We start from the raw sequence: 72089 nt of genomic DNA on the forward strand, positions 1-72089 counted from the left end.
ATATATATATATAGTATATATATATATATACTGTATATATGTGTGTGTGTGGCATTTGTTTAATATTAACTTCACAATAGTGATAGGATTTTCAGCAGTAGCAGTATGATTCACATGGATCATTGTTACTGACAGCTAAAGTTTCAGATAGTTTCTCCTTCATTATCTAAAAATAGAATTGGTGAATATGCAGTTTTTAACTTTCAGTAGTTATTGATGATCATTTTTTTTCCTTTAAAGTATTGATTATTGGCAAATTTTAAGTGTCAACAATTATTCTTTAAATTTTCCTTAATTCCAACTGAAAACAATATCTTAAAGGAAGTGGGTCCATTTGTGGTGGAATGTTAATTTGTAAGTCACCTTATATTGTATTTGCTAAAAAAGAACTATCTTAAGAGCTAATTAATGAATAATTCTGAACCTGTTCTCCTAAATGTAGTATTGTAGTAATATTTTGTCACCTTCATTCAACCATATAATTTATATTTATATTTTTCTAGATGTATATTCAGGTATGTCAGTATTAAGTGTATAAGGAATATTGTTTTGTATTTATTTTAAGAAATGGCAACTTAAATTGATATGTACACCTTTCCTTTTGGGGTTCCAGAAGCAGTAATCAAGGACATGAAAAATGACAAGTTATGGAGTGACTTTATGGCATTGTTTCTTGTAATAAAATATCTAAAACCATTTCAATGGTCTGCGGTGGGTTGGCACCCTGCCCAGGATTGGTTCCTGCCTTGTGCCCTGTGTTGGCTGGGATTGGCTCCAGCAGACCCCCGTGACCCTGTATTCGGATTCAGCGGGTTAGAAAATGGATGGATGGATTTCAATGGTGTAACGGTAACAGTTTGGGTTAATTGCTAAATTCTACCTATTATCTATTATTTAAATCCAGTATGTAAACACAATTAAAGCAAATTAAAATCATATATTCTTTATGGTTTTATTTTACATATATAGATAGAGGCTTCAACTGTTCTGCTGATGGAGGAAGACAGCTTGAAAAAATATCTACCAGGGCTTGGTGACAGAGCTGCCTTGAAACATTACTGCAGAAATGTTACAGAGAACCAGGCAATGAAAAAAAGGAAACACGCTCTTCTTGAGAAACTCAGAAGTAAAATGAAATTGAAAAATTCTTTGCATGTCACTGAAGATTCTAGTAATGATAAAGTTTCTGGTTGTAGCAAGAGAAGTAAAGGAAACAAACATGCTGCAATGCCTAATAGAAGAATAGAGATTGGATGGGTACACAAGGGTAATCAAGTCCATGCACAAGGTGGTGGGGGGAATAGAATACTTTCTGTTTCTAAAGATCTTGACTATGCAGACGTTTTAAAGCTTGGTAAAGAACTCTTTTTTTCAAATGGTGAATTAAAAAATGAAAGGAGAACGAATTTAAATTAAATTATGGGATTAAAAAAAAAATGTATTACCAGAGGATATGACTATAGAAAGTGTATATGAAAAAGTGAAAATGGGTATTTTGCGTTTTTATGTAGCTTCTGTAGAATCTAAGTTGGCTGAAAATGGTAGTGAGGTGGAGGATAATGTAGGGCATCAGTGCAATTGCTGTATTTTGATTGACAATGAGCCAGAGGCTTTAACTGCTGAGCAAACATCTGAAAACCTCGTTAATGAGTCAGTAAAAACATTTGGATCTGCTTCTGACAAGAATGAAACATTTGATGAGACCTTACTATGGGCCCCACAGTTTGTTTTAGAATCAGACCAGGAAGTAACATCCTCGTCAACTCAACAAAATTGTCCAATAATGCAAGAATAATAATAATAATGCAGACAGAGGAGCTCCACTGACAGACTGAGGAGATCGTTCCTTCACCACACTATGTGACTCTTGGGGGGTAAATGTTAACATTATGCAAAGTTATTGTTTGTTATACCTGCATTTTTATCACTCTTTAATTATTTTTTTTTATCAGTATGCTGCTGCTGGAGTATGTGAATGTCCCCTTAGGATTAATAAAGTATCTATCTATCTAGAAGCTTCTCTAGAGGAAAATCCTTATCTACCACTTTCTCTAGGGCATAGTCATGATGCGAACTGTACGTCGAGTTAACATATTGCAAGATATGCTGTTAGAATTTAAGGATACACATATTTTAAATGCCACACTGAATGTAACATTCCTAAATGAAGTTGGACTAGATGTTTTAGGTGTGTCCAGAGAGGCATTCTGGACATCTTTTTTTAAAAGCTTTGTGGAAGAGGAGTATGAACATGTTCCTGCGCAAAAAATGTAAGCCAATCTTCGTGACGGAAGAAGGCCACTTGCTCTGCGAAGCCGGGTCCGTAAAAGGTGAAAGGGGCGGACGCATAGCAGATTAGCCACGCGGTCGCAGGAAGGTAAACAGAGAGCCCTTAAAGCGTCGGCGGCGGGACAGAGGCAAGGCAGACAGAACGATTAAATCAATAAGGTTTATAAAACGAAATATCAAACAATACAAGAAAAAACATTAAACAACTATATACAATAAATAGAACATGAAATAACTAATAGAAATCAAACAATCACTTATGAAAAAAAGAACATGAAATAACTATATACATGAAAAAACAATACGAATTAACTATATACATAACATAAAAAAATGTAATGAAAAAACTATATACATAGAATAAAAAATATTGCCATAACCTGTAGATGAAGCCCAAAATTAAAAAAGACAATTGAGAGGGAGGCCTGCCAACATATAAAGTGCCAGTTATTTGCAAAGATTGCAAAAAAAAAAAAAAGTAAAAACAGTTTGAAAAAGGTAGGAGGCCTCCTTGACAACATACAAAGTGTCATTTGCAAAGATTGGGGAAAAAAAAAGTAAAAACAGCTTCAAAAATGAAATGACGCAGGCCTCCCTTTCTGCCAACACATAAAAAAAAAAAAAGAAAAAAAAAAAGCAATGTATGGGCTCCATCTACAGATTAATAAAACAAAAATGAGTTAGTGGCCATCGCCCCCGGCACGTTTTTGCTTTTCCCTTCTCTATTTTCCTCCAGCCACTCCTCGATGGTTTTGCCGGCTGACGTGGAGCAAAAGAATTACCCCCCAAATTGGCTGTGGCCGAACTCTTTGGTTTTTGGACGGCCACAGCTTTTACATATGTATGCCTCTATCTTTTTCCTTTGTTTGGGGGGGATTCCTTGCTGTCGTGCCAGCTCGTCCGCCTCCTGCTTTTTCTTCCGCCGCCAGGCAGTGGTGCGGGGTACTGAGGGTCCTGCCTGCGGCGGTGGAAGCGGAGGACTGGCAGTGTCAGCCGGCGGGGAGAGTGGCTGGGTGGCAGGGGCTTCATGTGGCACGGGGGGGTGCCCAATGATGGCTGGTGCCACATCCACGGGGCCCGTCAGGGAAGTGCAGTGGTTGTGCAGCGGACTGCTCGGGGCCCGTGGGTCGTGAGCGTGTGGCAGGGGTGGGCTCTGAAGCAAGGGCCGAGCTGGTTGGCAGTGGCACGGCCATCTCTAGACCCCGCCGTAGAAGCTCCCTTGTGCGAGCGTAGTGCCTACAGGGACAGAAAGCAAAGTAAGTCAGGATGGGAGGGAGGAGAGCAGCATGGTGGATGGTACTTGTCCAGTGTGTACTTACCATTGTGCCGTTATGCGCTGATTGAGGGGGAATAACTGGATTCGAGTTTGGGCCAGGAGTACCGAGTTTGTGAGTATGTTTTCCCAGATGCAGGTGTAATCCCACATCACAGCTGCCCTGCGATTCACCCTCACGCCGCAGATGGTGGTTCCTTCGGGGTGAATCCTGGACAGCTCTACACAAACGGCCTCCACAAGGCGGCTGATGTTTGGCATCTGTGCGGTTTGGCCGCCTTGGCCGACCATACACCTACAAAATTCGGGGGGCCGAGAGAGAGAGAGAGAGTCAGTCAGTCAGTCAGTCATGCCATCGATATCCAATCAAAAGGATAGAGGCCACACCAAAGAGGTCGATCACCTACCGTCGCAAGCTCTCCACTCCCGGTGTGACACTGGTCTGCGAGTGCTTGCGTCGGAACCTCCCCTACACCAGTCTTTCCTGGTAGTGTGGCGGAAAGCGAACTGAGGCCTTGTCGCCCTCCGGCAATCATTCCCAGAGGGTGACGATCTCCGCCACTTGCTGCTGCGTCACGTAGGCATGGTGGCGCTTGCAGCGAACTCAAGGCCAGGTTGACCAAGTGCTGGTAACCTGGGCCAGTGTCAGTTTCAAGGCTATGCTGTTGGGGGGAAGAGATCGAAAGTGAGAAAGGGGAGCACTCATCAGATATTCCACAGGTATAGCACAACTCGTCGGGAGACACTTACCAGCTTGTGGGACCCGTTTTGAGTGGCCTCGTCTCCAGGGGAGGTCTCCTGGTCGGCTGGCCCAGACTGTGAGGCGGCGATGGCTGGGTGCGACCGGGACTTGACAGACGACAACGGTTGTCGGGCGAAGTCCTCCTCAAGGCCGAAGAGGGTGTTGTCCACAGGTTCCTCTTCCGGGCCCTCGACCTCTTGGAAGCCCTCGTCGACACTGTCATCGTCGTCGTCCGTGTCAGTCCCATCCGGAGCGTCGGGATCCCTGCCCATCACTTCCTCCAGCACTCGACCGGTCTGCGAAAACAGGTACTGGATACCAATGAGCTCACCTGTGAAAAGGAGGCAACTGTTTTAAAATGAAAAGGTGGGAGGGAGGGAGAGACAGATAGACAGACAGAGGGCTCGACGCCCGCCTCACCAGTGTACTTCGCAGGCCGGGTGTAATCGTCAACGAGCTTCCTGTGATAAACAATGTCACTCAGCTCCTTGGCGGAGTGCTGGAGTTGGCCACTGTAGCAGACCACATCACGGTCTGCTCCCTCCACTGCTTGTGCCGCATGGTCCTCATTCCACCGCGCCAGGCCTTCCAGCAGGTAGGCCTGAAAATGGGCCGCACTGGCTGAAGTGCCTGAAAGACACAGTGAGGGTGAGAGAGAGATAAAAATGCAATGCCACCCACTCCCTCGCACAACACAGGTCAAAAGTACAGGAGTCTGGGCACCCTTACCAGGTATGAAGCGGTCCAGATGCAGGTGGAACAACTCCAACGAAGTTGAACCTCGCGCACACCTGAACACCGACAGCATGATTCCCCCCTTTGACCAGCTGCCCGGTCTGCATGTACAGGTGCACGCCAGGTGGGTCCTAGATGCAGTGGAGGTGGCGCCTCTGAGTCTTCCAGATTTCCTGGATATTGTCGCGTTCCAAAAGTGGGACATCCATGTTGTCAGTGGCGTCCCCGAACGCCTCCAGCATCTCGTCAATGAGCCGGCCAGTCTCCTGCACCCCACGCGTGCGACGGCGGCGGCAGTGGCGGGCCAGCTTCTTCAACGGGATCTTTCCGTAGCCGGAGCCTCGGGGATCGTTCCCCGCCTCACCAGCCCTGGCCTGTCGCAGCCAGGCGACGTCTCCCTGGTCCCACTCAAAGACGCAGACCAAGAAACGCGCCATGAAGAGGCTGTATAGTGGGTAGCTCTCCGTGGTAACACCCTCCGCAAAGCGTCGCATCAGGTGCCACACGTCGAGCCGAACCACCAGCAGTCTCGGTCCACGTAGAGGACCAGAGGCGGGGACACACTGGCATCACGGTATCGCCGCATCAGCCCGGTGGCCATGGGGTGCAGGCCAACGCCCTCGGCTGCTGTGAGGACGCTGATCAGGATCTGGCCGTGCTCGTTCCCCACGTTGTTCACCCAGGCTGCCGTTCCTGCCGTGGCACCGGCGAGTTTCTTGGTCACCTGAACGATGAAAGGAAGAGCGACAGTAAGCTGGAAGGAAAGAAGGAAGGAGAGAGGGAGGGGATGGCGATATCGCTCACCTTCTTGGTTGAGTTCATCTTCAGGATTGAGCCAAAGATGGAGGTGATCCGGGCCTTGGTCTCTTCTATCCTCGAAGCCACCTCCCTGGCATAGACGGACAGCAACCACTTTGTACCGGGCACCGGGGTCATCCGCGGTAGTAGAGGCGAAGCCGCAGGTGGCTCAGCACCCGGTGTGATAAATTTGGTGACCGCGTACATGAACTTTTTGGACCGCGTCAGCCAGGACCTGGTGTGCTGCTCGAGCAGATATCTGCGCAGCTGGGTGGCCCCATTGCCCAGTGTGCACTCATGCATCTGCCCGATCAGCTTTATGTCGCAGGATTACCTATGTTAGACAGAACAGAGACGTTAGGACTGCCCATGTACCTGTGGAGAGCTGACCCAGCCATCAGACACTCCTTGTCTGACCTGTAAGTCAGGATAGCTGGAAAGTCATCCCGGTGCGTGTGGTGCAGCTGATCCAGGATATCCTGCGACCAGCCCGCCACCTTCTTCCTACAGTGCCGGCACTCTAGATACTCCGTGGCCATAAAGTACCATCCGTCTGTGTCCAGGACCCTCCGGACGGTCCTGTAGAGTCCGGCTCCCACCAACCTGTGGCTGCACGCCGTGCAGGCCAGCTTGTAGCCCCACATGCGGTACGGCATCCATAGGAAGAACGGGCGTTGAAAAAAGGTGTCGGGTGATGTCGGGGGCTGGAGGTGCACGTTGTGGGGGCTGGGAGGAAACCACCAAAGGCGAAGGTTGGAGGTCAGCACAGGCTTTCCGTCCTTGCCCCTGGTAAAAAGGGCCCGGCTTACCCACTTGTGCTGTTCCTTGGGTAATGAACTCCTACAGCCCTCAGGCAAAAGTAGCTGTGTGTGTGAGAGAGAGACAGACAGACAGACAGAGACAGAGAGCATGACCAACAGAAAAACAAACAAAAGGAATCAGACAAGGCCTGTTGTTTACAAATTCAAACAAATAACAGGTTAAACAGAAAAAGTGAAGGAGGCACCACCAGTTCCATGGGTGGTTGTCACTTACCGGCCTCCAGCTCCATGCTGGCCGACAGCAGCACGTCATCCGGAATCTCGACGACGGAGGCTGCTGCAGAGAGAGAGGTGCTGGGGGCAACGGTGGTGGTTTTGGGAAGGGAGGAGGTTGCTGCTGCCTTCGCCTTGTCTCTCCGCCGCACATACAGCTGGAGCGCATGCATCTTGGTCCCGACTTTGGTGGTCTGGCGCCGGAGCCATTTGAAGTAACTGCATTGGGGTACAACAGTGCAAATTGTAACACTTGAACAAATAGAAGCAGGGTCCCACTACCTTGCTAGGCCCTTCCCCTCAGACCCCACCCTTTTTCTCACCTCTTGGCATCCGGATTTGCTGTATTGTAAAGGGCCTCAAACGTCAGGTGTCCGTGTTGGCCGAAGCCGACATGCCTCTTGCCCACGTCCGGAGCCCCGGCCGACCCGTCTCTCCCCTGTCGACGGCCGATGGCCGTCTTCACTTCAGGAAAGAGCCAGGCGTAGGACTCCAGGGCGTTCTTATTGCCCGCCAGCGGGCTATCCGACACCTGGCCATCTTCATGCTCCCTCAGGTGGGTTGCCAACACCATGATGGCATAGCCAAGGTCATGGGTCAGCAACCATTTAAAGGTCTGGCCCCAGTACTGTCCAAACTGGAGCTCGCTGGCGCTGTGCACCAGCTTGGAGTCCCTGGGGTCACCACCTGCGGCCCGCAAGAGTCTCCTGGCCTGCTCCCTGACCGTCTTGGCCGACTTCACCTTGAACGGCACAGAGCCGCTCAGCCGGTTTGCCTTGGCGACCTAGACTGCCTCGGCGGAGGCCTTGAAGGTCAGTTCGCCGGAGGTCTCGCGGCGGAACTGTGACACAGGGTTCAAGCTGGAAAAATCGGATAAATCAAGAGTTCCATTCCAAAGTTTTACAACACGCGTTTTTCTTCAAATTTAACCAGCTGGAATGCAACAAACGACCTGAAACGGATCCGCAGGAAACTGGCAGACATTTGACATTTAAAGTTTAGGTTACCAAAAACTGAAAATAAAAGAAATTTCAGAATATTACAAATTGGCCTTCAGGGAACAACTAATAGGTTAAAACCTCCATTTAGTGTGCACCAAGCGACGTTGCCTCCCATAGAGACAAAATAAAGAGTAACTGAGCATGCAAAAAATGAACAAGGGAACAACAGGATGATAAACCACCACCTTTGAACAAATTCTATAGGCACCAAGCCCAATATCCCAAAAAGTGTTTTTTTTTTCGAATTAACCTTTGTCTTATTTAACCTATAAATACTTACATGTCAACACCGCAGGTGATGTTGGGTCTATTAAAACAACGCAATCAACCAGTACGTCAGTTAAAGAAAGAAACCTTTGCTTTGACAGGAACATTGCTACTACAAACAAAGACTCACGTAGGAACACTAGTGGCAGCCATGGTAACAGATACCAAAAAAGAGTTAATTCTCAATTCTGAAAGAGTAAAAGGGAAAAAACTAAAAATTAAATATAATGGTTAGTAATACTAATACACACTTTTTTTAAGGCCTTTGATAATATTACAACTACCTTGGTTACACTGCATTTTCCTATTGTTAGCATTATTATTATTATTATTATTATTTATTAACAAACATCATTATAACGCAATTCTGTCCAGACTATTTACAGATATTTATATTACTGAAACCAGTTTACTAAAATACAAAAAAAAAAGAATACTTTTATTAATATGTACAAAACAAATAAATTCTCATTACATTCAACTACATCTGTTTCAATAGTATCAGCGGGCCCCACTTTAAGATGAGACGTGAAACTTGAAACATGACATCGCCGCTTTTACACGGGTAGGCGGATCTTTCCCAACAAAACTTGAAACGCATCTCTTTCTCAGCCAATAAAAGTTTACAAAATACTTGGCACAAGAGCGCCTCGACCAATCGCTGCACGCTGTTGCACGCTGTTGCACGCTTCTGCTTGTCAATCATCCCACAACTGGGCAGAAACTCGGCACAGTAGCCGAGAAGATCAGAATTCTTTAGGCGCAATGTCCTGAATTTGTGAAAGAAGAATGGCAAGCAACTGAAAGAATACATGTTAAAGGTTATATGGAGCAGTCTTACTTTCGACTACAGCTGTCATTTGCCTTTGCAGTTGTTTTAATCTATGGTGAGTGCAGTAACTCCAGATATACTGCTGTGCTTGTTATTAAATTATGTTGTATCATTTGAAATTTGACATTCTCAAAGCAGCTTTGGATGGAAAGCTTGCAGCAGAACAATAGGATGACATTCGTTTTAGAATGAACTACCATGTAGTTCCTTCACCCAATAACCTGAAGGAAGTAATAGTGCAGTTGGCAATTGAACAGCTCATACAAAAGCCAAAGTATGCCTTAAAGATAATGTCAGACATAACATAAAATGCACTTCAAATGATGCTTCCGCAGTGTCTGATTTAGAAGGACTCTATAAAACTAAGAAACCAACTACACAAAGTGTGTTAGGCATGATTACTGTCGATATTACAAATATTGCACAAAATACAACTATAGATTATTTAAGGCAGTTTATTCGATCACTGAACGATGAAAGACTGCAGAAATTTATGCACTTTGTTACAGCTGCAGAATTGAAATTGAGTTCACATATCTGAGAGGTCTTCAAAGAAGACCTGTGGCACATACTTCTGGGCCAGTATTGAAAATTCCTTGCACATATAATTCTTATACTGAACTCAAAAGTGACTTTTATGCTGTTCTAGATGGCAATGATTATAGAATGACTATACTTTGATATGTATGATTTTTTTAAAAATCAAGATTTGAAACCCTTTCAAAGAAATTCCTGTTTTTTATTCATTTTATTGACATACACATTGCACATTGTTTTGATCATTTTTGAATAACTATGGGGACCAGTTATATAGGGTGTTATTAAAAGCTTGGTAATATTTAGCCAACAAAAGGTAAGTGCATTTAGTTTTATTATATTTCAGCATTATGTTATATATTCATTACATTTACTATTGAGATATTTACATTAAACTTTAATGTTGTAATTTTAGTCAAAATGTTTTATGTACTGATGTATTGAAAAGGTTGGAATGTTTTATGGTTGCATCATGAAGGCTTTTCTTGCTGGAATTTAACAGAGACTCAGCTGTTTAAAGTTTATATATTCCCACATTTAAGGAAAAAAAATCAATGTGTTTTCTACTACTTTGCAAATGGATTAAGCTGTTATTGTTATACTCCATTTAAGGTGCAATGTTTACTAATATTTCATGAGTCGAGGTCAGGTATATAGTGACTAACAGGCAAACCCTAGACTCCCCCCACCCAGTAATCACTCTAGGTGGTGAACGTGAACTGAGGACTACAGATCTTGGTGGCAGGAACTGGAAGGGTTCAAGGTATGGATAGGGCCTGTCAGGTGGCCATGATGGATAGCATAAAGTGCTATGCTCATTAGGCTGGGAAATATTGGTGGAACTATTTGCAGGCAGGACCAAGGAAACGGAAAGTTTGAGTCAGACAATGAGTGAGGTAAACTTTGATAAGGGCTGTAATAAAGGGAAGAGAACTGAGTTGCTAATTGTTGATTTCATGATACTGTGGGTACATCACACAATAAAGCTTGATTCTGGTTGCACATCCTAAGGTTTTCGAGTGCCTTCTTTGAGCAGCATGTTTCTGTCACAACACCAGTACCAATAAAAAGAACAAAAATATTTTCTTTTAGTTTTTTTCACCAAAACTGGTTATAATTAAAGGAAATGATAAGCATGAAGTGCATAGGTTGTTTAAAAAATAATTGAATTTACAATGTTTATTTTAAACAATATCTTGATATTTTCACATTGGTATATACATGTGCACTATACACATACCAAGGTTTTAATATTTGTAATAACCCTACTAAAACCAGTGCTTCCTGCTGAATGCAGGCAGACTTGGTTAAGATATAAGAAGCCAACAGACCTTATAAAAGCATTGCTTGCTATCTGAAAAAAGCAAAGAAAACTGTTTATGCAAAAGCAAAAGTCCAATAAATATTTTAATTATTTGTACTAAAATGGTTTTACACATATATCTACTAATCATGCAGAGATCACTGTTACCTTTTCCTAGATCTAAGACCTTGGATTTACAATTCAGACCAGGTATTAGTTCTCTTAATGTAAGTCTCTCTTAATGTCTGTGGCTTCTTCTGCTTTATCAGGAGGATCTAATTGAAGTTCATTTATCAGTAGGCAGCACAGTTCAAATACTGTCTGACCACATGATTATTGTCTTGGCTGGCATTCCTCTTCACAAACCTCAATATCCTGTATACTACAAGGACAGAAATTGTATAATACAAGGACATAAAAGTGTGGAACAGTTAACATGATAATAGGTTTACTACTTCGCCCTTTGGGGGGGGGTTTAGTTGTGTGTTACTGTTTCGCTGAGGTCTTATGCAATGCTTGTTCCCTAAGTGAGACAAATGATTTATTTCCTCCTAAAATAAATAAAAAATTGTCTACCTAAACTTTTATACCTGATCAGTAGTCACTACTTAAACATGCCATCTTAAATTATTTTCATGTTAATATTTTTGTGGTAAGTGCTTCATTCACGTCTATGAGCAGTTTAGTTTTGTCATTCAACCCAGGAAATAATGGAAATAATGTTCATTACAATAAGAACACAGTTTAAATGAGGAGAACAGGCTGAATATACAGGCTCAGTAAACAATGACAAACATTTGCAAGTACCTCAGTGTTTCTCAATATAAAAGAGTACATTTTTATGAGTTGCACACTGACTCCCTTCAAGTTATATAAAATTACTATGATAAAAAGTACAATTTTTAATATTCACGTAAGTGGTTTAAATAAAAATGAATCTGTAGCAGTTTCATGAAGCAAAGCTGAACAAGTGTGTATTGTATTGGTGTGTATTGGTCTTCTTCTTTCAGTTTCTGGAAAAGATTAGTCCAGAATTGGATACTCTCCTTTTGTTACAAAAGCCCAAAAGCTTCCTATTCTTTGATTATGGTTACTTGAACCATACAGGAAACTTTGATTGTCTGCAAATTGACCAGTACCATTTCTTCTAAGAAACTCTTACATTTGCTTCACATAAATATTTTCTGTACCTCGATCTGCTTGTACTCTTTTTGGACATCCAAGTCGTGTTTTTACAGCTTCAACAAAATATCCAGCAATGACACTTGGATTACTGTTGGTAGAGTTTACCTAAAGCCAGATAACATAACGAAAGAAACCATACACAAACCCATTAATGAAGAGGCCATAAGCCTTAAGTTTATCAAAAGAGTCAAGGTTCCACATAAAATTAGGCCCTAGACTATTGTACCTTCGCCACCCGAGTCGTCTGATTGAAATATTTCTAACAGTAGTCTAACTATTTCACATTTAATTATAAACCCTTGCTGAATACATTTTAATTGCATTAGCCTACACCCAAGAAGCTGTCAAGAAGACTCAATTTCCTCCAAGATGTAACATGCTACGTCAATGTAATCTGAATAATGCTTCCTTCTGTTCAAATGATTAGTCAGCAAACATTTTTGGAGTGTTCAGAAAGACTGCCTTTCCTTTTGTTGCAGGCCTAAATCGAAATATAGCTGGACTAAATTTCCAAAGTGTGCCATTTTCTTCTACTGTCAAACAGCAAATCCTATCATGAAATAAATAATAACTATGTCAAACTGTATGCATAATATATACATAATTATGTGTGATATAAATCCAAATACTTGCATGCAATTAGGGAATCCATTCCTGGGCTCCCGATTACCCGATTAATGAAAATGCTGTAATTCCCGGGAAACCATATATAGCGTGTAAAAGTGTAAAAATCGATCAAGAAATAAGAGAGTTATAGTTTAAAATAATTAAGTGGCATGGTTTTTTGGCCCACGGTGTAGTGTGTTGCAGATTAATTCAGTCAACAACAGACCAGCAGCAGTCAGTCTCCCGGTTCCCACTAAGACTTAGCACAGTGGACTGGGAGGAGTCTGCACTCTGCAGATCACGAATGCCGGGACAGGGCGGACTTCATTGACGTCTGCCAGACTACAGCTTTGAACAGCAATTTGAAATTGCAATGCGTTAGTCTGTTGCATCCGCATCCTCTGTACCAAGAAACTTGTCATCACAGAATGATGATGCATCAGTAAAAGCTGAAATGGCGGTGTTTCAGAGCAATGGCAAGTGTGGGCGTTGTTTAGAACAACACGAACGTGCACTCTCGCCTGGACGACCGCACGCTAGACACGTTGTGCTTTCTACTCTCTTATTACCGCAACTAACTAGATACATACTGTATACTTTTATGACAGCATGAACTGCTTGTAGATAAGGTTAGTTTTTTTATTGGTATCAACATATAGCAGTTTTATTAAAAATAAGTGTTGGCCATTCTAAAACCATTCACATGTGAGATACCTGTGCACTGTTTCATCCCCGGGCGCCCGGGATTCCCGGGAATGGATTCCCTACATGCAATATGGTCATTTTAGATTGTTCTAAAGGAATTTAAGAAAAAAATACGTTGTCCCAATTTTAAATTAAAAATTTGGTTTATTTTGCTAAGACATTTGATTTTGTACAACATAATGAACCTGAAGAGGTGTTTAAAATAAAATGTAGTAGATGCAATCATTTTAATAACACACCAGTTTGTCTTGAACAACCCATCTTCTTAACACAGTTATTCAAAGCAAAGTCATGGGGAAGCTGGAGTATATACCAGTAAGCAGTAAGTGCAAGGCAGGAACAATCTCCAGAGAGGGTGTAAGTCCAGACCAAATAATAAGTATTATTTAAATCCACAACAAATTGACCCTCTTCCTTTAAGGTATTGTTTTCAGCAATTTGGAATTAAGGAAAATCGAAATAATAATTGTTGACACTTACAAAATTTACCAATAATCAAAACTTTAAAGGAAAATAAAACTATCAATGACTACTGACAGTTAAAGAAAATGCATATTCACCAATTATATTTTCGTATAATGAAGAGTAGAAACTATCTGAAACTTTAGCTATCAGTAACAATGATCCACGTGAATCATGCTCCTGCTGCTGTTGAAAATCCAATCACTATTATGAAGCTACTTAATAATATATAATATTAAACAAATGCCATATATATATATATATGTGCATATAGGACTGTGCAACATCTCAAGAAGCACAGTATTTATAAAAATGCAAGTGTTTAGATCAGTGTAACAGAGTTAAACAAGTGAAACTTCCGTCAAAGAGTGAACAAGTAAATCTCTAAAGCTTTGTGTTCTAAAGCATTTACACATTTTCTGAGTCTGCAAAAACGGGATGCAAGGGCATACAAGTAAAATATGAACACCAGCCTAGAATGAATGGCACCCCAAACCCTGACTGCCTGACTTCTGCAGAAATAGCGAACAGCCACTTGGCAACCTAAGAAGTACACCTCCTGGGAGCAGGATGTAATCGTACTAAATGAACACACGTCTTCAGGATGGCTCAAGGATCATCGATGTTCACAGCGCTAATGGACTGTCTCATTCTGAGATAATAAGATTAAAAGCTGCCTCCAGCACAGCTGTGCACGGTGTATATACGCCGCGTAAAACCGACCGCACACTGGCTGTACACTGCCTTCTGTAAGCTATACGAATTTGGTGGACAAAAGCGTAGCTAGTGAAGTGCCCTACCTTCCCGGACCTGCCCTTTCCTCAGTGAGCCTCTTTCTCTTCTATTGTCAGTCAAAGGGTTTTTCATCAAAAACATTGTGGTTGTTGGTTCATTCACTCCATATTTGCCAGATCTCACTCCCTTTTTTCCTCCAGAATTAAAATTGAGACTGAAGGAAAGAAGACATTCTGATATGAAAGAAATCCAGGAAAAAACACAAGAGGCATTAGACAAGTAAATGGATAGAATGGGAGGGACACTGGGAGAAGTGTATTGCAGCTCAAGTTGAGTATTTCAAAGTAGGCCTCCCTAGGGCCCTGGGAGACCTAGATCCACCCAATTTTTGTTACTGGCCCACCCTGTTTTGTAGTTTTCTTTTTTTTCCTCAAATTAAAATCATAAATGTTAATTTTATCACTAGATGGGTTAATATTGGAAAGCACATATATGGCTGAGAATTTTACAGCATACGTCTGCATAACATGGCTTAGAAAACAGTATTGACTTTAAATGTTATGTTGCCAACCATAGCTACTCAAAACACATGATGTTTACAGGAGGACATTAGGTAGGCTAACAGGTAGATCTCATAGAAAGTAGATATGAAAGGGACAAAATGTACATTAACAATGTCTCAACAAAAAAAAAAAAAAAACTCAAGGTTTTAATAATAAAAGGAAACAAGCAACTGCAAAATATATGATGTTGGCCCTCATAGTTTCAGTGATGCCTCAATGACAACTGACAATCCTGCCACTAGCTCTGCTAATTTTAAAGATGGGTTTGCTATCAACTCCTGTACTGAATGAGCTGGAAAATATACAACCTCCTAGCTGCATAATGCTGAAGGTCACACATTTGTCTAATATTCACAAGCCATCGCCTGTATTAAGTTTTCAAACTTCTTTTACATCCAATAAAGCTCTTTGGCCATTGATACAACAGAAAGTCTAGCTTACCAGTAGAAATTCGCAAGGCTAATACAGTGGAGCACATTAAAAAACTGCTAAAAACACATTATTTTAATATGACTTTCTCATAGTTTCATTTTAGTTTACGCTTGATATTCTGTATATGCATTTAATTATTATCATTCATGGTGTCTCCGAAATCCGTACTAACCCCTACTTTCTCTGCTGTTCTTTTTCCGGTTTTCTGTGGTGGCGATCTGTGCCACCACCACCCGATCAAAGCACCGTGATATCCCTACATTGATGGATTGAAGGCTAGAAGTCCACATGACCGTCATCATCAAGTTCTTTCATGTAAAGTCTGAAAACCATAAGGACTGATTGAGGTCATTTATGTGAGGCAGAATGCCTAGTGGGGGCTGGGTGGTCTCGTGGCCTCAGAACCCCTGCATATTTTATTTTTTTTCTCCAGCTGTCGAGTTTTTTTTTTTTTTTTTTCTGTCCTCCCTGGCCATCGGACCTTACTTTTATTCTATGTTAATTAGTATTGCCTAATGTTATTTTTTATATTTTGTCTTTTTTTCTCTTTCTTCATCCTGTAAAGCACTTTGAGCTACATCATTTGTATGAAAATGTACTATATAAATAAATATTGTTGTTGTTGTTGTTGTAAAGAAAGGTGAAGGTCTCGGTCATGTTGGACTACTCAGGTCACCAATACATCTTGAGGTGCTCTTAGAAAAAACAGAAAATTAACAGTCTGCTGTGGCAGAATTAGAGCTTCAACAAGTCATGATATTCAATAACAGTTTTAATTAACAGCAAGAATTGGCTACTCATTAAGAAACTAGTTGCAGTGAAATTGGCTGGAGCATGACATTCCAATTTAGCTGGTCACCTGTTGGCTCGTTTCACATCTCTTTTACGTTTAGCTGCCATTTAATGAAGAAATGAATCAATTCAGAGTACTGAATCCTTAAAAACATAGCTATTAAAATGAAGGTAAAAGGAGTGAATTAGCAGTGAAAACTGCTCGCTGATTAGGTCGATGTGAAGATGGGGTTGTATGGATTGATTCTGAACGCGACTGAGAGAATAAAAAGTGAATTAAAAAAAAAAAAAAAGCTAACCTTTACAAGGATCATAAATTGCACCGGCTGTTACAGACTGAAATCAAATGTATGCTTTTATTCTAAAATAGTAAGACTAAGAGCAGTTTACTTCTCAAAGCGGAGTGGTGCAGGATCGAACTTGCGACACTTTGATTCCAAGGCAAGAGCTGATTCCATTGCACCACGGAGGCAGTTACAATAAATGGCTGTCAATGTCGCATGTTAAAGAGGCTTTTTGTTTCTGCAGTTATATTTTTGAATAAAAGTGCAATTGTTGTGTTATATTTGAACCTTTTATGAAAATGTTTCTTTGCTATTTGGACTTTAGGCTTCATACATTATATAGTTTATGCCTACATTTTGTCATCTACTACTAGAATATAAAAATGTTTCTGTTTTAACAATGTGTTGACAGAGATTACTGTAGAAACGGAACAGACATTAAATGCGTGTGTTCCAAATAACGATCTATTATTTCCACTCTAAAACTCCACTTCACTCCCAGATACTCAATCAAGGCATAAGCTGAGAGAAGTTCGTGCACGTTCTAAATTGGTGGGGGGATGGAATAGCTGGCTGCTCCTAGCTTCTCTTTATCAGCACATTTAGAAGACAAAGGGCGCTGGCGGAGAGGTGTGAAGGGATTTAAGAAGCGATTTAAGGTGGGACGGAATTACGAGTTTTTTCGTAGGCTCTGGTAATTCTAGTGTTAAGTCATGTTATAGTGCGAATTTTACGCACAGCGTTATGCATAAGGCCCCAGGCCTGGAGTTCACCACGCCTGTTCTAGTGAAAACTGCTTTTTGATTGCAAGCAGTGTGAAGTAGTGATTAAGGCTTTGGACTTTAAACCCTTAGGTTGTGAGTTCAAATGCTGCTACTGACACTGCATGACCATGAGCAAGCACTTCACCTGCCTGTGCTTCAACTGGAAAGCCAAAAAGAAATATAACCAACTGAGTCTTAAATGTTATAAGTCACCTTGAATAAAGGCATCAGCCAAGTAAGTAAATGTAAATAAGTAAATGATTGGCGAATTGTTGGTGCTTAAAGTTAAAACTGTGTGTAAAACGTTACCCAGAATTGTTGCCTGAAACAGCTACTTTAATTCAAGAGACTTTGAATTCATTATCAGAATTCTGCAACTGAAGCATCTGCTTTAAAGGTGCCTATAGTAAGCCAAAGATTTACATCCTCTATACTGACGACTTACCTATCTTTTATGTGACAAATAAAACCTCTCACAAAAATCTCAATACTGAACACGTATCATTTGAAATTTCCTGTTACTTGGTGAGTTCTGAATCTATTTCTAATACTAATCATTATCTTTATTACTCTCTGAATTAGTGTTTGTACTTTTGATTATCTCATCCTGTACTCTTTACCTGTGTCACTTAATAATTTTTCTAATTTGAACCACAGCTAAATAAATAGCAAAGGGCAATATCTACTAACATCCAAGAAATTAACATTTTTAAATGCAGACACTTAAATTCAATGTTCAAGTGAATAAAGTAAAAAAAAAAATTTCTTTACATGTATAAAATGTGCAAACCGAACAGCATATGCAGTCTGGCTAACAAAACCTTGTGGTTTCCTCTTCTTATTGACATTTTCAATGGTCACTTGTATGAATGTTCTACTTTCTGTTGTTTAGGTGGGAGTCTCCTATATAAGTTAACCTAAAGGCACTGTTACATTGCCAATTCTTCTTTATTTATTTATTTTGGAGTAGCCAGACTTTATCACATGGACAGCCATCCATCCAGCCATTATCCAACCCGCTTTATACTAATACAGGGTCACGGTGGTCTGCTGGAGCCAATCCCAGCCAACACAGGGCGCAAGGCAGGAACAAACCCCGGGCAGGGCGCCAGCCCACCGCAGAGCATCACTTGGACATTGAATTTCTTAATGACTTCAGAGTACCTTTTCCACCTATGCCTGTGGTTTTCCACATTATTTTTCAATATATGTATGAGAATGTTCAGTGTTCCCATTTTTTCTTTATTTACAGTAAGACTTTTGTCTTTCAATTTTCTTTTCATTACTGTGATATTCTAATGCTCATTTAGGAGCTAGTAAAGTAAGCAGTTACCCACACTGACTGCATTAGAATCAGGAGGAGAAACAAGCTCAATGTAGCTCCACAGGTCGCTCTCCAGTTTTTCAGGCTAGTGTTGCAGACTGTTAGGATTTTGCATGCCAGCTGTTGTGACCTTCCCCGAGTTAGACCATAGTAGCTAGAAAAAAAGTTAAAAACCTGGCTCTTCTTAAAGTACATTTTATCTGCTGTTCCAAAGAAGAGATTACTTTATGTGTAAATGAAGCTCTAAGGTGGGGGATTTGCTACACCATTGTCCAACATTTGCTCGGTTAAAGCTAATTCTTGACTATGGGAGTTGAATAAGAATGATTTATTTTACATGAATTAATTCTAAAATTTAAGTAAAGGTTGGAGTTTCTACCAGCCTAGAACTCTTGAATTAACATATTATTTATATTTACAGTAAATCATTAAAATGACTAGTTTACAGCAGGTAAATAAACCCTAAAGGATGTAGAAGAATGATATTGTCTATTGTCAGTAATATGATGCTCAGCAGGAAAGTAACTGCACATTCTAAATAAAAGTCCAAGTATAATTTTAAAAATCACTGCCTTTTGTGCCATTCAGAAGACAAAGGTTAACTATGCCTTTTAGGTTTTTTTTGCATGCATTGCTTTTTGCTGGTTTGAAAATCTGTATGCATACAAGCATGCATACAACTCTGAATAAACAGTGATCTTAACTGCTGACCTACTTCATCAGCTTGTTAAATGTAGTGGACCTATTACAAAGTGTAAATGCCAATTTAGCAAAGCCATTCTTGGTACAGACATCAGATGCCAGCACTACAAAATTGGAATTATCAGAGTGTCTGCCATCTCAGAAACAATTAAAATGGGTGCTTTGCAGGTACAGTTGCTGGAAAGGCTTTCTTTCTCTAGCATCAAATGCATTCTGGATCAAATGTGTCCACCTCACAATAGCAGGAGAAGAAGCAAATATGTCACAATATTTCTGTGGACTTTTCTGGGGCTAGTCGTTAAAAATATTTGACACCATCATTTGGATATGGTTGCCTTAAAATAAACATGAAATTGGATTCATTTTTTAGATGGTGGTAGAACATCCAGCCCAAATGCATCCTACACCTGGATTACTAAAACCTTTCAGCACACTAACAAGTTACCTTACACCTTGCTTGCTTAAAATACTAACAATGGTTCCCTATCCTCTTAGAATGTGTGAACCCAGAATTTTCACATATGTTACTATTGTTAAAGCTTGCTTGGTTTTAATATATTCTAAGATTTTCGCTTTGCTTAGAGAGAACAGCTAATGCAACATCACCTCATCAACCCCAACAAACACAAACATTTTTCCTAATACTGACCTTTTCTCACATGTAATTGCCCTAAGAGAGGCAGCTGTAGGTTCAAAAATCAGCTCTATAAGAGCAGAATCAATTAAAATTGTGTGTCAGGACCCTCAATGACAATAGATCTTCTCACACTGTTACTTCAAAATGACTGAGGGAAGTACAGTATGTTTCTCTTCTGATAAGCTGAAAGTAACTCAAGTACTCCCAGCAAGATGTTACTACTGACTATATGGTGGGGAAAAATAAGTTTTTGATTGAAGACTACTAAAGTACCTCGTGCCAGCAAGTGACCATCCAAAACGGTAAGTCTATGAATGTAATTTCACTATATTGTGAATCGGGCTGAACGGCATTATGTACGGCACACATTTTAGTGGTTTCTGCACCATTTCATCCACTGTTTCCGATTTTCTTTCTTTTCTGTCTTTTTCTATGCTTCGTTTTACCTGTGTTTCCATTTCTATGATGGCACTGTTGCAGAGTATAAGCTTGGGTCCAGTTTAAGGTTTAAAAAATCAATTATAAATGCACTTGTGTTGAGTGTTTTGTGTTGTTGTTTAACTGTAAAAAACAAAGTATGTTTTTTTTGGAGGAATAGGTTAACACAACTTCCTTATATTTTGATACAGCGATCACTACAACAGAGGATCTAAAGGACATTTTAAACAATGCTTTGCATCTCTGTAAATAGAGACCCTTTTCAGCACAGTGTTTAAAATGGTCAGAAAAATGATCAAATAACATTATCTAATAATACCATATTTGTTTCTAAGCCTGCTTAATCCTGAGTAGGGTCACGGGTGCCTGAAGCCTATCCTAGCAAGCATAGAGTTGAAGGCAGGAACAATTCCCTAAACAGGGTGTCAGGTCTAATAATAATAATAAAACACCAATATCTTATCTTTTATTACTAATTAAACACTTAACAGTAGGACTATAGCCACCAGCAATTGCCTTGTATCTTTAAATAATTGTTTCATCAGCATGTGTGTCAAGCTCCTGTCCTTGCTCTGTATTGTTGCAACTCTGAAATTGTTGTAACTCTGATATTTTCTTCATTTTTTTTATTCCTAAGTGAAAATATTTCAGGTACAAAATGAGTATAAACTCACCTGAAATAGCATCATCATTTTTGTAAAGTTTTTTTCTTTTACACTTATAAGTCAATGCATAAAAATAAATGATTTCTTTTCTTTGTGAAGATGGAAGGACCAATGCAGTATAGAATCTGGTCTTGAATAAGATACCTTTAAGAAAAAAAAAAAAGATTTGATAACAGCTATATTGAAATGATGGTTGGTGCATGTTTTGAGTCACACACAATCACATTTATTGAATCACATAAATACCCAATGATGATCAGACTCCAAATGTGTACAAAAGCAAAGAAAGTTAACTGTAAATGTCTTGTGTTTGCATACATTTTCGGGACTGCAGTGTTTGCGAAAATATGAGTGTGCTGCCTCCCAGTGCACTCTCATCACTGGCAGCTTGTTCTTTCAGCAATAGCCAATAGACAATATGTTCTTCTTTCCCCAAATCAAAATTCATGTCAGCTGTGTACTTCTTATACTAACAATTTTGCTGCTATATCAGACAGTTGGCACAATTTCTGCTACTAAATCAAGTATTATAAGTAAGAGTAAAACATAACTGCTGATTAACAATTATTCCCCAAGAAATGCTGATGTCCTTTTATGCAATGAAAGTAAAAAAAAAAAACCTGGTAAGTCTGAGATCAAATCTTAAACAGATCATGATTTATCAAAAAAAATATATGATATGCTATTCCCAATCTGGAACAAGATTGCAGTCGACTGCCTTGCAACTGTAGAGATGCTACCCATTTAGCTATTCACATTACAATGGGTGAAATTTCACCACTGAAAATATGTTCACATGCCAAATGAGCTACATCCCTAAAAGACATGCCTCCTCCATACTGAACTGTAAACACAATGAGACAGGAGCTGCCAGTGTACACACAACAACACAAAATAATAATTCTCAATTCATCAAGTCTGTACAAGTAACAGAATTCAAAATGCTTACAGGTTCACGATCAAAGATTTCTTAAATCTGTTGCTCTTATCAGTCTATCACACTGTTTGCAAAATACCTACATATTTTTTTAAATATCTCAATAATACTGTCATTTGTATAAATTACACAAACAGAAAAGTATTTGTTTTTACTTAATCTACTGTAGTATGTTTTATGGTTGAGTGATTTTGTTTGGTCTTTTATGGTTAAATACTGAAGTAGTTTTATAAGACATGCTTAAACTTGGAAAGCTGCTTGTGTTGCAGTCTTTTTGGAATTTCTCAGTTTATAGTTCCCAGCCGAATGAAGCTTTGCTTGGTGGGAAAAATTTAAATGCAAAAAATAAAACTAAAGTTTCAATGTAAAATGCCTATAATCTGTGCTGACTGCTGATGTGCACTGTTTTGTAACAATGATACATGTCACTTTTCATTTACAAATCTTTGCATATTTATAGAAATACCTGGCAATGATAAAATTCTTAAAACAATTTTTACAAAAATAAATTTTTAATGCTTCTACTTCTACTTTGTTATTAAATGCACCAAGCAGAGTAAAATGTGTTGTTTTGCAGTTTTTTCATCATTGGTAGTGTAACCCTACAGTTTTTCTCTTTTTAACTATAATTGAAAATGTATGCTAACTTTTAAAGTGTCAATATATGCAAACAGTATATATTATATGTCAAAAAATTATTTATTTTTACATTTACTCAAGCTGTAATAGGCTGTCATTTTTGGGGTAGGGCAGTAGGAATACATTATCAGAAAACGAAAAGAATCATATGCCACTTGGTGTAATTGACATCAACACTAAAACTGGCCTGTTTTTTTTTGTGCTCCATCCTAAAATTGCATATGGTTATATTTCTTTGTTTTGTTTGGCCAGCTCGAACATAACAGTACTAGTTTAGGGATAAATTTGTTTCCTAGGGTTACCTGTGGGGAGACACTATGCAGGAACCAATCTTGTTTCTGTTCCTTGTGCATATCAGCCAGGATAGCAATGAGCTCCACTGTACTTTTTCAACATTTCTCCCATCCTATTTTCTTTGAATTGTTATGTTTTACTGATCTTACTACTTATTACCATTGTAATGACACTAAAAAAAGACACAGTATGATATTTTCATTGAACAACCACGGCTGTATATTAATCTTCCATCTATTTCTGGGATATATAAACAGTATGAGAAAAATGGGCAAATTCTTAAAATCTGTTGATCAACAGATCCCAATACATTATAGGGAGAAATAAGAGAAATAAAGAAACAGAAAACTACCTTTTCTTAACTCAATTATTACATTTCAAAGAAATCAAAGGTGGAAATTATGTTTTAAATGCAAGAATGGTCAAGTAAACCTCATACAATTCACACAGTAAAATAAAAACTAGAGCTAAACAAATGGAAAAAGATATTAATTAAGCCTGTTAAATGTCCACTTGTATGTGGAAATACCCTGTTTTTAAGATTTGCGGTTTCTGGTAATTAACAGTGAAATCCATAATGTTATTATTCCATTTTCCTTTTTGTAGCAAATACATAACATTATTTTTCTTTCTTGGTGATATTATAAAAGAGGTTAGATGCTCACAATATTGTGCAGTAAAAATTGAATCTAATTATTTTGGCCTTTTATTATTATGCCAAAGCTAATGTCTCCTAACAAATTTCAGATCAAATTAAAAATAAAACATAAACTGCTTAAGGGAACACTAATTTCCCATTTACTACAGACAACTATAATTAAAGGCAAACAATTATTAATTTATTATTATCAACAGATTAAGTATTTCAGATGATTCAGAATAATTTGAAACAAATTTCATTTAGATGGCTACGTTTTGCTCAATTATTAATTGGATTTTTCTCTTTAAATCCCATAGCATTCTTAATATTTGCTCACACGTTCCTTTAAAACATTTTCATTAATATACAGTATACTGTATCAAGGATATATGAAACAAAGAAAGTAGTAAATAGACAAAAAACATATGTACTGTTGGGTAGATTAATATCTGTTTAAAACACTACATATAGGCAACGATACAAATGTCAAAAAGCAAATTAAACATTTCCTCTTTAGTAACAATGAATATGAAAATGCAACATCATATATTTAGTGACTAAATAAACTTTGATAAAGGGAACACAATGTTCCATTTTCTGTTCTGTTTTCAGCTATCAGTTTTCTATTCTTTAGTATTCATTGTCATTCTATAATACAGTACAACACATTTTACAAAATATTATTTATAAAACAATGACAGTGGTTTTTAATAGCTACATGATTATATTTGAACTAGCAAAATACACGTGCTTCACAGCGGAGAAGTAGTGTGTTAAAGAAGTAATGAAAAAGAAAAGAAAATACATTTTAATAATAACGTAACATGATTGACAATGTAATTGTTTTATCTTTGTGATGAGTGTTGCTGGCATATATATATATATATATATATATATATATATATATATATATATATATACACATGTCAGAGGGGGAACATTTTTGTACACTGTGTCATTCCATTTCTGTCTTAGGAAAAGAAACATGCAAATATTACATTTAAAGCCCAGCAGATGAACAGGCAATAGGCACCCATTGTTGGCAGTGGGGGGTGAGAAGTTAAAAGGCTGTCTGCAGATTGTAGGTATTTGCTGGATTGAATAGGAGTCACCATTTTGAAGTTTATGGCTGGTTGAAATTTACAAACAATACCACGTGTGATAACAGAACTGCTGCTTCCTTGGAGGATCCTGGATAATCCAGGTACTGATTGTGTCAGGATTGTTTGTGTAAGTATTTGCTGTCTTGCAAAGAAGTCGCCGCTTTGAAGTCTGGCCTTGGAGGATGTCTGTATTTACCTGACTTGGAAATATTAGTTTCTAAACAGCAGATCTGTACTTATTAATGGTTGGTAACAATACATTTTGTTAACTTGTGTTTCCATTATTTGTTAAACCCAGGAAATGTATATGTGCCATCGTTTAATCTGGTTGTTCAGAGATTTAATCTCTGGCCAGGAGAAGGCAGGGGGAACAGTCCACAGAAAACGCTGCCAAGGCAGTCGGACAGAGCACAGGGGCTCTTAGGCTGATAAGGGTATGTGGCTCGCATGACGTGTGGCACAAGGACGGCCATACTTCCAGGGAGGAAGAGACAGCTCTACAAGGAGACACCGGTTGTGGGTCCAGCGAGAGAGGGAAGCCGCATGAAAGGACCGAGCAAAGCTGGCAGACAAAAAATAAGGCGTGCCTAATTGATCATTCTGTAATTAGATGTAATTAAAATTACTAACGGTCATGGAAGTCCAATGATCCTCAGTAAGAGCCACAAAGTCCGCTTTCTGTAATGCATCTAAATTTGCTTGCTTTTCAGTGTCATAAAGCTGTTGAATTTTACTTGAAATAGTCTTTCGGCACGGCAGTTGGAAAGTTGGATCTCCTGACACTAACTGTAGCACATTTTCCAACCCCCTATCTTCTACCACTGTTAGTGGTCTACAGTCCAAAGCAATCCATTTTGCGAGAGAATTTGTAAGTTTGACCGATGTTGACTTACAAATTTTGGTCCTGAAACCAGTCATTTCATCAGGTTTGGGCTGCCGATGCCTTTTGTTGGTACTCGAACTCGTACTGGTAGTGCTAACATCATACATAGTTTCTGTGCTCGCTGTAACATGTTTTGCATTTAGATGGTACTGTAAGGTTGAAGTGCGTCGGTGGTATGCAGACTCCTTTTTGCACAGTTTGCACAAAACCACGCTTTTATCAAGGCTTCCGTCGGGTAGTCTTTCGAAATAAACTTTGCCTCCAATCAGTCCTACGCGCTTTCTTCAGACTCTTCCATTTTTGTAGCTCTGATGTGTGCATCAATGTAATCGATGTACCAGGAAATCATGCAGTGACAAAGGTTCCCCTTTGCTTGGAATGCAAAGTGTGATTAAATGCGTTATTTTTTAAAACGTTATGGAGCACATGCATCGAAGCTTCTGAGCTGTGCTTGTGCTAAGAAAAGGAAACATTTTAAAAATAACGTAACATGATTGTCAATGTAACCTTTTGTAGGGTCTGTCCCTGAGACTTATCAATTGTCATCGTGAAGCAGAGCCTTACTGGAAATTGGAGGCATTTGAATTGAAATGGGAGATCAGAGGGTGTAACGGGGATGTGAGGAATACAAACTCTCTCCACTGAGCAACCACCAGTAAAAATACTTGCCTCAATTAGGTTCTTTTGCAGATACGTGACCTGAAGTCTCGTGCTGTTACAAAGTCTCAGTGGCTGTAAGGTTTTCAGTAATATTATTGGTGTCCCAACCCTCAAAATTAGATTATGCTCAGTAGTGCCTGGAGAATTCAGAGTGTGGAGAAGCCCTAGAGACAGCGTGTGTATTAACTTATGGATTTTTCTGTGAGTATTTGGTGGCAGCGTCACAAAGTTGCTTCCGCAAAACCGCGTTAGCTGTTGAGCTCAGCTCAGAGCGAAATGAAGTGAATGGGAGGGGAGATGCTGACGTAACTTCCCCCCTGCCTTAACTGTCAATCCCCCCCCCCGCAAACACAGTCTCTCGAAATTTGCATAAGCACAGTCCTTCACCAGCAATTTTAACTTAGTTAGAAAGTGATCAAAACTCTCGTTTATATACTGCGTTCTTTCATTAAACTTGTATCCCGCGAATATCGTGCTAGTCGTGGCATGACAAACGCCAGCGGCAGCCTGTCTATGAACTTAATTTAAGGAGCGTGTCTACAAACTTAAACTTACGGTTTCCACAGTAGCTGCACTTATGAATATGCTTGTATGCGTCACTCGCTTGATATTCTTTTTCTGCCTTCTCAGTTGTGTAAAGCGCCTTTTCTCAGCGCTCTTTGGAGCTCTGCCTTGTTCTCTACGTACTACGGTTACAGTCAGTTCACGTGATTACGTGGGAGGCGTGATAATGCGAGACACAACTCTGCCTCCCATGACCATCGAGAAGCAGTCTATTACAGTATGTGGGCGACAAAATAGGTTCTAGTTACAACCATTATGCGTAGAATTTCAAAATGAAACCTGCCCAACTTTTGTAAGTAAGCTGTAAGGAATGAGCCTGCCAAATTTCAGCCTTCTACCTACACAGGAAGTTGGAGAATTAGTGATGAGTGAGTCAGTGAGGGCTTTGACTTTTATTAGTATAGATAATTATACTCCAAATACAACAATTGATTTATAATTTACCTTACCGTAAGTAAATGAATAATTTGGATATTCATGATGGGGGTTAATGTGAAGGTATACATAATTTTTGAGCAGACTGTGTGACATCTTGGAGGAGATAGCTAAGTAAGACAAGTGCTCCCCCAACTTCAGATTAATCACTTGGTATCCAAGGATAACATTCCCTTTTAAATGACCAATTGAACTTATTTCACATTTCAGTAAAGGCTCAGATAAAGTAATGGCAATTTCTTTCAACAGAAGTCACATTATGACATTTGAATCACAGCAAGCCTGATACTGTGAACACTGTGGTTTATACAGATGACATTTAGACCCAACATGAACTAATTTCCTGAATTCACACTAATATTGTAAATAGAAAAGAACACATGGGTAAATGTTTAATTGCATTTGAAAACTTAGTTAACTAATTTGAAAGTTATAGCATTCTACTTTTTTACCCTATCCCTCATTTTACCCCAGGAGACAAATATAACTCAGGTGAAGAAGAAAGTGAATTGTTTCACATTAGTAGAGAATAAGTAGAAAATAGGTAATGCAACAGATACAACACCAAACATAGGAAAACAAAAAACAACCAAAAGATTTTTACTCATTTACCATTTCAAATCCAAAAGAAAGTTTAAAGAATGGGATATTACAGTCAATATAAATGCAATACCCATCCCAGAGAAAAAGAGGGGAATAAACCAAGTACTAGAAATTAAAGAAAATGTAATGAATTTATCCAAAAATATAGAATTATCAAAAAACCTATATAAAATCATTCCAAAGGCCTAACATTTATCCCAACCAAAATAAGAAGTACAAGTCTACAAACATTTTGCTGTGACTTTACAAAGCATCATAGAAAAGTCAAAATACCAGATTACTACATTGGTCAAGTAACAAAAAACAACATAAAAGAATTAAAAAAAAAGATAGGAAGGAAATAGAAGCAATTTCACAAGAAATTTTAGAAGACAAAGACAATGTAACGTAGGAGAGAAAGGATAGCCCTAAAACAATGAGAAATTTAGTGATAAAACCAGCAGATAAGGGGAGCAGGATAGTAGTCAAGGATAAGGATGATTATGTAAAAGATATTGAGACAACTAGAAAGTGAACAAATTACAGAACCCCTAGACCCACAAGCATAGATGCAAATTTACAAGATATGTGAACAAATGAATAACAAAGGATACATCACAAATGAACAAAAAACAAATTCAAAAGAAGAGACATATCCAAGGGCAAGAACATGTATTGCCAAAAGTCCATAAAGATCCAAAAACATGCACAGAACCCTACATATACTACAAGGCAGACCAAATATGTTGGACTACGAGAGCAAGGGCTACAGTATAGCAGAGTATTTGGACCGCTACCTAAATCCATTGTCCACACCACACCCCAGTTATATAAAAGTTAGTAAAGACTTCATTGACAAAGTCAAAAACACATCAGTACCTGAAACTACACTACTATTTACAATGGATGTAGCTAATTTATATACCAAGTATATTGACACCACCCAGGGATTAAAAATAATAAAAGGACACTTAAGAAAGCACACAAAACCCAGAAGACCAGATACATTAGAACTTTAGAATATTAGAACAATCTAGACATGGACATGCCATTCAGCCCCATACAGCTTTCCAGTCCTATCCACTTAATTCTTCTAGAAAAACATCAAGTGTAGTTTTGAAAGTCCTAAAAAGTCCTTTACTACTACCACACCACTTGATAGCTTAGTCTAAGTGTCTATGGTTCTACTATGTAAAGAAAAACATCCTAATGTTTGTGTGAAATTTACCCTTAACAAGTTTCCAACTGTGTCCCCCTGTTCTTGATGAACACATTTTAAAATAACAGTCTCAATCCTCTGTACTAATTCCTTTCCTAATTTCAAACACTTCAAACATGTCTCTTCTTAATCTTCTTTTGCGTAAACTGAAGTGGCTCTTTTAATCTTTCTTCATAATTCATCCACTGTAGCCCTGGAATCAGCCTAGTCGGTCTACTCTGGACTTTTTTAGGCACTCTATGCCCCTTTTGTAGCCAGAAGACGAAAACTGCACACAGTACTCTAGATGAGGCCTCTTCAGTGCATTATAAAGCTTGAGCATTGAGCATAACCTTCTTGGACTTGTACTGTAGCACATCATGCCGTATAGCCTAATATTTTGTTTTCCTTCTTAATGGCTTCTGAACAATGTGCAGTTGACAGTGTCAAGTCCACTATGACTCCTAAATCATCTCATAAGGTGTAGTTTCTAATTTCAAACCTTCGGTTGTGTATTCAAACCTAACATTTTTACTTACTATGTAATATTTTACTGCCATTAAATTTCATCTGCCAAAGCATGTATGCAGTGCCACTCCCTCTGTAATGATTCAATGGATCCCAGGTTCCATATCTGCCAATCCACCTATCTTGGTATCATCTGTAAACTTAACCAGCTTGTTACTTATATTCCTATCCTATGCAGTCCTATAGGTGTCAGGCAAAAAAAAGAAAGAAATCTGTGCTCAATCCGTTCAAACAAATTAGTAACATTTTCAAATTAATTATTAACTCATTCAAATGAATTAGTAACTTGTTCAAATGAATTACATAATTCGTTTGAACAGATTATTTTTATTTTTTTCATACTTCAGCAGCTGTTTATTTTTCCTGGCATGCAGTTTAGTGAACTGGAACTGGAAGATTATATTCAGCCAATTGTTTTAGTCTGTCCTGTGCCGTTCAGTGCCATTGTTGACTCTGGAATATCATGTTCTCTGAGAAAATTCCATAAACCAATTCTTGTATCGTCTCGTGCATTTAGAACTTGTTTCAGGACTCCTCAAAAGAACCGTTTCAATTGTAGTGGTTTTCAAACTGGCTCCTGTTCTGGTTTACTAATTTTAACATACACCTTACAGCTCACTCATGGTTTATTGAACTGTTTGCCAGGAAAACCATATGGGGCTTCATAATAAGAAAAGAAGCCCCACTACTTAATTACATTTGATTTAGTCCTTCCCTTGCCAATACACTCACAGATTAAAACAAAGACAGTGCATCATCTAGATTGTAATTCTGCTTCAAAATTTATAATTACTTTGAGTAAGGCGAGTGTAATTGTGGAAAGCCATTTAGATCAGTTAACATCAAATGTAAACATGGAAAACAATTTAGATCAGCTAACATCACATTATAATGTGACCTTGAGAGATGCTCTGGACAAAGTGGCTCCAATTAAAATAAAAGTGATCAAAGCACATAGAAACTCTCCCTGGTTTAATAAAAATACTCAAGCTCTTAAATTAGAGTGTCGAAAACTGGAGCACAGATGGAGAACAACAAAGCTAAATGTCTTTCAAATTGCATGGACAGAGAGTGTTAAAAAATGTAAAAAAGCTCTCTTTAAAGCTCGCTCAGAATACAATAATAGATAGCAATAATAAAAATCCTCGGGTACTGTTTAGAACAGTTGCTAAATTAACAAATGGGAATTCAGATCTACAGTACAAAATAACAACAGTTATTAGCAGTACAGACTTTATGAACTTCTTCAATGAGAAAATTAAAAATATAAGATCTCAGCATCACAGTACAAACTACATAATAGCTTAGCAGACCCTGCCTCACATTGCATTCAGCACTTTAGTAATTTTAATGCTGTAACTGTGCAGGAAGTCTTAACTTTAATTTCTAAAATGAAACCCACTACTTGTTCCCTAGATCCAGTGCCAACAAAACTAGTAAAAAGTGCAATTGATATTCTAAACATTATCAATAGTTCATGCATAGCACAGTACCTGATGCAGTAAAAGTGTCAGTCATTAAACCTTTACTTAAAAGTCACTTAGACCCACACATACTAAATAATTATAGGCCTATTTCAAATTTACCCTTTCTCTCTAAAATACTAGAAAAAGTAGTCGGTAATCAGTTTCAGTCACACCTTACACAGTACAATTTATTTGAGAAATTCCAGTCTGCTTTCCGCATTGGTCATAGTACAGAAATGGCACTAACGCGGGTTGTAAATGACATTCTGATATTCTCTGATGAAGGAAACTCCACTGTAATTATGTTGTTAGACTTAAGTGCAGCATTTGACACCATTGACCATTCTCTTTTACTACACGGGATAGAAAATGATGTTGGCTTTACAGGCACTGTGCTTGCTTGGTTTAGTTCTTATTTATCAAATCGATTCCAATATGTGCAGAAATGTGCTGACAGTACTCCATCATCCACTGGGATTTATCATTAGAAAACGTTAATTTTCACTCGTATGCAGATGACACCCAGTTATACCTTTCATTTAGATCAAATGAAGTTTTTCCGATGTTGTCTTTAATTCGTTGTGTTAACGAATTAAAGGAGTGGATGGATGAAAACAATTTGTCTTTAAATACAGATAAAACAAAGATGTTAATTGTTGGAGGGAATGATGCTGATCACAACAATGTCTTGTCATCATTTAACTCAATTGGAATCACCATTAATTTTACTGAATCAGCCCGCAATCTAGGAGTTATCTTTGACTCTAGCATGTCATTTAAAGCGCATATTACAAAGTTGTCCAAATCATGTTTCTTCCATTTTAAAAATATTGGGAAATTAAGGCACTTTCTAAATAAACAGGATTCTGAGTAATTAATTCATGCATTTATTTCTAGTAGGATTGACTACTGCAATCCGGTGTTCACTGGATGTTCAAACTGTGTTTATACAGCTTCCAGTTAATCCAAAATGCTGCAGCAAGAATTATTATAAGAACAAGAAAATACAAACACATGACTCCAGTTCTTAAATCCTTACACTGGCTCCCGGTTAAGTTTAGGGCTTTTTTTCAAAATCCTCCTTTTGACATATAAAGCATTGCCTGGCCAAGGTCAGGCTTACCTGTCTGAAATTATCATGACTTGCAAACCAGAGCACACATTCAAATCTCAAGATGCTGGTCTGCTTATGATTTCAAGGATTAATAACATAATAGTGGAAGGTTGAGCTTTTAGTTAAAAGGCACCTAAACTCTGGAATGATCTGCCTACTACTCTAAGAGATGTGCCTTCAGTCTCAGCTTTTAAATGTCGGCTAAAGACTTACTACTTCAGTTTAGCATATCCTGACTAGAGCTTCTGATTAACTGTATAGACTGCATCTCTATTATTAGTTGTTAGCACTAAAACATAAGTGACATGATAATTATAATTTGTTACTAACCCTCACCTAATCTGTTTCTCTTCTTGGTACTCAAATTTGGCACTTGGTGCCATGGTCCACCTTCCAAGTTGTTTTGCCTTAGTTTAAGTCATCCCTGATGGAGGATCGCAGGAATCGTAGGATAAAGGAGTCCTTTCATCAGATTGGCTAGCCCAGCGCTGTTTCAGCTGACTCTAAACAAATCCAAATCATTATGTGATATCATGTACTGTTAAATTCTGCTCTGTACTTGTAAAGTTTTTATTTTTATACTGTATTGAGGATTTGTTCTGTTTTGTGTATTGTATTGTATTGATCCCCTTGTTTCTGACACCCACTGCACGCCCAAGCGACCTGGAAAGGGGTCTCTCTTTGAACTGTCTTACCCAAGGTTTCTTCCATTTTTTACCTACAAGGGTTGTTTTTGGGAGTGTTTCCTTGTCTTCTTAGAGAGTCAAGGCCTGGGGGTTGTCAAGAAGCATGGCATGTAAAAGCCCATTGCAGCACTTCTTGTGTAATTTTAGGCTATACAAAAATAAATGTATTGTAAAAGGAGTGCAAGGGGGAAAAATAATAATAATCTGTTCAAACAAATCAATACGGAACGGGGCTGTGTAGTACTGAACAAGAGTCAGGGAAAAAATTTTAAATAATCCATTCAAATTGATTATTTATCCATGGGACAAACAAGATGTTGTCCTACCTATTTATCTGTGTATCTACTCATTGTGATTTTCTTTTTAGCTGGGCACAAGGTGCTGTATGTAGCACAGATTTGAAAGAAAGGATTAGTAAGCCTAAGGAATAGAAATGTCACAAAAGTTGTGAGAATTTGCATGCTGATGGCATACCCTAACCTTATTCAGACATGCTCTGTTCACATGTGGCATACCGATGTATTGTCAATTAATAAACTCACTTTAATTGATGCATGCTTCAAAAGGAAAGTTAACAGTTTGAATTCAAGCCTATTAACAACAAATAACTCACTGGTATAGTGGGTCTGCAGCTAAAAAAGTAGTGGTCCATTTTAAATAATTAATCATCCCCTAGAAGGTACAGGTTCCAGTTGTGTGCATGTGTGTGTCTCACGCTGCGGTTAATTGGGGATCTGGCAGACCCCATACACGTGTGGAGGTTGGGCGGCAGTCAGACAATTCAATGATGCAGTGGAGGAAGGCAGCTCCGTTGGCATTCACCCACACCTGTTGCAAGCAGGTAGTGAACGTTGGTCCTGAAACTTTCAAAGAGCCTTTTTGCTGAACTGAGCTCAAATCAAATGTACCAATAGAAACTTGTACCTCTGTCTAAGGCTATAATTACCACCTCTACAAAATAAATTCCATTTTAAAGAACGCTGCGAACTAGCATCTTGCAAACCACGTCTCTCCCACATGGACAGACTAGTTTTTGTACTCCAGTGAAAAGTCTCTGACCAAACTGTCCCTCCTGCATTGATTGAAGAAGGCACTCCTCTCCCGAGAATGTTCTTCTGCCCAATTGTGAATATTTGCTCCTACAACATTCTGATGTCCTCTGATGAAGGAAATTCCACTGTAATTATGTTGTTGGACTTAAGTGCAGCGTTTGACACCATTGACCATTCTATTTTACTGCACAGGCTAGAAAACGATGTTGGACTTACAGGCCCCGTGCTCGCTTGGTTCAGTTCTTATTTATCAAATCGATTCCAATATGTACAGAAATATGCTGACAGTACTCCATCATTATACACAGAAGTTGAATATGGTGTCCCGCAGGGCTCAGTACTGGGACCTTTACTGTTTTCACTTTACATGCTTCCACTGGGATCTCTCATTAGGAAACATAATGTTAATTTTCACTCGTATGCAGATGACACCCAGTTATACCTTTCATTTAAATCAAATGAAGTTTCTCCGATGTTGTCTTTAATTAGTTGTGTTAGTGAATTAAAGGAATGGATGAATGAGAACTACTTGTCTTTAAATACAGATAAAACAGAGATGTTAATTGTTGGAGGGAATGACGCTGATCACAGCAATATTTTGTCGTCATTTAACTCAGTTGGAATCCCAATTAATTTTACTGAATCAGCCCGCAATCTAGGAGTTATCTTTGACTCTAGCATGTCATTTAAAGCGCATATTACAAAGTCGTCCAAAACCTGTTTTTTCCATCTTAAAAATATTAGGAAATTAAGGCGCTTTCTAAATAAACAGGATTGTGAGAAATTAATTCATGCATTTATCTCTAGTAGGATTGACTACTGCAATGCGGTGTTCACTGGCTGTTCAAACTGTTCTCTATACAGCCTCCAGTTAATCCAAAATGCCGCTGCAAGAATTATTACAAGAACAAGAAAATATGAACACATAACCCCAGTTCTTAAATCTTTACACTGGCTCCCAGTTAAATTTAGGGCAGATTTCAAAATCCTCCTTTTAACATATAAAGCATTAAACGGCCAAGGTCCGCTTACTTGTCTGAACTTATCATGACTTACAAACCTGAGCACATTAAGATCTCAAGATGCCGGTCTGCTTAGGATTCCAAGGATTAATAAAATAACAGTGGGAGGTCGAGCTTTTAGTTACAGGGCCCCTAAACTGTGGAATGGTCTTCCTGCTTCCATAAGAGATGCCCCTCGGTCTCAGCCTTTAAATCCCGGCTGAAGACTCACTACTTCAGTTTAGCATATCCTGACTAGAGCTGCTGATTAACTGTACATACTGCATCTCTGTTGTTAGTCATTAGCACTATAACATAAGTAACATGATAATTATATTTGAATACTAACCCTCACCTATTCTGTTTCTTTTCTCGGTACCCAAATGTGGCCATTGGTGCCACGGCCCACCTGCCAAGTTGTTTGCCTGCCTATGGTAAAGTCATCCCTGATGGAGGATCACAGGAATCATGGGAAAGAGGGGTCCTTTCATCGGAGCAATGTTTCAGCCGTGGCATGGCCAAATGGAGATGCAGCTAGATGGATGAGGTCTCCAGGACTCTAAAAATATCCAAACCTAATTATGTCATATCATCTACTGTTAAACCGTAATTCTAAAATTTTTATTATGCTGTCTTAAGGAATTGTTCTGTTGTGTATATTGTATTGTATTGACCCCCTACTTTTGACACCTACTGCACGCCCAACCTACCTGGAAAGGGGTCTCTCTTTGAACTGCCTTTCCCGAGGTTTCTTCCATTTTTCCCTACAAGGTTTTTATTGGGAGTTTTTCCTTGTCTTCTCAGAGAGTCAAGGCTGGGGGGCTGTCAAAAGGCAGGGCCTGTTAAAGCCCATTGCGGCACTTCCTGTGTGATTTTGGGCTATACAAAAATAAACTGTATTGTATTGTATTGTACAACAAACACTTCTGTTTCTTCCACCCGTACCAGTTCTTTTAACAACTTCAAATATATTATATACGATTTATTCTCCTTTATACTTTCTGCCAACATCCACAAGTCATTTATCTAATAACTAATATTGCTGTTGACTCTATATATTAAAAGTTTCAGTAACTTTTCTGAATCCTGTCTCTCTGCGTCTTCTTCCAGAACCCCTCCCCCTCTCTATTTTTCATGGAGTCTCACAGCTGCAACCCATTCGCACACACCTCCGTTATGTTCTTTTTAGCCACAATGCACATTTTCCCAAAGCCCACCACTCACAGCAGGCAATGGGATGCCTTTGCCCAATTTAACCAATCAGATACTTTTTAATCTGTTGCATAACACGCACCTACGCCCTGGCTAGCTTCAGGTCTCTCTGCTAATGCGTTAAAATGATTAAAGGGACTGTGTTCAATTAGTTTTGGTAGTAATAAAATCAAACTGGGCTATATCTTCCGTCTTCTAACAGTCTGCATGCACTCATAAGACTATAACTTACATAGCCATCAGTCTGCTTCCACTATTAGAATATTTTGGCACATCACGCTGGGTACACTGGGCCATGGGATGACACCAGAGTGTTTTGTAAGTCGTTTTCTTTGTGTTTAAAGGGATACTAACATGAATGACCATACCCTTATGAACACTACTTAGTGGCCTTTATGTCGGTTTTTCTAATTCATCATAAGTTAAGACGAAGTACTGGTCTTACTTGTCTTCTAAGGCAATGTTCTAATGAGGATACTATACTCTCAGTAGGAGAATGAGAGATAGTGACATCTCTCCCTTCTAGTTCTGTGTCTCCCACAAACCTTAGGATTAGCGGCGGTATATCATGGGCTTTGTCATTCAAATTCAATTCTCTCACCATCTCATCATGGCAGTCATTAGAAATTGGCAGTCATTAGAAATTGGCAGGCCAGCTGAAACTTGTGGTTCCAAACTCCTATTAAATCTTGACATTGATCCTGACAGTTCTGTTGAGCCCTTGCCGTAGTGGAAGCGATGGGCTTCTTTTTGGACTTGGAATCGGTCCCACTTGAGTCTCTGTCCTCATAACTTTCTACAACTTGCTCATTCTTTTGATCTCTTCTTTGTTGTTTCAATGCAGTGTCTGCCCTTGTAGTCGGCTTGTAGTCAGACTCCCTTTTGTCCTTAACACGTGCTATTTATACAAATTCCCCAATAGGTAAAAGATGGTCAGTGAATTGTTTTCACAGTACCCATTCCTTTTTCTAGTTTCACCTGATAAACCATTAGATTTACAATATTTTCACTACAAGGTAAGGTAGAGAATTCCATCTGTCCTGCAGTTTATGCGTCCCACTAAGACCAAAATTCTTGTGTGACACACAGTCTCCTTCCTCCAAAGTCTGGTGTTTTGCTCTCTGATTATATAGTGTCTTATTTCGTTGATGGTTCTTCTGAGCAGCATCAGATACAAACTTATATGCACTTTGAATTTCAGCCTTCATTTGTTCCATATGTCGCTGGTCGTCCATTCCTGCTTGGAAAGATCCGAAACAGATATCCACTAGAAGACGAGCTTCTATCCCAAAATTAATAAAATAGGGGGAATATCCAGAGGCTTCATTCTTCGTACAATTATAAGCATGAACTAACTGGCTAATGTGCTAACTCCCTCTACACTACTTTGATATGTCAAGAGTACCTAACATAGAGAACAAAGTCTGATTAAAAAGTTCGGGATCTGTGGATCTCCCTTGGGATAGTAAGAAGATGTCCTTGATTTTCGAAACCCTAACATTGTAAGAAGCTCCTTAATAAGATGGCTTTCAAAATCGCTTCCCTGGTTTGTTTGAATATGGCCAAGTAGTTCATAATGAACAAAGAACTTCTCAAAGAGAACCTTCGCTACTGTACCAGCTTTTTGGTCCTTCGTCAGTTAAGCATGAGCATAACAGGTGAAAAGATCTGTAACAACCAATACATTGGCAATTCCTTTGCTGTTGGGCTCTAGTGATAGGAAATCAATACAAACTAAATATAAGGAACCGTTGCTGATGATTTTATGCAGCGGAGCAGATCTTTGTGGAAGAGTTTCTCTAGTGATGTATCTTATACAATTCTTAATATATTGCTCAATATCTGCTGTCATTCTGGGCGAATAAAACCGATCCTTGACAAGTTCAGTAGACTGCTCAACTCCTAAGTGCCCACAATCATCATGTAAAGACTTCATGACTATGTTCCTATACATCTCAGGTAACACAAACAAGTCCTTTCCAGATTGTTTCTTCATTGTTCTGTAAGGAAGGTTACGTCTTATGACCAACTTTGCAACTTATTGTTGTAAAAGAGCAACAGTAGGATTTTGACTATTAATTGATGTGGGCATTAATACTTATGTTAGGGGATTGTTGTCAGTCCTTACTGTAAACTTTACACAATAGAGATAATCATGAAATATATCTACGACAGCCCACTTGAATGAAAGGAATTCAGGTAGGTGAATGCTCTGATTGACTCAACTTGTGACTTACAAAGGCAACAGGTCTAAGTACTTCAGAATGTTCTTGATAGAGAACAGCACCTAGACCATTAAGCTGGCATCCACATGAAGTATGTAGAGTTTTGATAGATCTGCAAATGCCAATACTGGAGCATGGGTGAGGCAGTAAATCATTTTATGAAAGACTTTGATGCATGCCTGGTTCCAGTGTTCGCCAAAAGATTCTGATTCTTTAAAATAAGGTGTTGCCTGCCTGGCCTGGCTTTGTATCCACTCTTGGCAGGAGGATAACCCTTAGTAAGTTCAGAGAGTGGTCTGACAATAACTGAATAATCATTAATGAATCCTAGAAATAGCCACAGAATCCTAGAAAAGACCTCAATGACTTTAAATCAGTGGGCATCTTCCAGCGGGTTACAGCTTCCAATTTTTCAGGATTGGTGGCAATTCCAGTGGCAGAGAAAATGTGTCCTATATATCTCTCTTGCAGTTGGCAGAACTGGCTTTTGTCCAGGGACACCAGTAGGTCAAGCACCTTCAACAATCGTTTCGCATGTTCTAGATAAACAATTACTTGGGGAAGATGCATGTCACCCAAAGCTTTCTCCATATGTCTTTGAAATAAGGCTGGGACTCCAGTGATTCCTTGTGGCATTTGTTCAAATTGGAAGAAACCTAAAGGGCAGATAAATGCTGTCTTATCTTTGTCTTCCTCTGCCTTTGCAATCTGGTAGTAGCCACTCCTAAAGTACAACACCGAAAACCACTTACATCCTGAGAGACAGTCCAAAGCATCGTCAATTCTGGGAGTAGTGTACTGGTCAGAGACGGTTTGACTATTGAAAGTGCGGTAATCAACACACATTCATATATTTTCGTTTTCCTTTCTTGCAATGACAATTGCTGATGCACATGGACTTCTTGATTCCTTGATAATACCTGCCACTAAAAGATCTTTTAAATGACAGCGCACAGCATCAGTGTCAGCAGGTGCTATACAACAAGATTGTTCTCTAAAAGGTTTTGGGTCAATGAGCTTGGTATGATGTTGTACACCCTGGGCTAAGCCCTCATCCCATTCATTCAAAGAAAAAAACAGTACCTCTTTCTGAGAGTCTTTTGCAGAGTCTTTCTTTCTATACCTTTGGAATAGGAGAGTTGTTAAAGTACTCTTAGTGAGTGTTTGTCTGTTTGTGCTACGGTGACAGTGTCTGTGGGGTACACCTGTGCAATAACACTCCCACTAGGTATACAGGCTTCTTTGAGAGTTTCATTACAAATTATAACTGGAAAAGTGTTTACATCAATGACATAGAATGGTAGAACCACAGGCTTTACAGGTATTCCTGCAGGAAGCATTGAAGTAGATGACGTTTCAACCATGAAAATATCCTTAGTCAAAGGCTTGCAGCGCTTCAGATGTCAAACTGCATATCTGTCACCTCTAGGAGGAATGGTGATCAGGCCAGGGCCCATCCACTTAACTCTTCCACTTCCTTCTCACCCAGATGTCTCTGAATTCTATCAATATTGTCCTGTGGTTGAATTCACAATAAATGAACAAAGTTACCATCATTAAACGTTTTACAGATTGCAGCCAAACGCTGGAAAAGGCTAGCATTAGTTCCATTGAGGACCAGCACTTGTTCAGTGCCTGGGGGTTCAGGGCAGATAAGTGCTAGTACCGAAATGCACGATTTGGCTCCAGTCAGCATGGTTGGAAATTCTGTCTACCACTGTGTATGCTTAATAGGGATAACTGGATAAACTTAGACCCCAAATGGCTAGGCCAGTGATAGAATGAATAACACATTAGACAGATGTCTAGAATAAATTTCTCAAACACAGTTGTCACTTATGATCCACTGTCTAGGAAGGCAGAGCATGGATACCCATTTAGCTTCACTGGAATGATGGCTGAAGGCCCCACCAACCCCTTGGGAAACACATTCATCACTTCAACATTAACTTGTCCTCTCTTTGAAAAACATATTTATCCATAGCATCAATTGGATGGGTCTTGGATTCTATTGTCCCTTGTTTGGCCCTCCACAATGAATGGACAACTTTCTGAATCACCTGAGCCAAATTCTCTGTACTTTGGCACTTGTTGGATATGCATCTTCCCCAAATCAATAGCAAAAGTACTAATCCTTGCTTCTAGCAGGTTTTCTAATTAAAGGTGTCTATGCAAGGTAATGCTGCAGTAGATCTGTTCTGGGAGGAGGAGGTGGTTCTGTACTCATAACAGCCAGCTGATGTTGCAGTATTTGCACTTGTTTCTTTAGAGCCTGGGGTTCAGCTTCGGATTTGCTTCTGAAACCCTTCTAGTTGACTTTGCTTTACATTCAGATGCTTTAGGTAAAGCAGGGGGCTGACTAGTACCTTCCCTAATTTGTCCGCAAAGCTCTTTGATTTCTGCTTTCAAGACATGCATTTCTGTGAAGTGTGGCTTTTCCTCTGTCATCAGGTTCATTGGCGTCACAGCATCACTAAGCTTATGCCTGGATGATTCAGTCTCATCTTCTTCACATATTTCATTCAATAGGTTTGAAAATGTAGGTGAGCTTTCTCTCCTCTCCCTTATCCTCAGCTGAAGAAGCATCATATCCGATTCAACAGCTCCTCTAATTAGCTGTTCTACATGTGCTTGGTCCACTAGTCAAGGGGACAATCCCCCTATCTGCACCACCTTGGTTAACGATCTTTTCATCCTGCACAGATGGACTGACAATGCCTCACCATGTTCCTGATGGAGTAATTTGAAAACAAAATATAGGTCCTCCCCTGACTCAGATGTCCCAAAAGCACTTTCCAAGCCTTCAATATACTTGACTGAAGTGGCTTGAGGATGGGAATGTCTAATACACTGCAAAAAAGAAAGGCTAAAAATAAAATAAAAACACTGAATTTCAGGAGAAAATTACTTAATATTAGTGAAATTATGCAGCAAAATAATTTTACTTGCCAAGTCATCTTAAAATAAGTTAGTTCCAGTCTAGAAATAAGAAAGCTCTGATAGGCGCTCAGAGGTTTGAAATAAGTAGAAAATGCTGTTTTTTTAAGTGGAAATACACTGAATATTAGAAAATATTTTTAATTCAGTTATTTTACATTCTTAATTTTAGCACACTGAAAAATGAAGGCCAAGGAACAAGACAAGTCACTAATATAAGTGGAAAATTCTTAATACCAGTGGAGAATGGTTGTCCTGCTACTTGAAACAAGTTAGCTCATCTTGAAATAGGTAGTCCAGTATTTAATCTCAGTGCATACATCTTAAACCAGGAAAATTATTTTACAAAAAAGTTACAGGACTGTAAGTGGAATTTCATGTCAACATTTATTGAAAGTGGCACAAGCTTTGACACAATTTATAGTCTTATTGTGTAAACTGCTGGGGAAAAATAAAAATTAATAAAAGGGTGACCCAATATCTTACTGTCTACTCTCACACACACATTGTCACAGCAAAGGAATTTCACAAGCACAGAAATGTATAGAGAGAGGGAGAGACCTTTACATAGACAGAGAGACAGAGAAAGGGGAGAGATAAGAAAGATGGAGAGAGAGATGAAATTGGACAACTGAAGAACAAAAAATGTTAACCTGAACATCAGCTAGAAAAAATAATTCTGAATGAAATTAAACTATACCCCAAAACAAGAAATGAAAAACCTCAACAGAGAAGGTAGGTAGTCAGGTATAGGTGCATGCCAACAAATGACTGACAAACAGAGCAAGCAGAACAATAACCCTAAAACAAGACCTGGCATTCTAACATTTGTACTAATATGCACATCTATTTCTCAGTGAATGATTTCCACGCAGTGATTGCTTTCTTATATGCACTTGTAGCATCTCGATCATGGATGGCATCGCCTAAGCACTTCTGTTTGAATGACTGAGAAGAGGCTTTCAACACATTTGGGATATGTCAGGTGCAAAGTGTATGAGTATGCCATTAACATTCTGTTCAAGAAATCATTCTTTGGTAAGGTGCTCACAGGTATATTTCCCACAGCAAGGATGCAAGCTGTTCCATCGAAGAGTAACTCTGGACTGGAGAGAGGCCACTTCTCCAAGTAAAGTGATGGATCCTCCCTTGGCTAGAATTGAAGTACAAACAGTTCAATGCAGAGTAGAACAGTTTCAAGAGAACCTAAAGGTACTAAATTCAAGCACACATTGCAATGGCTATAGTGATAGAGAACCAACATAATTTTCACCTGAAGGATATAAAGTAGTGCTTCAATGGCATTCCCAAGCTGCTTTGGTGGTGGAGTTAGTGACAGAAAAAATGATGGGTGTGCTGTAAAGAGGGCAATGGTGAAACCCACTATGGGACCAAAAAAGAGAAAGAAAAAGGGCAATATTAGGAACATAAAATAAATAAATCAGTTAGTCATATATACAACTGTATTTGCTAATTCTGTTCCTGGAGCACCACTGCCCTGCATGTGCTTCTGATCTTCCTGTTCTAATACATCAAATAATCAACAGTCTTCATCAGCCTAGTTCAACCTACTATGACAAAAAGGTGCTATATAAGCGCCAACCCGACACAGACAGACATGGGGGCACACTTATAAAACAAATATTTATTTTATTCATCTGTGGGCTACGTCTTCCTTGTACCCACAGACACAACACAGTCTCCACAAGCACAACACAATACTTTTATATTTCTCTTATTCTTCCTCCACTCCTCTTCCGCAAGCTTTGTCTTCCTCCTCCACACCCTGGTCTCTGGATTAGTGGCTGCTGGCTCCTTTTATAATGCACCCAGAAGTGCTCCAGGTGCTTGATGACTTCATTTCTGGCAGCACTTCCGGGTGTGGGGGAAGGACTGTCCATAAGGGCTCAGCAACTGTCTGCACCCCTTTGGACTTGGGTGTGATTGTCGCTGGCATTTGGGGCATGGTGGTTTGACAGCTGACACTTACAAGCCGGTAACCTCACGCACACCTCTGCCATATTGGCCCCCATAGTGCGATCGATCACCACCCGTGGGCCTTCTGTCGGAGCAATAGCTACTCTCATTCCCTCAGATGTTACATCAGGATGCAATTTGCTTAGTTCTCCTTGTTTATTTACAGCACAGGAAACACCTGTACCGCTGCATTATGCCGGCCAGAGAGTCCAGCGTTGTGCCTCCTCTAGCCCTCTTGCACTTCCTTCAGGGGCGCCTCAGCCATCTTCTCCAGCCACTCGATTCTCTGGCTCAGCAGAGTCAATACCTGCAGGAAAGACTGTACGCGCTGGAGCATATCCTCCAGCTCACGTACAGCCAAAAGAAGGTACCTTCCAGCACAGGCCCCGTCAGGTGTCCTCGGAGATTTGGGGCGAGGTTTACCGTACACGCCTCTACCCTTTTAGCGGTGGGACTCCAGCACACACCCTCCCCTCTCATGCCTGTTTCAAGGAGGTCTTCCTGGCCCATCATTGCCCTCTCCCCCATCGGGATGACATCATCGGGGGGAGACTCCAAGCGCTCATCCTCCAGCTGTTGTTTCTCGGCGAGCAGCAGGCTCAAGTCAAAATCGCTCTCACTCCAGCTCGCCCCGCCATTATCCCATGGATCAGCGTGCTTAGGCCAGTAACGTGGGTCTGGTATTTCACCATCTAAGAGGTAGGCGTAAGGCGGAGTAGTAAAACACTCCCAGGGCAAATCATCTTTGGGGTCGGCACCTACCTCTCTCCGTAGCACACCGATGTGGGCGTCCATTGAGACTGCTGGTTTGGGAGCCGTCGTGCATCTCCTCTTCCCCATTAGGTTAGAACAGTGTCTCGATGAGCCTCCTTTATTTTCCGCAGCTTCCCTGCTGTGTGTGGGCTTTTCTGTACTGTCGCGTGCGTGCCTTGCTCTGCTATGTCGGGTCGTCACACAAGTTAAAGTACAGGTGCCTTACAGACGGTCAGAGATCCTGCCCACTACGCCAGTGTGACAAAAAGGCGCTATATGAGCGCCAACCGACACAGACAGACACGGGAGGCACACTTATAAAACAAATAATTATTTATTTTCTTCGTCTGTGGGCAATGTCTTCCCCGTACCCACAGACACAACATAGTCCCCACAAGCACAACTCCACACAATACTTTTATACAGGGTGGCCCAGATCTAATTGTGCAGATCCAGATTGTCTGGATGACTTTCATTTATGGCGGGGATGATTCCAATTCGGCGCGAAGACGATTCTTCATGTCATCAGTTCGCTCACTTCTCGATGGTCCAGGATTTTTCAGGTGATTTTCTATGTAATAAACGTAATAACTTATAGCGTAATGAAAATTGCATAATTAGATCTGGTCCACCCTATATTTCACTTATTCTTCCTCCACTGTTTCTCCATAAGCTTCTTCTTCCTCCTCCCGACTCTGGCCTCCGGAGTAGTGGCTGCTGGCTTCTTTTATAATGTGCCTGGAAGTGCTCAAGGTGCTTGATGACTTCATTTTCAGCACATGTCCAGGTGTGGCAGAAGGACTGCCCATAAGGGCTCGGCAACTCCAGCTGCAGCACCCCCTGGTGGAGCCTGCAGATCCCAGCAAAGCTGCACCAAACTCCAACTCCCCTGAAGCCCTGTGGGAGTCCAAGGCGGTTGCCTTCTAGCATCCCGGGCGAGGTAACATACTGGCCACACTTGCTCCCCTTGTCCTCTTGTCCTCCCATTGTGGAGGCATCCCGGCTGGGCAAGGGCCCCGGCTGCATACTACACTACTTACATCACACCTGATTCAACTGTTAAAGGGCAGCATGATTATCTGGTTTCAGTTTCAGTTCAATTAAACTTTATTGGTATCATCATATTGGAACACATCACAGTGGAAACTGCTTATAAAACATGCAGCCCGGAGGTCCTCCAGAAACAGGACTGGGGATGACAGATTTAATTGAATTTGGTATATGGAACAGCAGCTTACCTTCACGCAGGTTCAGGGTGAAAGGGGGTTTCAAGACCTTTTTCCAAATACCAAAGAACTGCACCTTAGCACAGAAGTCCTCCCATCTTCTCTTTGTCTCCTCTATGTATTTGCGGTTGGCACCACCCTGAAAGGCTCATCCATTGCCTAAGACAAAATTATTCTGATTGTTACTCTTCCACTATGCAGTCTTGAAACAGCATGCACAGAAACAAGCAAACAGGTTTTAGTGAGGTAAGTTAAGAACACATACATTTTGAGTGTCTTTGAAGCACGGATATTCCTCAAAGATTTTTGTGAATCTCTCTTCTTGATCTCTCTTCTTCCCGCATCTGAATCAATGATGGCCCGTCTGGCCTCAAATTCAATGTCCAAAATTTGAGCAACGTCGCCTTGTTTGGGTTTTGGCTTGTTGTACATGTTGCTGAGTGTTTTGTAGTGCCTCGCCTGTATCTTCAGACTGTCCTGGCCAGCTAAATCATCTTCTCGTCTTCTCTGCATGTATCAATGAAAGACCTCAGTGCAACCCCTCGTTGTGGCACAGTGCCCTACCTCTTTCTTGGGGACTTCATATCTTGGAGTTGCTTGTACATTTTGGAGTAGATGGTCAGCTATGGAAACAGAATGGTTGATATGTGTTTAATATTTAATTTGTCTTGTTGTTACAGCCCCCCACCCAAAAAAAACCCAAAAAGAAAAACACATATAGCAACATTGGATAATAGTTGATGATCTTCTGCAACATTGCTCTCAGCTCATGTTTGGTGCGGTATTCTGAGTCTACAACTCAGTTCCTTGAACATTTTGTAAACCTTTTCCTTTCCACTGTGGAGCAAACCAAAAAACTGGCTGCGCACAAAGTCTAACTCCGAATCTGTGTACACCACATACTCTGGTGGGTCTGGCAATGTCATTGTTTTGGCCATGGTTTCGAGTATGGGAGTGGAGGTCTGAGGCTGGCATGGCACTAGCTGATGGTATAATCCCACTTCCCTCTTTAACTGTTGGCATCTTGGCCAGTAGGATTCTCAGACTATTGCAGTTCTGGGAAAAACATATATATATATATACTCTGAAGTGCCATGCATTTACCTTTGAACTGATGACATTCCTCAGCTTATTCCTCAGAAAATTTTCAGGGCCAGGAAACAGGTCCTTCAGGTTATCATGGCTGAGGATTTTCAAAACCTCATCATCAATATTTGCAGCTGTAAAAAGAGCAAAACTGATGGGTTTCAAATTGAGCTTTAATAGCTGCATTAACAATACCAACTGAAACCAGCTATAATGTTAAACTACTGTAGGTCTGGGTGATATAACTTGAAAACCCATGCTTTTGTATGCAGTGGTGCTGAAAGTTTATGAATCCTTTAAGAATTACCTATATTTCCGCCTATGTATACATAAAACGTCATTCGCTTTTCACACAAGTCCTCAACCTAGATGAACCTGAAAATATGTATATGCTAAACAACAGGTTTAAGAGATTTATGTTTTAAATGTACTTTTTTATTATCGCTAAAATAAATTCATCATGCTGCTACCTTTTAGTTGCATTGTTTCTAATTTGTGTGATATACCTCTGACATTTTCTCACAATTGACCCATGTGCCTAAACTTTAGGAATTAAATTTCTCCATTGTTAACGGATTTACAAGTTATTACTGAGGCAGGCCTGAGCAAGTGAAAGGGTGACAGAGGGGCATGTGTGTGTGTATGCGCCCACCCATTACCGAGAGAGAGGGATATGCACTGCTCTTTCATGTTAAATGCGGTTGGTGTAAAATGTACGTAGATGTTATCCTTTGTAGCATATACATTGCATACAAGTTCCTTTCTTGTATCTATATCTATAAAATGGTGTCGAATATAAAGAGATTTTCGATACTCCATACAACACCTTGTTAAGCACAACTTCCCACCTAACACCGACAATGTGGCGTTGTCCAAATCATCTATGCCGAGCTGCCGGCTACTGCCGAGTGGCTGTTCCCAAACGTTAGCTTTACCTGATATAAAAACAAAACAGGCACGGGATTAGCTACCTAGCAAAAGTTTTCTCCATATAGTTAATATTGGTCAAACTTAGCTGCCTGATAAAATATTTTTGTTAACTTGGGGGCTCTGCCCCTTGCTCGCGTCGCTCACCCACCCCCGTGTTTGGTTTGCCGGATATACAATACAATACAATACAATTTATTTTTTGTATAGCCCAAAATCACACAAGAAGTGCTGCAATGGGCTTTAACAGACCCTGCCTCTTGACGGCCCCACAGCCTTGACTCTGTAAGAAGACAAGAAAAAACTCCCCAAAAAAACCCTTTTAGGGAAAAAATGGAAGAAACCTCAGGAAAGGCAGTTCAAAGAGAGACCCCTTTACAGGTAGGTTGGGCATGTAGTGGGAGTCAAAAAGAAGGGGGGGTCAATACAATACGGTACAATACATAGAACAGAATAAATCCTCAATACAGTATAAAAATAAAAATTATAGAAGTATGGAGTACAATTTCACATTTGATGCTATCACATAATATGATTTGGTTTTGTATTAAGTCCTGGAGACCTCATTAATCGATCTTTTTAAAGCCTTTACAGCCGCTGTCCTTTTTGCTACTTTGTGTCTCTGCTGCTTGCGTTGTGATCGCTTCTCCGTGATCATAAATATACACCTGACCGAATTGTGTTTTCTTTGAAATTAAACTTGTTGTTGCTTTAACTGTTGCGGGTCCACAGTGTATGTTCTATTATTGCGTAAATCTACGTTTTGTGCATTGAATGATGTGAATGCGAAAAGACTTTGTTTTCTGATCTTTTCCTTTGATTTACACTGCTGATTTTTTTTTGTGCCCATTCTCTTTTGTCTCATGGTTCTTTTATTTGTCATTCGTGATCTTAAGGTGAAGATCACGTATCATCTCCTAGTCATTCATTCCATAGGATTTTTTTTTATAATAGAGAGATATAATGTTCGTTTGCTATTGACCTTGAACTGCACTCTGTTCTGATTCCTTTGAAAATGCTTCTTCTCCAGTTGGCAAGGCGGAAAAATAATTTCAATTTAGATGACTAACGTCATCATGTAAAACACGATATATATATTATTTAAGCAACAGAATTGCATTGCAAGCATTGATTGACTATAAAATGCTTTCTTTCATTTTGAATGTTAAAAAATGTATTATAATAAAAGATATTACTCCCAACAGCCCCTACTATGCCTCTGATTCGTTAGGTGGCTTTTACTCAGTTTGAGCAGCGGGAAAAAATAACAGTGAAACCCCCCCATCCCCCTCACGATGTGATGGCAAAATCAGCAGAGTACAAGGTGTATCGTGACAGCATGGCAGTGTATGGTTTCGTTTTTGTTGCTCCTTAAGCACATTAATGCAATACATGGTCGTAGTCCAGAGTTTTGGGTTTTCTGTGGAACTGATGGTTGTTAACAAGAATTCAGGGTTTTCAACTATTTTTTTCATCACTTTAAACGGACACACCCTCTGTATTTGATGACTGGATGCACATCAAGTGGATTTAGTACGATACCCACATCTGGTATCTTAGGGTCGGAAAATTTTGGTGCATCAGTTTTTTCTGATTGTTCCACTCCTGCAACAACCAGCACTGTGGAAGCCTCACCACATGTCAGCCCACTTGAAACACTTTGGACAGAGCCCCAATCGTATAATCTTTTAAGTTTCAATAAGCAAACTTCCCAGGCAGCATGTTCATGTAGGGCCCACATGTGTTTAAGGTGGGTTACATGGGATTCCCTACAGATTTTATTTTTTCTCCAGCCGTCTGGAGTTTTTTTGTTTTTTCTGTCCCCCCTGGCCATTGAACCTTACTCTTATTCGATGTTAATGTTGATTTATTTTGTTTTATAATTGTGTCTTTCATTTTTCTATTCTTTAATATGTAAAGCACTTTGAGCTACTGTTTGTATGAAAATGTTCTATATAAATAAATGTTGTTGTTGTTGATTTATCTAGGCAGTGGGCTGTATGAAGGGATGGACTTCAGGTCCACGGGGGCAACACAAGTGAGTATTATATGGGCTAGCATATGTAAGCCGTAAGCCATGCTGTTTATTTCAAGGACAGGTGATTGGCTGGAAGACGCCGGACTTTGTCCTGTATCCAAACGGTGCCATCTTTCGCCTTTACGCCTGGTGCAGCTATGTTGTTCTTATATGTGAGTGGATGTTTATTGAGGGGAGGGCTTCTGTTCTCTTTCTCCGATCTGAGTTCACCTCTGTTATAGCGCGTCTTTATTTGAAAACAGCAGTGTCAGATCGGGGTGAGAGTGAACACGACTGAGAGTATAAAACTGAATAAAAAAACAGTAACTTTGACAAGCACTATAAATTTACAGCGGCTGTTATAGACGCAAATCAAATGTATGTTTTTTTTTATTGTATAATATTAACAATAATAGCAGCTCTCTACTCAAAACTGTAAACTTGAACCCAGAACCTCTTGATTGGGAGTTAGCAGTTCTTAGCATTGCAATACGCAAGCTGTCGCATCAACCGCCTGCCCTAACCTGCTTTCTTTTTTCTTTAGTTATATTCTTGAATAAAAGCACACTTGTTTTGTTATACTTGTACTTTTTGTGAAAGTGTTTATTTGATATCTGGACTTCAGGCTTCACATCTTATACACATGTCGTGAAGACGATCCTTGGGTGTTTGTGGGAACTGTTAACATTTGAATCTGATGGTTTTATATAGCGCGGAACTGACCTCTCTGTACTATGCTGTCCTCTGCATCTCCTGGAGTTCAAAAGAAATACCACCATGCAGCAACAAGATCAAAACAAAAAACCAAACGCAGTCACTAACTACAGCCGCATGAAGGTATGCAAATGCAATAACATTTTCCAAAATGTACAATACAGGTCATAAAATGAATTATTCCAAATGTCATAAATGCCCAAGTCTCTCTTTTTTGTCAGTGCTTCTTTGACATCATGGATCAGAAGGTGCATACTAATTCAGCGTGAGCTGGAGCACTCAAGAATAAAACTGAATAAAAAAAATTGACACCCACAGTCATTCTCAGTCACACACACCACTCACATCCATGTCCACAGTTTTCCCAGTTCCCACAAGATCTGACGCGGTTTTCAAATAAAGAGGGGGGTGTAACAAAACAAGTTTGTTTGTTATACCACATCTTCATCTGAAAATGCCGTCAGATCCGGGGGGTGTGTGGGAGCTTGAAGGTGAGCGAGAGAATAAAACTGAAAAAAAAAACCCCACTAACTTTAACTATAAATTTACAGACGCAAATGAAATGTATGCTTTTATTGTATGATATTAACAATAAGAGCAGCTCACTACTGAAAATAGTAAATTTGGGAAGCAGCTGATATTGAAACCGTGACCTCTTGATTGGAAGGCAGCAGTTTTTGGCATTGCACCACGCAAACTGTCGTATCAACCGCCTACCGTAACCTGCTTTCTTTTTTCTTCGGTTAAATTCTTGAATAAAAGTGCACTTGTTTTGTTATACTTGTTCATTTTTTGAAAGTTTTTATTTCATATTTGTATTTCAGTCTTCACACCTTATACATTTTATTTTTTCAATTATTACTAAAACATGAAAAATATTTTTGTGTTAACTATGTTTTACATAGATTGTTGTTGACATGAAACACACATGAAATGTATGCATTCCAAATGATAATGTACTTTATTACCCTATAAAGCTCCAGCACTTCACTTGAAGATAAACACTGAGCACTGAAAAACTTCTTTGCGAATTGAAGTGCAGCAGGGGGATGGGATACCAGGCTGCTTGCTGCTTATCGGCACATTTACAGGACAAAAGACACTGATGGAGAGGTGAGAATGGATTTAAGGTGGGCCGGATTTACGAGCTTTCTCGTAGGCTCTGGTAATTCTAGTGTTAAATATTTCAATACCTGCTCAAAAAAAAATGGTTTAGACTACAAGGTGCTACAGGTTTCCTCAAATGAACACGCGTCCAGGGGGATTTTTTTCATGGAGGTGTTGCTTTGATTTAAGGTGAGAAACTTATTCTGTCTGTTTTGTTTGTAAGTGATTAACAATTTTAAAGTTATTAAGAATAATACATAATGGTTTTGATTGAGCTGCCACTTCTGTAGACTCAGATTTGCTTGCATAATGAACAACATGTAAATACAAGGATACTATGTAGGATGTAGGAGCTAAAAAGGAGCATACTGAAAATAATAATAATAATAATAAAAAGACTGCTGTTGGAATTTTTATCCGTATAAGGTGTTGTGGGCAAGTGTTGGAGTTTCTTTCCATGTAAGTTTTCAGGGACAGGGTGAGGGTGTTTACTTATTTACTTCCATATTTACTTTGAGAACCACTATTCTAGAGCATTTCCATGATGGATTCAACTTTTGTCTGTCAAGAAAAATACAGTAAGTTAAATCCTTTTAAAAAAAAGATGTAAATTGGAAAAAAAAAGAGGACATTTCCGGAAAGTCCTGCGCACATACAGTAACCTTATGCTGATGTGTTAGATTTTATTTATTTGGAAGCTGAATATATTGGCTGACTTAACTAAATATTGATACTTATAACTACTACACTTACAATTTTCTAGTTTTTAGTTAATCATAACTTGTCACACGTTTCACTTAGGTATTTTAAAATGTTATCAAACACATGGAAAACACTATATTATGTGCTAGCAATTTATTTGGTTCATAACAAACACTTTAAATTTTAATTTAATTAAATTAAAATTCTGGTGCATTTCATGACTGCATGGTGGCTAAATTAATTAATGGGGTATGTAGGCTTGATGCATTACATGAGGCAGGCTCCTCTGAAGTGAGTATAAATCATAAAAGTAGAGTACATGAGGATGTAGAATAAAGGGGTCACTTGAAAAAAACTAAAAGAGAAAAGGTAAATTTCTTACATAACCCTCCAAAAGGTCAGATGGATGTGTCTCTTGAGAAGGAATGATTTGGCCATTGTTCAAAAAAAGGAGGGTGGATACAGCTCTAATCCAACAGAAGATAGAAGTGACATTTGCTGTTCGCTGTAGAGAAGTGGTACAGACTGAGCCACACATTGTTGAGATCAGAGAGAGGTGGCCTGCACTTTTTTTTGAGAATAAGGTAAGTGATTTCATTTTGGTAATAGTGTTACTAACATGATACTGAGTTCAAGTTTGAACATCTTCATAATTTTATCATCAACAGATCTGCTATGAATTCTTTCGCATTACAAAGGTGAAACCAGAGGTCCCTAGAAAAATATACATTGGATGTGCTGAAGCTCTGCAGAAAGAGGCAAAAAACATTTCGGCAAGAAATGAAAAATCTATTGTATAAGCTGGATGACCAAGTATTTTCTTTTGATGTTTAATATTGGGATATATTTTCTAAGCATTATTAACATCTTGGTTAAGTGCACAGCCTTCATAAGTACTTTATTGTTTAAAGAATGTCATGTTTTAAAAATGTATTGTTTCAGCAGCACTGCACAGAAAAGTCATAGTCAAACCATGATCTGTATGGGGTGCTCTGCTTTTTGATGTATGTACTTGGTGTGCATCAACATTTTAAATATCTTATCTTATACTCAAATTAGGGAAACAAGGTAGTTAAATATTTTTGCAAACGTTTAACCCAATTTAACGTTTTTTTCAGGTTACAGACATACAGTAGCACAAAGGCAAACAGTTCTTAAGGGACTGCCCTTTTCTCTGCAGGAAGATCCAGCAAGTGTACTTAAGACATAGTCTGCTAATTAACATTCTACACTGTGAGTGGAAAAAAAACACACCAAAATGTTTTTCATCACATCTTCAACAATAGTCGGCTGATTTACTTAATGTTTGATACAAAGTGTATGTAATATGTTTTCCAACAACAGTTGTATTAATTACTCACAAGTTTATATAATGTTCCAAATTTTATCAAAATCGGCCGACTATTGTTGAAGATGTGATGAAAAACATTTTGGTGTGTTTTTTTTCAACTCACAGTATATATACTGTACATCACATATCTAAAAATATTTGGATGCCAGATTTCCACGCATTTACTTGTTGAGCACTTAGCTTATGGATTTAGTCTCTCCATAAATTAGCATTTTCAATGCCAGAGACAGCTGTGAAAGCTTTCCATCTGGATTTGGACTTTAGCTGCAGGATAATAAATGACAGAGGACTAGACTAGTTAGGGACAAATATTTATTCAGATCTACAATTTTATTTGATTCAGTTAAATTCAAGAACATTTTGTTTGGGTTATATCTTCTAAAATATATTATAGTTTTAAAAAGTGAAATTTATTGTAGTAAAAAAAAATTCAGAAATGAAACAATGACATTTCACTTATTATGTTTATTGTGCAATTTTTTGAGTCAGTCACTCCATGTAGCTGTTAAATGTTACGTGTCAGAGACTTCTTTGAACATTTTGTACAGTGGAACCTCGGGTCACGAACGTCTCTGAACACGTACAAATCGGGTTCTGACCAAGTTCGCCAAACTTTTGCACCTGTTCACGACCACACACTCGGGTAACGAACAAGCAAGTTTCCCTTACGGTTCGTACGCGCCAATGATTTCCGCATGTGTTTAGTCTCTCTCTGTGTATTTGCTGTGAACTCTTTGTGCTCTATTTCGTTTCCCTTCCGGTTCGTACGCGCCGATGATTTCTGCACGTGTTCAGTCTCTCCCTGTACTGCACATTGTTCTCGGTGCATCACGCAGAGGGACTCTCCCTCAAAACTGTAACTTCCTCTCAACCCAGCTTCCTCCTGTGGTATAGTGGGTCCACAGTTCCCATCAAAAAGGCTAGTTTTAATAAATAATCACCACACTCGTGGTTAGCGAGGGGGCGTGGTGGTGTGTGGCCGAAGCGGTTCCTGAGGAATTCATGATGTGGGCGTTTCTCACCTAAGTTCACAGGTGAGAAGCGGTCCACATCCGTAATTGTTCCCAGGAGCTGCTGATTGCCACAACTACCACGTCCTCTTCATAAATAGAAGCACAAGTTGGCTAAAGGAAAAAAGAAGAGAACAGGAAAGAACGGGAGGTTGCAGGAGAAGGCAGAAAGCAGGAGGAGAAAGCCAGTGCAGGAGAGAGAGCGAGAGCGAGCACAGGCTTGTGTGCAGCTGAGAGCAAGCGAACGCAGGCTCACGTGCAGCTGAGCAGGGAGCCTGGGTGTTTGTCTCAGTGTTATTCAATGTTTTTACATTTAGTTTACTATTACACTATGCATTCTATGGTATAATTAAATATTTTTGTGCTTAAAAATCTTTAAAGAAAATATATTTACATACAGTTTGTACGGTCTGGAATGAATTAATTGTATTTACATACAATCCTATGGGGAAATAACTTCGGGTTCCACTGTATGTGTTTGATTTGGGATTTATATCCACTGTCACACACATGCGAGTAGGAGGCAGTTAAAGGGCCTGAGTAAGTGTAATGAAACATCTGACCAGGGGGCGGCAGAGTGCGCTGTCTTTCTCAGTTCCCTACAGACCTTTCCCAGGAAATCCTGCAAGGTTCCGGCACCTCAGAAGACGTCAGTTCCGAAGCCGGCCCCTTTGCTGATGTCACTTCCGAAGACAGCCCCTTTGCTGACGTCACTTCTGGTTCCGGCCATTTTGATTACATCAGTTCCTCTTCAGGCCTTTAAAACCTCCATCTTGGGCTACTATAGTCAGTTCTAGTTTGGACTCTGTGAGATGCACATCGTATTTCTGATACAACAAAACCTTTTGCAGCTGGGAAAAACAATATATGGGTGGCTGCCCCAAACCTTTATGATGTCTTTGGTGTATTATTATCACAGTGGCGTAGCTGGCAGGATGAAGTCCCAGAAGAAACCGGAACACGAACATGAAATCAACCAGGTAGGAAAGTACCGGGGCCAAGTTTCTTGGGGGAGTGCGTTTGGGGTTCAGGAAGGACTCAGTACAGGCTCCGCTCTTCAAATACAGCACCGGGCGTATAACTTACCAAAGGGAGAGTGTGAAGGGGATGTACAGACGTAGGCTGGTTTCTGGGGATGAAACGAAAAGGGCTTATTATGCACTTTCGGAGGAGAGAGCTGAGCAGCCCATTGGAGCTGAGGCCCCAGATAAATATGGGCTATCCTTAGTCCAGCAGGCAGAAATAATAAAAACCTGGGAATCTGATCTAGAGAGATCAATCCAGACACAGGCTATGACCCTCTGGGAGCAAGTGGCCTTATGGCTAAGGCCATTTTAACTATCCACCTGCCAAATAGTGCAGCAGGTAGCCTGCTTTATTTTTTTAAAGAGCCTCCCTAAAAACTTTGCCCAGCTGGACTAGGAAGATTTCCATTCTATGGAAGAGCTTATAAAGCTTGTAAAGTCATCCATGCCAGTCTCGAAATCTGGGAGAGCAGAACCGTCCTCTAGTGGATTTCCTAGAAATTACGTCCTACAAAATAAGTCTCTTCCACATAAATCGAAGCCTGTTTCTGAGTTCCTGGGCCGCCGGGCGTGCAACCTACCCGGGAACAAGGCGGGATGTAGGTGGAAGGGGGGAGACGGTTTATGTGCTCTTGCCAACCCCCTGACGTTATCGAATAGGGGACCCTTAGTCATTAATGGGTACAAAGTCAATGCCTTGTTTGATTCCGGTAGCAAAAATTCCATTGTTGATTGTCGTTATGTATTATCGTGACAAAGAATTAAAGAAAAGACCAGTATTAAATGTATTCACGGAGACACCTGGATGTACAATACCGCCCTGTGTTTCGTAAGTCAGGGAGTATCGCTAAGAAGAATTCCCATGGTGGTTCACCCCAATCCTCCCTTTCCAGTGATTCTGGGGTGGGACTGGTCGGAAAATAAATAAATAAATAAACTATTGACTACTCCCAATAAAAACTTAGGCCTAGTTATAGATGGGGATAACTCGTCTCAAGCTGTCTCCACGCCATGTACACAGCCGGCGAGAGAGATACGGAAGCCCACAAGGACGACGGGGAGATTCCTAGACTGTCGCAGGCAAATACGTAATCAACCCGTGCCTCGACGAGTCGGGAGGAATCCCCTCCCCTTGAGGTCAGACCGGATCCTCTCTCCAACATTCACTTTCAGTTTAGACAGACTCCCTAAAATTTGCAAAAAATGCAGTAGTCCTTGTCAACAGCCAACGCACACACCAGCCCATGCCACAAGGACCTCACTTTGTAATAGAAAATGATCTATTATATTGGGTCACAGAACATGGGGCGGGGGTTCGGAAACTGTTGTTAATCCCATGAACCTACCAGTGGCAGGTTTGTGAATTAGCTCATGCCCACCTCCTTGGAGGCCATTTAGGCTCCGAAAAAATTTTAGAGCGGATTAAGCTCAGATTTTATTGGCCGGGAATTAACGAGGAGGTTCGCCGTTTTTGAATTTCTGTCCAGAATGTCAATTACAGCAAATTCCTAGGAGGGACCGGGCTCCTCTCGTTCCCCTTCCCTTAGTTGATGTCCCCTTTGAACGAATCAGGGTCGATATTGTAGGACCCTTAGAGCCCTCAGCCCGAGGACATAAATATATATTAGTCCTCGTGGATTATGCAACCCAATATCCGGAAGCTGTTCCCTTGCGCTCAGCTACATCTAAAGCAATCGCATGGGAACTAGTAGGAGTATTTGCGTGTGTCGGTATTCCTAAAGAAGTCCTAACAGACCAAGGAACACCTTTTACCTCGGAGACGTTCAGGGAAACGGCCAAGTTACTGAAAATAAAGTACTTAAAGATTGCAGTGTATCATCCTCAAACTGACAGTCTAATGGAGAGGTTTAATCAGACTCTCAAGCAGATACTTCACAAGGTGGTCAGTAGGGATGGGAGGAATTCGGATCAACTCCTCCCCCTCATTCTCTTTGCCTATCGGGAAGTTCCACAAGCCTCTACGGGGTTCTCTCCTTTTGAATTGTTATACGGACGACAACCAGAGGTATATTGGATGTTTTGAAAGAAGGCTGGGAAGGAGAGACTCTTCCCTTTACAAATATTTTGGAATATATCGCACAGTTACGCGATAGATTTGGGAAAATTTGACCTATTTTAAAAAGTCATATGGAAGAGGCATAAGCAGCACAGGCCCGTTATTATGACCGTGGCACGACACTCCAAGAATTCCATCTGGGGGATCGTGTCATGGTATTAGTTCCCACCCTCCATTCTAAATTGCTCGCCCATTGGTAAGGCCCTTATGAAATTAAGGAGAGAAAAGGATTGGTCGGCTATTTGGTGAAACAACCCCATCGTAGACCAAGTGAGCGGGTTTATCATGTGTGCTTGCTGAAGCCGTGGAAGGAGAGGGAACCAGATCCCTCCTCCGCTCAGCCCTGCTCATTCTTTGCTCACATAGACACCCTTAATTTCAGTGAGGAATTAACTTATAGACAAAGACAGGAGGTGGAATCAGCTATCCTGACTGTCTCAGAGGTGGTGAGTGAAAAACCCGGAAGGGCCTCTCTAATTGCGCACGACATAGTGAGTGAATAAGGGTTATAGTCCGGGAGCACCCCTATAGACTTCCTAAGGCAAAGAAAGCAGAAGTGGAGCTGGAAATCAAGCGGATGCTGGAACTAGGAGTGATTGAGGAAAGTTATAGTCCCTGGTCCAGCCCAATTGTCTTGGTTAGTAAGCCTGACGGCAGTTGGAGGTTTTGCAGTGACTTCCGTCAGCTTAACCAGCTTTTTGATGCTTATCCCATGCCTTGCGTGGATGACCTCCTCGAGAGGCTTGGACAAATTGAATTTTTGACCACACTTGACATGACAAAGGGGTACTGGCAGATTCCTTTAACGGACTCCGCGAAGGTCAAGACCGCATTTAGCACTCCTAGCGGACACTGGCAGTACCGTGTTCTTCCACTTGGGTTACACGGGGCTCCTGCGACTTCCCAGCGTCTGGTGGATAAAGTGCTCCAACCCCATAATGCGTATAGTGCTGCCTACCTGGATGACGTTGTCATCTATTCCAGCACATGGAAGGAACACGTACAGCAGGTCACTAAGGTATTGCGAACACTAGGAGAAGCCGGGCTTCGTATTAATCCCAAGAAATGTCTCTTTGAATTGAAAGAGGCTAAATATTTGGGCTATCTGGTGGGTCGGGGTACCGTGAAACCACAGTGTTCAAAAATAGATGCCATTGTAAAATGGTCCCGTCCGCTAACCAAGAGGCAAGTCCAAGCCTTTCTCGGGTTGGCCGGGTACTACCGCTGATTTGTATCTTGGTTTTCAGAGAGAGCAGCGCCCTTGACTGATCTTACAAAAAAGAGGGCTCCTACTCATGTGGTATGGACTGACAAGGAGGACGCTGCATTTAGTGACTTAAAACAGGCTCTTGCGTCAGCACTAATATTAAAAGCTCCTAATTTTTCTCTCCCTTTTATTCTCCAGTCGGACGCTTCGGACACAGGCCTGGGTGCCGTACTGAGCCAAAGCGTCAATGGTGTTGAACACCCCGGAAACTGTTGGATTGGGAGACCAGGTATGCAGTGGTGGAAAGGGAAGCCCTTGTGATCAAATGGGTAATTACACAGTTGAGGTACTACCTCTTGGGCCGGGAGTTCACTCCAGTGACGGATCATGCACCCTTACAGTGGATGGCTCTTCACAAGGAGTCAAATCCACGGGTCAATAGGTGGTTTCTTGACCTTCAACCCTACAAGTTTTCTCTAATTCACCATAAGGGTTCTCTCCATGCCAACGCTGATGCTCTCTCTCGTGCCCATGACCTCTCGGTGCAGGACGCCCGACCCGATGGGTCTGGGCTGAGGGGGGGGACTTGTCACACACGTGCGAGTAAGAGGCAGCTAAAGGGCCTGAGTAAGTGTAATAAAACATCTGACCAGGGGCGGCAGAGTGCACTGACTGTCTTTCTCAGTTCCCTACAGACCTTTCCCGGAAAATCCTGCAAGGTTAAGGCACCTCAGAAGACATCACTTTCGAAGCCGGCCCCTTTGCTGACGTCACTTCCAAAGACAGCCCCTTTGCTGACGTCACTTCTGGTTCCAGCCATTTTGATGACATCAGTTCCTCTCCAGGCCTTTAAAGCCTCCATCTTGGGCTACTATAGTCAGGTCTAGTTTGGACTCTGTGAGATGCACATCGTATTTCTAACCCTTTTGCAGCTGGGAAAAACAATATATGGGTGGCTGCCCCAAACCTTTATGATGTCTTTGGCGTATTATTATCACACTACAGTACCTATTAAAAAACTTAACATAAAAGATGTCATTTTTTCATCACAGTTTAAATGATATGACCTGATAATGAATTTTAAGATTTAACCTGTTATATTAAAGGACTAGACCCAAACACACAAAATAACAAACATTCATACAGAAACATTTAAAGGGCTAAAAAATATCAAGGTAAGACATTGTTGATAGTGGACTTAAACAATAACAGATAATAAACATAACATATGTATGTATTTACTATAAAAATTAGGTGTGGTCAGGCATCTTTTACCTGTAAAGCTGCTCAAGTCAATGAACACTTGAAAAGTAATGATGAAATTGATATCAGAATCATTTCATGATTAATTTAGAAATTGTTTTTTTTTTTCTATAGTCCTAACCCTAATGCTGAAAAAAAATGCATACCACTCAAATAGGTCAACTAAAGATGCCATATGCTCTGCCCTTCACCTCTCACTGACAGATCTAGATAAAAAAGATACATACAGTATGTCAGGATGCTATTCATAGACTTTAACTCTGCCTTCAGCACAATCATTCCTCAAAAGCTGGTTGTAAAACTGAGCAGGTTGGGCCTGAACACCACCCTCTGCAATTGGATCCTGGACTTCTTGACAGAGAGGCCCCAGTCAGTTTGGATGGGCAACCACACTTCCAGCAACATCACACTGAGCACTGGAGCGCCGCAGGGCTGCGAGCTTTGTCCACTCTTTTCACCCTGCTGACTCACGACTGCACAGCCACACATAACACCAACCACATCATCAAGTTTGCTGATGATACCACTGTGGTGGGACTGATAAGCAGGGATGATGAAACAGCATACGGAGATGACGTGGAACAGCTGTCTAAATGGTGTGAAGGCAATAATCTATCTCTCAATGTCGACAAGACAAAAGAGATAATTGTGGACTTCAGAAAATCACATCCTACCCACATCCCACTCAGCATCAACAGTTTAGATGTGGAGACTGTTTGGAGTACCAAGTTCCTCGGTTTGCACATAACTGAGGAACTTACGTGGACGCATAACACCTCATCAATAATCAAGAAAGCCCAGCAGAGTCTACACTTTCTGAGGTGGCTGAAGCAAGCAAGTCTTCCCCCATCCATCCTCACCATTTTCTACAGAGGCACCATTGAGAGTGTGCTGACTAGCTGCATCACTGTCTGGTTTGGCAACTGCAACATATCCAACCACAAGCGCCTGCAAATTATAGTGTAGACAGCAGAGAACATTATTGGGGTGTCTCTCCCTTCACTACAGGACACATTTTACAAACGCAGTGTCCGCAAGGCCTGCAGCATTGTGCAGGACCCCTTAAACCCCTCACATGAACTTTTCACACTTCTGCCATCCAAGAGAAGATACTGCAGCATCAAGGCCAAATCTGCCAGGCTGCAGGATAGTTTTTACCCCCAAGCTGTCAGACTCCTTAACACCATGCTGCCACCTGGGATCTTCCACACTGCCTCAACCACCTCTAAAAACAGAACTTTTATACATGCAAGCCACTTTCCTACAAAGACTAGTGTGCATGTAGAAAAGATCTGAAAATCTCATGCAGACCTTTAAGTATTTTGATATCCTTCTGCTGTGAAATATTCTGACCTGTCATTGTTTACACATGTCTTAAAAAACTACGTATTATCATACACTAATAATTTCCATATTATCTATATCTATTATTTATTTATTATATTACATATGTATTGACTATATTTATGTATCTAGATTGCAAATACCATACATTGCATCAATGTTCATATTGCTAACTAGACGTCAATATTGCTGCTACTTCTTTATCTTGTCTTTTCACAATGTCTTGTCTTGTGTTTTAATTTTAAATTTAAATTTTAATTCTATTTTTAATTTATTATTTGCACTTCATTTTCTTACACTGTGGACCCTGGGCTTCACAATTTCATTTATCTGTATACTTGTATATGGTTGAAATGACAATAAAGTTCACTTTGACTTTTTTTCATAAAGTTGAGTTTCAGTCAAGAATGTGCGATTGAAATTAGTCTTTATAAACAGGCAAAGCCACTTGTCCCTTACAAGTTAAAAACAGATTTGTCTGTTATTCTTGTCATTTATGTGATAAATTATAATAGAAAATATCCAACCACACTGTCTAGCAATGATAATCTTATTGCTTACTTTAGTAGATGAAAATGTCTTAGTCTGCTTAAAATGTCATGGAGATATCTTCATAAATTGCTGTACTTGGTTTTCATAAGAAACATGGCACTGTAATTGATTCTGAAAAATAAACAGTCCAACATTCACTAATAAATCATGGACTCCACATCATATTCAGTAAAACTAAACCTGCAAACTAATATGAGAAACAAAAGTTGATGACTTAAAATAATTTCAGTATTTCTTATTGTGTGAAAAGACAATATCTTTTAGGAAATGTAAATGGCAGGCTGTTTTTAATGAAAATGAGCTTCTCAGCATGCCCAGTTGTGAGCCTGTATTGGGTTTTAACAACAATGTGTCATTGAATTGAGCAGAGTTTCAATATTACATTTGCTAAATAATGCTGAAAGGTATAAACATCTTAAGAGTCATCATTTTCTCCCTTGTGCAAAATTGCATTTTTTTTTTAGAAAAAAGCTTATATTGGCAAGTCCATAAAACTGAGTATTAATTTCTCATATTCAGTCTGAAAAAAATTAAATTGACGCAATCCTACAATTTAATCCAATAAACTCAGTAAGCTTATATTTCCAGAGAGGAAATTAAGAAAATTGTATTTTGTGCAGTTTCTTGTTTCCATCAAACCTCAGCATTAGGCAACCCTCATCATTGAGTGCCAAAGAGATACAAGAATTTATTCCATCTCACCTATCCCACCCTTGGCTCTACCTGTAACATGATACTTAGACCAGAATTATAGGATGAGCCACAAGTGGTGCTTGAAGATTAGAATAAAGTCCTGCAGGACATCTGCACTGCAGGAGGAGGGTTGCCTACACCTGAATTAATTAATTTTCTATTTTACCTCTATTGTTTGTTTATAGTCAGTCAGATTTGCCATTGCTTAATTGTAGCTGTCAATGTACAAGCAATATGACTTTTAGTCTAAACCACAGACAAACCTCTTGAACAAGACTTTATGTATTGATTTGAAGCCATGCAATTTGCTTTACTAAATTGGAAGAAAGAGATATTATGTGTGTATGTTTGTGTTTTTTTTCAAAGGCACATTTACTCTATATAAGTAATGTTTCATTTTCCTGCCTCGTTTAGATGTACTGAAGAGCTTGCCAAAAATATACAGGATAGACAAGTGAATGATGTACAATTTTAGATATCAAGTAGGATCAAAATTATTTTTATTGCAGATATAATTGGGGTCTAAGTTTATGCAGCACAACTGTGGATCATTCTTGTTTTTTTCCAAAATTTTAATTTTTTGTTTTATACATATTTAACTTTACATTTTTTTTAACCTGTGTTCTTTATTATTTACTTGATATTAAACTTCATATTATACAAATAATTTATTTAACTGAATTTGCGATAGATATTGTTATTCAATCATTTAATTAATAAATACATTATGTATTTTTGAATAATATTAAAGTATAAAAATAAAACCTTTATGTTAAATGATTTCATTTTTTTTTATTCTTATTAATCATTTTGTTTTTGTTATTGGGTTATATAATAAGTAATATTAGTTGTATTTTTTGATTGGGCTCTTCATTCTGTTTTGGGGGGGGGGCTAGAAGTGGTGCAAAATAAGGTAGCGAATGCAGCCCACAATTCACCCTTGAAATACACACCCACAACCCATTCTGGAACATGTATGTACCATATACTGAAGTTGCACTATACCCCACATAAAACCCATTTGGGGCAACCGTGTTTACCCACAAGGTTCCCTCTTGTGACCTGTCTGGTATCTATCATTAACGGATGTGGGCATTCACATGTGGTGCCCATCTGGAACCTGTGGACAAAAGTTGTCAGGGCCCAGTTTGGTAACTCAGATGAGTCCCACTTTCAAACTCATATGGGACCAACGTAGGCTTCAAGTGGACATGCTGGATGGGTTGCTTGATATCTTGCAGCTGTTGTACAAGGAAGGGTTTAGGAACCTGCAAAATCATGCAATTACTCATTACCAGAACTACATTCATAACTGTAGCTAGTTACCCACCTCTATACTGTTAAGAGGCTATTAAAGTATTTATATTAATATTCTTGCTTTTCACAATCATTATTAAAGGAAGAAGCTGGTGTTCAAACATCTGTAACCAGACCTAATATTAACAGATCTGCAGCATCTTTTACAATTAGTGTACGGGAACAGTCCCACTTGTCACGGGTAAGCTTGCATAGATGGGTCCATAAATTATATATTTGATAGTCTCTTTGTTTGTAATGGTAATACCTTACAATTTGTTAGTTTTCATGCATGCACATCATGGACCTCCTTGTTATGGTAATTGGAAAAAAAGAAATTTACATTTTTTCAACAATATCTCAGGGGTGCAACAGTATCAAGCCACTTTTTTGGACACTCTGAAGGACAGAATGAAAAGAGCGTTTGAAGAACACCCCGAGACAACCACTCACCTTCAGGATGAGGCACTGGCCGTGTCTGATACTTTTCTAGATCCTTTCTCCACTACTACATATGGACAGAATAGAACAATTTTGAACTTTTTAATCCATTCAACTCAGAAGAAGTGGTAGTATCTTTTGTTTGTTGGGTGAAGCAAGGTTATTCAAAGGTCATGTCATAAGAAACAGAAGTTTTTTTCTATGTATCACTAATTGAAAGTCTCAAGCAGTTATTATCCAATTCCAAAATCTTCACCATGTTGAAGATTGTACCACAGAGAAGCAGAGAGGGATTCGTATATGACTTTACTGATGGGACTCTTGTTAAATCTCATCCTTTACATTCTTTAAGGCCTAATGCACTGCAAATAATTTTGTACATGGATGAAATTGAAATATGCAACACTCTAGGCTCACATGCTTCTGCAAATAAATTGTTAAAGGTTTACTATAGTTTAGGTAATATTGATCCAAAGTTTAGGTCAAAGTTAACTCAATACGACTCCTTGCTATTGCAGAGGCTAATGATGTTTCTCAGTGGGGTGTTGATGTAGTTTTAAAAAGAATTCTAGCAGATCTAATTCTGCTATAAAATGGGGTTAAGATTGAAGCCCCAAATGGTAAAATGGACTTGTTTGGTGTTGTAATAGCCTTTTGTGAAGACACACTTGCCCAACATGAGCTTGCTGGCATCAAAAAAGGTGTTGGAGAACATGTTTAAAAGAAGAATTATTATTTGAAAATAAACAGTGTCAGATCGGTGTAAATTTATGCTGACGCTGCTAGTTGGGATCAGAACAGGAGGGGGGGAGGGACAGCGTGAATGTGACTGATAGAATAAAACTGAAAAAAAGCTAACTTTTACAAGTACCATAAATTTAGACCCGATCTGACGCTGTTCGTTTTCAAATAATATTGCATTAGTGCAATGTTGTTTTCTGATTGGTACTATTTAGGTCATACAATGATTTCTTGAAAATGGCACATTTATTTGTCTGTAATGCCATTACAACTGCAAGAAGGCATGCCAATGAATATGAATAATATGAATAATGTTGCATCAGTGCCACAATGTTTCTCAAAATGTACTACAGTAATCCCTCCTCGATTGCGGGGGTTGCGTTCCAGAACTCCCCGCGATAGGTGAAAATCCGCAAAGTAGAAACCATATGTTTGTATGGCTATTTTTATATATTTTAAGCCCTTATACACACTCCCACACTGTTAACATTATTAGAGACCTCTAGACATGAAATAATACCGTTTAGTCAAAAGTTTAAACTGTGCTCCATGACAAGACAGAGATGGCAGTTCTTTCTCACAATTAAAAGAATGCAAATATATCTTCTCTTCAAACGAGCGCCGTCAGGAGCAGAGAATGTCAGAGAGAGAGAGAGAGAGCATGACAGAAAAGCAAACAATCAAAAAATCAATACATGCTGTTGGGCTTTAAAGTATGTGCACCGCGATAAAGCAGCCGCAAAGTAGGGAGCAATGTGAAGGTAGTCTTTCAGCATTTTTTAGAGTAGTGTCCGTATCTTCTAGGCAAACAGCCCCTCTGCTCACATCCCCTCTATCAGGCGCAGAGCATGTCAGAGAGAGTGAGAAAGACCGAGAAAAGCAAACAATCAAATACCGCTCGGGAAGCACATCGTATATCATTGAGGAGTTTTAGTTAATATGTAATACATGCTCTGATTGGGTAGCTTCTAAGCCACCCGCCAATAGCGTCCCTTGTATGAAATCAACAGGGCAAACAAACTGAGGAAGCATATACTTTAAATTAAAAGACCTATTGTCCGCAGAAATCCGCGAACCAGTGAAAAATCCGTGATATATTTAGATATGCTTACATTTAAAATCCGCGATGGAGTGAAGCCGCGAAAGTCAAAGCGCGATATAGCGAGGGATCACTGTATACAGGTCATAAAATGAATTATTCCTAATATCATAAATACCTATGTCTCTGTTTTTTGTCAGTGTGACTTTGACATCATGGACCATAAGGTGCATACTAATTCAGCATGAGCAGGAACACTCAATAAATGAGATACCAAAAAGAAATGATGCACCAGCGTTTGCGTGTCAGCTTTTATCCCTCCAGATCAGAGAATTTCCAGTTCCATTGTCACATCTACAGTTATTCCCAGTTTCAAATAAAAAACTATTAGCGTCAGATTGGGGGGAAAAGGGTTTTTTTTGGATGGTTGGGTGTTGTATTGTAAATGTGACTGAGAGAATAAAAGTGACAGATGCAAATCAAACGTATATTTTTTTTATTGTATAATACTAACAATAAGAGTAGCTCACTACTCAAAACGCTAAATTTGCAAAGGAGCTGGTATCTAACCCACAGTCTATTAATTACAAGTCAGCAGTTCTTACCACTGCACCACGGAAGCTGTAGTATTATTCTTGTACCTTTTGTGAAAGTGTTTATTTGATATTTGAACTTCAGCATTATACAGTTCATGTCTAAATTTTGTTATTTATTACTAAAACATGAAAAACGTTTCTGTTTTAATGATGTGTTTACATAGATTGTTGTAGACACGGAACACACATTAAATTATTTACCCTATACAATTCTAGGTAGCTCACTCTCAGATAATCGAGACTTGAGCTGGGAGAACTTCTTGCCCTTTCTGTGGTGGTATAGGGGATGTGATAGCAGGCTGCTTGCTGCATGTCTTTATCGGCACATTTACAAGTCAAAACACGCTGACAGAAAGGTGCGAAGGGATTTAAGATGGGCCAGAATTACAAGTTTTTTTCGTAGAATTTGGTAATTCTAGTGTTAATAGAGTTTTCCATAGTTTATTCCCAAGCCAGGGTAGGAGACTGCAGAGACAATACATAGTGTTTTATTATTTTCTTCAATTGCTCCCCTACAGCACGAATGACAATCTCAGGAGAACTCACATTAGCAGCAACAGGTAAGAATAATGCTTGAATGTCACTTATAGACTCCGATACCCCACAAGAGTGCTTCCAGTCTTGCAACAAACTCATCAGGAGCTAAATCTGATCCCTTGTCCACTACAACCTTCCATGCCTCACTTTCATTAGAGGGCTGCACCTCCTGTGGTATGCGTTTTGAGTCAATATTCTCACGGCACTCACATAACACCATCAAGGTACTGGGAGTTAGACCATCTTTTGTAGCACTAGCACACACCCTTCCAATTGCTTTAACAGTTTGTGCAGTGTGTTCAAAATAATCTACATCTGTACGTTTAGGCACACCCACCAACAAAAATGCATGAGCTGCATCAATCTGTTTCTCTCTGCACCATTTAACAAGTTCAGTTTGTAACTCAGAGCAGACTTGAATATTCAGATTTAACTGTGAAGACAAAATTGTTACTTTATCTATTTTCCTTATTTTATTCCCTGTATCTATTTATGGACTTTTATTTTGTACAGTTGAGAAATCCCAGTGGTGCCTCCATTTTTTATGTAATAACCCTTCCCAGACAGCAAATGGACACCGTTCCAGATATGGCCTGGATATACTATAACATCAGGACCAGATCTGGCATACAAACCTGGTCCAGTGTCTTTTTGCACAACGGCCCAATACCGGCACAGATCAGGATTTTCTACCTGGGCCAGATTTAAACCAGAGCTGGACCAGCATCAAATAATTCTGTTAAAATCCGGGCCTTTTCTGGCACACATTCATTACAGCCCCAGACTGACTCTGTGCCAGATCTGGCCCCTGTAGAGCCAAGTTCTTGAAATTACCTCAGCTTCTAATCTGGATAAGGCAAGCAGGGCTAACTTCTGGTGAAATGTTGAAAGAATGTAGATGAAATGATGATCTTGCCTTTATGAAAGAGTAACACAGGGTCATCCTCCTAATATTTAATTATACCTAATTATGCCATGGTCTATAAGAACAGCCTCGGGAAATCAAGGAATGGACTAATCAAGGTCTAAAAATGATTCTACAGAGATGCTAGCTTACTTCAACTCCAGTTGAGTTGGCGGAGTATACCTTTGTTGGTGGCACTTTCCAAACACATAACATGAAAAAAAGAAAAGAAAAACCTGCAACTCATGACATAATTTATAGCAATATCACCTACATGCCCTGTTGAGTTAAATAGTATTTTCTTGTCCATATTCCCTCCTACATAACTTTTAATACCAGACACTTAAATTCTAAGAGAAAAATAACTGAATGACAACTTTGAGTATATAACTGGTTTATTTATTGTCTTGTTATGTAAAATCAGTGCAGTTGCATGGATCAAAAGCTGTAACTACAATTACAAACAAACACAATATATTAATACAGTTAATTAATACAATATATTTTAAACAGTTCAAATATCTAGTAACATGGTTAAAACATAGAAATATAAAATGAACACATTTACACAAAAGTGTAGGATGCAAGTACAAAAATGATGAAATCTACCCAAAACAGTAAGAACAACAATAAACTTGACTACTAAAGTGTATGTACATCAGTCCTGATTCAGAAGGCACTGCTGCCTGCACTCTCCTGCAGCGCTCCTTGCGACCACCACCACGGTCAGATGCCAAATTGAACCATCTAATGGCAAATTTATTAATGTCCACATCTGTAGCTTTGGCTGCCACTTGACTCTGGCGAACTGCACCTACAGGCAAACACAGAAAAATAATTACCAGAAACATTAAATGGCAAACAGTTGCTTTAAGGCATTTTCCACTAATAGAAATAGTGAAATAAGGATTGGCACTTCTGCAGCATTTCTCAACCTTTAAGTATTTGCGACCGAGTTTTCATAACAGTTTTAATCGCACCCCTAATGTTTTTTGAAAGGAGCCCACTAATACCAATTTATTTTTAATTAATGATATATCATAGATGCATATTTTATTATACCTACTTAACTTATCGACATTTATCTAACTCTATAGTTATTTTTCTAGCATCAAAATGTAGTTTAAGTTCATTTGTTTTGGTTTCAATAGATGTACTTTTCATATTTTCGATTCTTGTTTTCTATTTTTCACATCTTTGCGTCCCCCATTTTGTTACTTCGGACCCCACTAGGGGGGCCCACCTCACAGTTTGAGAACCACTGCATTACTGCATAATGACCACACAACAACATGTTTTGAATACAGGAGAAGCAAGTTTGACTAATGATATGAAATCATCTATGCTTGATTTTAGTGAACTTATTTTAATACTGATCAATGAAGGCTGTGTACAGATTGTGGACTGACTTTTTTTGTAGAGAAAGTGTAAAAATAATCAATATGGAAATATTGACAACAATTCAATTGTAACGTTGAATTAAGGTTGCAGTTTTTCTCTAATTCTTTACTTATTATTTGGGGTTGAGAATAAAATAGTGCAATTAGCTCATTTTAAATATATGATTCTTTGTTATAAATGCATAAAAACCTGAAACCCACTCCTAATGCTCTTTCTTGATGTAGAGGAAACTCCAAGAACTCCTAAGAATGTGGCAGGAGTTTTAGAAGGAGCAGAAAGTGTTAGATAGACACCTGGAAAATTATTTTATTTATTAATTGCTATTTTCTAGAAATCTGAAATACTATATCTTAAAATATGTAATTTTCTAATCTGCTTAATTCAGACCAGAGTCATGGGGGGGCTGGAGGCTTACCAGCTAGCTTTGGGGCACATTCAGGAACAAACCCTGGACAGGACACCAGTCCATCACTGAGCGAGCACACACAAAGGCCATTTTACAATAAACTGAACCTATATGCCTTTGAACAGTGGGTGGAAACTAGAGCAGACACAGGGAGAACATGCTAACTCCACGCAAAGAGGACCCAGGAGGCAAACCCTGGTCTCCTTACTGCAAGTCAGCAGCACTATCACTGAGCCACCAAAGGCATAAAATGTAATATCTTAATACAATTAGACTAATCTCATAAAATTGGATTTCTTGATACTTATGCATAAGGGTTCTGGTTGACATTTGACTGAAGGCCCGGTTTTCATTAACTCCCTTCCAGTTTATCTTTTTTGCAACATCATCTTCAAAAATATGTGAAAGAATATTCCAAGTGACATGCTTGGTATCTTGTCCTCCAATAGATGCCATTACAAAAATCTACAAGGACAAAAGATAATATACAGGCAGTGACTTTAGAATTAAAATACTAAAATATATGCAGAAACAGCATCAATGGTCACTCTGAAGCATTTGTCTTTTGACTTTGATGTGATTGGCATTCTGACAAGTATTGCTAAAAAGTTACACTTTCCGAAGTAAAAAAAGAAAAACAGCTGAATATTCGCTTCATAATTAACCATAATGTTAAATGTAATTCAATCCAGTAGACATTAATTTTGTAATAATAATAGTACAGTATATAACAAAGGAAGCACAAAATTCATCGATTGTAATGTTCAGAAAGCTCAAATGACATCATTTACATTTGCAACTCTTGTTATTGTAAAAGGAAGTTTTCTTGTAACTGTAGGACACTATAGAGCTATTAAATATTTTCCTAAACATAGTCCCTTACACAATAAACATCCTGTAACAGATAACCCATCTAACAGTTAAAACAACTATATTAGTGCAAATTTGGGATGACACTTATGTAAATATTACAGCTCCATGCACAAATAATTGTAAAGTCACATGGGTATTGTGTGTAAAACATACAGTACTTACCCATGATAAATAATTACTGAAGAAAAAAAAATGCAGACTTATTTCAGACATTCTACCCATGTCATACCATACCTTAGAACTAATTTAGAAACATAAAATATTTTTCCATTGAGAAATAACTGATTCTACAGTTTCTTATTTTGCCTATGATTAGCATATAATGTTTAGATTTGGTCTTGTCCTATTATGTACAAAAGAATTAGTAATTGTTTAAAATTATGACACAATCCAAGTGAATATTTTAAGTTAAACAAAACCAGAAAGAGAACAAAGTCTAGCTTTGCAATCCATACCATGTTCTTTTCTTCAAAGCATTGGTTGGTTGTTTCAACCAGGCCTCAAAGTCACCCACTTCCTCCAATGATTGCAAAGGAAACTGGACCTCCTCAGGCATATCAGGTGAGCATTAAATGTTTAGCCGACCAGATAGTGAACTGATCATGACAGCCAATTGTGACAGCTGGTGCTTCACATGTTCAAGCAATGTGAGGATATGAAGATCTGCAGCTGAAAAATAAATACCAGCAAAATATAAAAATGATACTATTCATTTGAATACTTTGAAAAGGCAATGAATCCTACTCTTGCACTTTGGAGCAAACATAACTCTCATATATGTTAAAACAGCATCCTTTGGAACATATAAAATTTAACATCTTAAAAACCAAAACACTAAAAATCAAGGAATATACTGGCACAAAATGAACATGACAACAAATACCATATGGGATTAATAAAGTATCTAACATATAGATATGTTCAAACATGTGTTGAATATGTGAAACAAGTACAATCAATAGTCTGATCATAACTTACCAGTGCAAGGTATTGGTTCTGTTCCACATCGATCCACTCTGTAAGTAGGCTTGAAGAGTTCAGAAGTATTTTTCAGTTTTGGAAGGCTCATGGAAATTTGTTGAGATGTATTTTCAGAGAGCAATAGTGACTGGTAAGGAGGTGGCACCTGAAGCAAAGAATGTGGTGGTGAGCAACAAGGTGGCACAGATGGTAAAGGTGGTGATGGTACCTGAGGTGCAGAATGTGGGGATAACATGCAAGGTCCAGTTGACTGTTGAGGTTTTGAAAATCTTGTCAAGGGAACTTTTGTTTTATTAGCCAAGTCTTCATGTTCACTTTCACAGTCCATGTCACCATAGTAGTGGCTGTTTACAGAAGATTAAATGTGCATATATTACTCAAAACAAACGTTTCATACATTCAATAAAACACATGTGAAGTTGAATCAAACTTACATTAGTTTAGGAGCTCTTTTCACCCTGCCTATATCCTCATCATCATCTGAATCCAATTCTGAAGTTTGACAAATCAAAGACTTCTTCATCCCTTGCCATGCAGACATGTAATCTCCTAAAAGCATTTCAAAAAAGTTAATATCAGGTG

General features: G+C 39.4%; 1 protein-coding gene across 1 annotated transcript in view; it reads right to left on the reverse strand.

Moving 5' to 3' along the window:
• Window positions 1-71011: 71011 nt before the first annotated feature.
• LOC120532190 overlaps window positions 71012-72089 on the reverse strand; it is a 4048-nt gene continuing 2970 nt past the window's right edge. Inside the window, exons 3-5 of the mRNA XM_039758053.1 lie at window positions 71942-72056; window positions 71505-71851; window positions 71012-71195 (exon numbers count right to left, since the gene is read on the reverse strand). Coding sequence (XP_039613987.1) covers window positions 71095-71195; window positions 71505-71851; window positions 71942-72056 — 563 coding nt within the window. The 3' untranslated portion in view covers window positions 71012-71094. The remainder of the gene's footprint in view (window positions 71196-71504; window positions 71852-71941; window positions 72057-72089) is intronic.

The sequence above is a fragment of the Polypterus senegalus genome, chromosome 7 (assembly GCF_016835505.1).
Source record: "Polypterus senegalus isolate Bchr_013 chromosome 7, ASM1683550v1, whole genome shotgun sequence".
In the NCBI taxonomy this organism is placed as follows: Eukaryota; Metazoa; Chordata; class Cladistia; order Polypteriformes; family Polypteridae; genus Polypterus; species Polypterus senegalus.